The sequence below is a fragment of the Acomys minous genome, assembly GCF_964271855.1.
Source record: "Acomys minous genome assembly, chromosome: 9".
Taxonomy (NCBI): domain Eukaryota; kingdom Metazoa; phylum Chordata; class Mammalia; order Rodentia; family Muridae; genus Acomys; species Acomys minous.
The window spans coordinates 116,573,119-116,631,280 of NC_140490.1; the positions used below are offsets into that span (position 1 = coordinate 116,573,119).

The window sequence follows — 58,162 nt, forward strand, 5'->3', positions numbered from 1 at the left end:
ATAGTGTCAGATTTGGCAGCAGGCACCTTTACCCACTGGGCCATTGTACTCATGGTATGTGGGAGAAGGAGGAAAACTGTTGTGGGCCCTATTTAATGTGATAACATAAAGAATGGATTTGGCCATTAAAAAAAATTTAGTGAGCACATATTTCTTTAAGTGCTTTACATTAAAAAAATATCTAACGTAAGTCTTTAATTTTTTTTTCTAAGACAGGTGAGGTGGGGCAGGCCTATAGTACCAGCACTTGGGGAGGGAGAAGCAGGCAGATCTCTGTAAGTTTGAAGCCAGCCTGGTCTACAAAGTGAGTCCAAGACAGCCAAGGCTACACAGAGAAACCCTGTGTCAAAAAGCAAAAACAAAAACAAAACCAAGCAACCAACCGAACAAACCATTTTTTTCTATTTCATCTCTTCTTTAAATTAACTGTCCAGATACATCACAATAACAGTGAGGTTTCTATTAAGTTATTATTTCTGCTCTTGATGCAGTCTTGCCCTACTTGACTGCCTCCTGGGTCACAGCCTTGTCAATATTTCTACCAGAGACCAAAAAGATTGAGAAACTATAACCCTGTTCTTGGAAGTGTCACACTGTGGGGCTTATTACATCTTCCTAATTTTGTCATGGATGTTTAAGTTAAAAGAATAAAGCAAGGGGCTGAAGAGATGGCTTAACGGTTAAGAGCACTGGCTGTTCTTCCAAAGGACCCCGGATCAGTTCCCAGCACCCACATGGCAGTTCAAAATTGTGATACTTACAGAGCGAGTTCAGTGGCGTTGGTAATCTCAACACCACAAGGAAGAGGCTGGCAGAGAACAAATTAACTAAGGAGAATATCAGAGTAACGTGAGCAGGAAAGAGTGGGAGATTGCATTCCAACAACTGTTCTTAGCTTTCATCTAGTCATGGCTGAAACTAAACGGACCTTTCAATTCTGTGACAAAGTTGTCTCCTTTCCTTTGAAATGGATGGGCTTAGTTTTTACAAGCTAAGGTAGCTGTTCAAGCAAGAATTTCATGAGTACAGAAACATGATTTAATAATTTATTTGAAAAGTTTCCTAGAATAATTCAAAGCTCACACCAAAATCTCTTGTGTTTATACAAAAGGCATTCATTGCCGCCTTGGGTTTTGTGGCTACATCTTGGGGGTCAAACTGACCAAAGATAAATTGACAGAGGGAAAAATACAGATTTGCTTGATATTACTATTTTTATATGATACAATGTACTTTGAAGAAAGAGGTGAGACTTCCAGTGAGTTTGACAGTAATCCAAAGTCTTACACAGCTCTGACTAGAGTAGTAAGTAATAGAAGGGGCAAGGCAGAGGAAGGGAGTCTGAGTTATGAGTGAGAATTTACGGGAAAGTAGAGCAAATATGAGGGAAGTAATGGAAGATAAGGGTTATTTTAGTAAAGGCTGTTTGTACAGATTCGTCCTTTTTAAAAAGTGTGTGTATGTTTATGTGTGTGTGTTGTGTACATGTGTATATGTGTGTATATGTATGTGTGGTGTATATGTGTGTATGCACATGTGTGTGCAAATATGTGTGTTTGTGTGTTTGTGATTGCTCAGCAAGTGCCCTTAATCACTGAGCCATCTCTCCAACCTCCTGGACAGACCCATCTTGACACAAGCACATCACACTTGCTCATCTTTCCCTTGGGGAATTTATGCACTGATTTAAAGTTAAAAATGGGGGTTGTGGGGTGAAATGGGGTTGGGACAGAAAGCCCTTCTTAAATGTACTATTTTTCATTGTCTTCAGCTCAAAATAATCAATGTGCTGAAGCGCCAATTTTTAGATGAGCATGTTTTGATCCTCTTCACACAGTATCTTCCGTTTTTCCTCAAGTGGAGTTACAAAACCATCTGGCACTGTTCTCTATTGGCAACTTCTGTATATCTCAGAGCGAGAGATTACTTCGTGATGGAGGTAAATAACAATCATGTAAGATTAATAAAAACACTTTGTTCACATCACTGTACATTGGGGCCACTGCTTGATGACTTGTGTCCCCCCCTGGGTCCACTTTAATTAGAGGCCCAGTCCCAAGGTTGTGCTGTTGGAAGGTAGTGGTTCCTCTGGGAGACGCGACCTAGTGGGAGGTTCGGTTGGACTGTGGGACCATAATGCAGCTTAATATCTAACCTCCCACCCCCAGCTTTTCTCTCCTCTGTCAGACAATGCGATCCCTCTTCCCCTTCCCTTTTTCTCACTCTCCCTTCCCCTCCCCTTCTCTACCTCTCCTCGGTTCTTTGCCCCTCCCCCTCCCCTTCCCCATCCACACACTGTGATATGCACTCGCCTCCCTCCTGCACCAGAGACTGACCGAAACTGTGAGCTAAATCAGCTTCCCTTTGTCCATCGGTAGCTTGCCTGGGGTTCCATAATGAAAAGCTGACTAATACAATTAATTCTTAATAAGCACGTTCTGGGCTCCTCAGAGAGATGTGCTTCAGGACAAAATGAAAATGTCACAGAGAGTTTCATTCAGAGTCACTTACGAACCGACTAGTCAGTCCTCTCTACTGTAAGACACAGAAACTGCGGCATGCACAGCTGTGTGTTTACCATCGGCCCTCCCTCCTGCTGGACTTACTTAGGATTTAGTTCATGGAAAGGGGCTCTAAGAGTCTTTAACCGAAGCTTAAAAAGCAAACAATTTTCATCTCAGGCATCTATTCTGAATTACAGAAATGCCTCCACTTTATTGTAAAAATTTTAAACAAGAATCATTTCGCCTGTCAGTCTCTATCTTTAAAGTATTTACTGTACTGTTTCTGGTAACTGCCCGCAAAATACTGAGGTGGCTTCTCTAATACTGCTTACAGAATTAAAAAAAAAAAAAAGATGACTTCCTGGGTTTTCTGTAATTATCTTGTATGTTCCTTCCCCAAATCCCAGGAGGCCTGGTAGACTTTATGGCTTCATTGTGACATTCAGGGTGCTCTCTGAGCATTGAATCATTTTTTTCTTTTTCTTTTTAGTTGTGGTTGGTTTGTGTGGTGTGTTTGTGTGTGTGAAATATTCAGGAAGACAAAGTTAATGCCATTTGTTCCTTGACAGTTTGATTTTATTCTGAGAAGACAACTTTTGGATCTGAGAGTTGGGTAATAATGCCCTCGGTGTTTCATTTTACACTATTTTCAGTGAGATACTTTAGACACACATAGCGTATCTGGTTCTTTGTCACTCACAGTACCCACACCTAGCTGTATTAGGTGAGATCGTCATCACACTTGGCTTAATAGAACTGTTCTTAGCTGATTTGAGCCCCAGATTTGCTTTATTAGCCTGCAGCCTCTCAGGTTCCCGGGTGGAACCGGCATCAACAGGTAGGATGCATGAGGAGACCCGTGGAGCTGACACGGGAATTCTAGACAACTCTTCCAGACTTGCCCGTCAGGCAGACCCAATAAAGTCATCACTAATCAGCTGCAACTGAGCAAAACCTGCTTCATTCCGGAGCGACCATCAAAGAGCTTGGTTGGCACTACAGGACTAGGGTTTTCCTGTGGGGGGCAGGAAGGAGCGTTTGAAGCCCAAGCCACAGGGAAGAACAGCACAGAATGTTCTAAGGGAAGACAGAAGGAGACAGGCAAGAAGAGCATCAAATACAGACCTCGGCTTCAGGCCTATCAAACAGGGGCTCTGAGTCAAGAAGTGCGTAGATTAAAAACATTGTGTTCAGCTGGACGGCGGTGGTGGCGCACGCCTTTAACCTCAGCACTCGGGAGGCAGAGGCAGGTGGACCACTGTGAGTTTGAGGCCAGCCTGGTCTACAAAGGGAGTCCAGGACAGCCAAGGCTACACCAGAAAAATCCTGTCTCGAAACAAAACAAAACAAAACAAAACAAAACAAAAAACACTATGTTCTCCCTTCAGTACCTGCCCCAGCATCTCCTTGTGGGCATATCTGAGGGTCCTATCTCCTCTGTATGCAGGATCAGTGTCACACTGAGAATGCTTATAAAATAAGTCAGTAGTTAAAAAATAAACAAAAAGATGTTCAAATTGTAAATCAAAACATTGGGATTATTCTCATGAAGAAAATGTGGATTTTCTCATTATTTAAATGAGACTATATGCATAAACCATCCCCAGAACAGTTTTCTTTGACTACTAGGCCTTTGTCAGAACTCTATTTACAAGGGCCTAAGTAATGTAGTTCTCTGGCTATTAGTTCTTGGAAAAAGTGATTGCTGAGAAGAAACAAAAAAGAGGATATAGACAAGTTGATTTAATGGTTTATATATCTGTTTTGCTCTATAGTGTTATTAATTAACTTAAACCTGCATATATACATAGATATGTACATATATACATCTCTCTCTCTCTCTCTCTTTCTCTCTCTCTCTCTCTCTCTCTCTCTCTCTCTCTCTCTCTCTATATATATATATATATATATATATATATATATATATATATATAAAATCATTCTAAATAGTGCATGAACTCTGGAACAACTAGATGAAACCAGATATGTAAAAATCTCTCTTCACACAATAGGATTTTCCATAATTCAAACTGAGGAAAAAAGTCAAGACTATGCAGACATATGAGATTGCCTCCCTGTGCCACAGGGGTGAGTCATTTCTAATAAAAGGCATTCTTTAATGTTGGGCAAAGATCTCTTGCCAGACAGGTCAGCAGAAGGCAGGAAACACATTTGGGGAAGGCATGCCGACATGCCCAGGCAAAGTGAGTTCTGCCCAGCTCTTTCACACACATGTTCTACTAGTAACATCAAAGCCTGAGGTGTGGAGTCTGCAGGAAAGCACAGCTGAGAGGTGTCCCACCAATAAGAGGACAGCTCGTACACGGAGCCCTTAACAACAGTTGTTACCTAGGGGGAGTGCTTCAGAAGCCGGGGAGCATAAGGAGCTACAATAAGAGCAGACACACACCATCACACTGAGCCTGGACAAGGCAGCCCAGTAGGAGGAAAAGAGTCCCGAGAGCAGGCAGGAGAGTCAGAGACACCCCTCACTCCCACTGTTAGGAGCCCCACAAGAACACCAAGCTACACAACCACACATACATGCAGAGGACCTGATGCAGACCCACGTTTCCGTGTTACTATTACCAAACGCGCTGTGAGGTTTGGAATTGACAGTATAGTACTGCATGTCAAGTGTGCCAAAATGAGTGAAAAACAAGAGGTTTCAGAATGCTAACTGAGGTTGCTCACACTGTGACAGGCGCTCTAGTGTTTAGGTTGCTCACACTGTGACAGGCGTTCTGGTGTTTAGGTTGCTCACACTGACAGGCGTTCTGGTGTTTAGGTTGCTCACACTGTGACAGGCGTTCTGGTGTTTAGGTTGCTCACACTGTGACAGGCGCTCTGGTGTTTAGGTTGCTCACACTGTGACAGGCGCTCTGGTGTTTAGGCAACTTGGTCAATGCTCCAGTCTATAAGATAACCAAAAATATTTTGTGAAGTTTATTTCCTTTTTTTCCCTTCCCATACTTATTTGGGGGAAAAGAAGGCATTCTTTGGCTTTAATCTAGCCAGCACAAGGGAATTTTCTGGAACGTTAAACAATTATTGGTAGCCAACTATGCTGGTTTTGCTTAAATGAAAGCCAGCATGAGTCAACAAAATTATCATATCTAGCCAAGAGCAGTGACACTCAGGGAAGGGCTTTCCCAGTGGGCTCTTGCCCCGGAGGTTAATCTCTTTTGAAAAATTAAAATAAAACAAGGCCAGGTTGAGACTGACTCAGAAAGAAAGTGCAAAGGAAGCTGGGCCCTCCAGACCATGTACTACTTACTACGCAAGCAATGCCCATAGCACAGGTGCCTGTGCGAACGCCCCACCTCTGCTGCTTTCACCTCCTGACTATGAAACCAAAAGCAATACATTAAAATACGAGCTACCTTTGGCAAATATTTTGTAATTAAACTGTGGAGTAGAAACAACTGCAGTAGTATAAGAGTTCATGTGTAAGCCCTCTGCTAGGGAACAGGGGTCCCCAGAAAAGGCCAAGAAGCAGAGATGACTACAACAAGGAAGGAAGGTGTCCGAGAAGGGTGAGGGGGAAGGGCAGAGACCTCGCCTTCCATCTTCCCAGTTCAGGATCACCTGTGCCTTAGCCATGAGGTTTAAGTACAATCCAGAGGCATTGCGTCTAGGATTTGTAGTCTATTGTGCTATGAGCAGTTGCTTAGACTGACAGTGGAGTAATATTATAATATGACGCATAACATGGCATGTGCCTTTTACCACCAATATAAGGCCCTCTGAGCATTGTTTGGGGTGTCCAGCTGGTGACTGCAAGGTATGTATAAGATTACTGGGAGTGGGGGAAGGGAGAAGAAAGGAGAGGGGGAGAGAGACACAGAGAGAGGTAGAAACAGAGAGATGTGAGGGAGTGGAGACAGAGAGAGAGAGAGACAGAGAGAGAGAGAGAGAGAGAGAGAGAGAGAGAAATAGATGTGAGGGAGTGGAGAGAGAGACAGAGAGAGAGAGAGAGAGAGAGAGAGAGAGAGAGAGCGCCCTAGTGCACTGAGGTACCCACTGTACTTAACAAATTCACAGCTCCCCTTTGCACTTAGTTCTCTGTCATCATCTTTGAAAAAATAAGAAGCTACTCTTTACATCTTTTTGATAGAGTGTAGTTTCTCATGGAACCTTTATTTTCCTATCTGGTATGTCATAGATCTCACTGATAAACCAAGATATGGGGCTTTCTTTAAAGGCATCAGGATTGTCTTTCAAGTACTGGCCTTGAAATCTAAAGGGTCTGGCTTCTCATCTCACTCTCTGCCTTCTCCAGGCTGCTTGATTTAAGGAAATTTACTTCCTCCCACAATGTGTATAGTCCATGTAACATAAGAACACTGCTTACCTTGCATGGCCATGGAGATAATTGCATGAGAAAACACATGTAAAACAAACTCTACTCAGCACAGCATGCACTGTGAGCATCAAGCACATGCTCTCATTAACCGCCAGATGTGGCAGTCTTGAGTGCCCCACTGCAAGCTGGGAGAGATGGAAAACAACAGAGAACTGGAGAACCGTTGGGCATGGCCCCTACTGAGCCATCTGGCATTGATTTTTCAGCTGCACATCCTGGGGACCAGTAGGATCATAAAATAAAAATAAAGGAAGCAGTAATTCTCCTCTGACCACTCAACTGCTAAAATAAAGGAACCTGAAACTTTATACCCTCTCGGATTACACAAAGTCTCATAGGTACCTGTGGCTTGCTGGGTATCCATCAGCTGAGGGAGAGGGGCATTTGGTATGCCAGAGGGCTTTCTACTCTCATCAGCACTGTGGTCTTATTCTTGCCTAACCTGCAGGAGTGTCTTGTGAAAGAATTAGCCCCAAGGAGCGTTTGCGGCAGTCCAAGAGCACGCTGTGTAGAAGGCTCGCTTGTTTTCTACATGTATTTTACCATGCGGCAGGAGGGAAGAGACAGGTGAGAGAGAAGGACAGGGCGAGATGGAGATGTGCGAAGGGAGGATGGGCAAGTCTATATTGGTCCCTACTTGTTCATCTTCTCTTAAGCACGTATGTGTTTTCTAAGTGTCTTTTATCAGGCTGGAAAAAAAATTTTTTTTCAATTAAGGAATATGTTTTGATTTTTTTCTGATTATGAGATAATATATATTAGCCACAGAAAAATATACAAAGTACATGAAAGCAAAACATGTTTCATTCTCCGCAACCAAGAGGAACCTATCAAAAATGCTAGGGAAGGGTGCTTGCCCCCACCTCAATCCAGATGGGGAGACATTTTGTTATGGACACGTGTTCTTCCCCTCTGCCCCAAATAATGAAGGGTTCTGTGTGCTAACAATGTAAGTTTTGGTTTTAACGTAAAATAAAATCACACACACACACACACACACACACACACACACACACACACACACACAATTTCAAATTGTACAGTCACCGGGAGCAGTTCTCACTAACGCCTACAGTCGCTTGAGCCTCGCAGCACCCTGGGTTTGTGGTGCCTGGTCTTTATTGTCACCCCACTGTCAGTGGAGTTGCTCCATTCCTTGCTAGCATCAGCCTCTCGCTTTCCCCTATCAGGTGCCTTCTCTATCTTCTTCGCACGGGGTCTTCTCAGGCTTGGACTTGGGTCTTTGAGGAGCAGCTTCAACAGGCAAGCTTGCAGGCCTTCTCCCCGGCTCCTCTCTCCATGGCTCTGTCTCCTTTAGCATCCCTTGAGCCGTTCTCTTGGGCATGGCCCAGGAGGCAGCTGGTGTTCATAGGCGCTGAAAACTGAGATGCTGCGACACACAGCCTGGGTGTGTCTTGGTGTTTTTCCTGCTCCTTCTGCTGGCTCATAAAAAAAGTTTCTGAGGCCTTAAGGGGTCCCCTCACTGTCCTCCCCCTTTTCCCCTTCCTCCCCTTCCTCCCACCATCCGGAGAGACACAGCTAAAGCTCCAGCACCAGAAAGAATCCATTCTGCCTGGAAATTGCAAACAATGGTTAGACCAGACAGACGTGCCATCGGGGTGGAATTTAATCCCTCTGCACCTTAACACGAAAGAACCAGAACCCGACTTCAGACATAAATCCTACAGGTCTTTACATGATTTTATGAAAGGACTGTCACCTTTAGACTGGAGTTTCTCCTCAGGAATTGGACAATGGGAGGTGGTTTGTATGGGCACATTGACGCCTCTGTGTTGCTATGTCATCACCACAATGCTTGAATCATCTTGACTGATCTCTTTGCGAAGCCTCTGCGAGGCTGTGCTCAGTACTGTGTGTGACTGCATGTGCTGTGGAGCGAGGGACAAAGCGGGATTGTGCCCCCTACAGTCTTGCAGCTAAGATTCGGTTCCTTTAAAATGGTCACTATGGCAGAATGGCCGCCATCGCTTTCCAACTGCTGTCTCCACCTTGACCAAGAAACCTGCTGCCCAAACCAACGGGGAGATGTAGTCATGCTCAGAAAGGGAAAGAGCCCTGTGATGCCTACAGACATTTTTTAAAAGCTCATCTCCAGATATATGTAAAATGCCCTGGCTGGTCACCTGCATTCTGAATTGCTACATTCGAGAAAGGCATGTTGGGCTGAAGAGGTGGCTCAGTGGTTAAGAGCACTCGTTGTTCTTCCAAAGGACCCGGGTTCAATTCCCAGCACCTATGTGGCAGCTCACAACTGCCTGTAATTCCAGTTCCAAGGGATCTGACACTCTCATACCAATGCGTATAAAATAATATATATATATATATATATATATATATATATATAAAGAAATGCATGTCCTGAATGGAAACTTATGTTACTACTAGTGACAGGAAGGTCAGGACTCACAGCCAAGACTCTCCAGGGCCTGAACCCCAGGTGGTACAGTTTCTTAGGGGATACAGCATCTTGGAGACAAGCAGTGATGTGCAGGTGTACAGTTTCCCATTTCAGAGAGGAACACATTACAGACTCCAGACATGTTTTTTCTTTACTATTTTGTCACACACACACACCACATCATTTTAACAGACAGTTTGATTGTTGGTCATATATTTTAGTGTTATGACTATGACCCCTCCCCCATATTAGCACCAGAAACTATACAAAAATGTCATCTGTTTTTTTTTTAAGTGTAAGTGTCACTATGGAATTTTATTTATCCAGAAAAAAAAAATAGAATTGCACTGTTGCCAGGAAAATGGATGCAACTGGAGATCATCATGCTGGGCGAATTATGTCACTCTCAGAAGTGCCGATAGCGCATTTCCCATCATTTGTGGGTCTTATATTATAGATACATGAAATCATGAATTTATATATGTCATGAAAGCGAGGCAAAGCCATGGTGCTGCAGAAGTGGCGCGGGGGCTAAGAACATCCCACAACCATGTGTAACTTACTTCTGAGGGATCTGATCCCCTCTTCTGGCCTCCTCAGGAACTAGACATGTGTGTACATGTATGTACAAACATACATACATAAATACATACATACATGCAGGCAAGCACTCCTACGCTTAAAATAAGAATAAGTAAATCTTTTTAAAGTGGAAACAAAATAGTCCAAAGGAGCAAAGAAGACTATGGGGCAGGAGAGGAAGCAGGCGTGAGGGTGGGGTGTGCTCAGTGTATTTCCCACACTTGTAGAAATGTGTCCCTGTGAAACCCAGTACTACGTACAATGCATATACACCAATAAAACTGAAAGTGGTTTTTTTTTAAGTGTTAAGAAATCTCATGGGAGATTATATGCTGTTTATAGTCTTCATTTTCAGTAATTTCTGGGTAAACTGATTATCTATCTCCCTATTGGCATAATGTTCTTGTGGGCTGTGCACAGCTCACCCTTGTTCATTCAAATGCTGATTTCTCTACCCCACTATCTCACATACAGTCGTGGTCACCTTTCTAAGGGGGTTAGAAAGAACGCTGAGGAAGCAGAGGCATGTCAGGGAGACAGCTTTCCCTTGACTCTGGGAATCTGAAGCATACGTTACTACAATGTCCCCTTACCAGGGAGGCAAGCAAAAAATGATGAAACCAAACCTCAAGGAGATTAAAGAAATGGGATCAGTGGACGTGTCCTCCACCGCAAAGCCTGGGCACTTTGCTGATGTTCTCCTTGGTCCTCTGCAAGACGTCCTGTGGGATCAACAGCAAAGCAGTGCTGACAATGGGATGAACGGTAGAAGCAGCTCAGGGAAACGTCCCTCTGCAGTGGTTCTCAACCTTCCTAACGCTGCGACCCTTTAACACAGCTCCTCATGTTGTGGAGACCCCGGCTATAAAATTATCTTCATTGCAACTTCATAACTGTAATTTTGCGTAGACTGTTCTTGCTAAATTCAGTTCCCAGCACCCATAGCTGTTGTTTTGCTACTGTTATGACTCATAATGTAAATATTTTGGGTGATAGAGGTTTGTCAAAGGGGCTCGTAACCCACAGTTTTAGAACTGCTGTCCTGTTGAAACAATTGCTTCTGATGCACGGAACAAACCAAAGCAACAGAGACATTCCTGCCAGGGGGTATACAAAGCGGCAATTCTGCCTCTACTGTCACAGCAGGATTTTACCTCCCATGGTGAATGGGGGATAATTTCTAAGCGATAAGAAAAGTAGAGGTAACTACTTAATTTAAATATTTATGAATGTCAGGCATTGAAAACCGTTTGATTCTGAGACCTTAAGCCTGGTGATTGAGGTAATATCACTCTAGCGCTTTCTTACCAGCAGTAGGCACTGGTAACTGCCGACGTGCCACACTCTGTGCCAAATGCTCTTTCTGTTTTATATCACTTAAGCCTTACAATAATCACAAGAGCTACAGGCAGTGTCATTGCCATTTCTCAGATGCTGACGCAGAGACACGGAGCCCAGCTCTGAAGACCACCATGGTGACAGGCTGTGAGTTCTTGTGCATGAAACTATGCTTTGTAGTAGTTAGTTGCTTTTCACGGTGGAATTATAACGGTTCCAGAAAAGGATTGGGTATGGGAAATCTGAACTTGAATCGTGGACCCAACCACTGAGCTACACAGCCAAATGTAAGTTTCCTTGGGTCTCATTCGTCACTTTCAAAAGCGCAATAAGAATGCTCTCCCCACAGTGTTATTATGATAAACCTTAAAAGCAAATCCTGACCACTGGTGCATATGGAAGAGAAGTTAAATTTACTATTTGCCAGTAGACACGGCCATTCCTTTGAATTGTATTGATACATTCCCCCCAATCCCCCGTCTTGTCAATGTCACTCTTTGGCAACGCCCCACCTTAGAAATAAGAGGTTTTGAGTTCTTCTGGGGAGAACAGGAACATGCTGGAATAAGGAGTGCTGCTGCTGCTGTTTAAGACTGAAGGAGGGGACAGGAGCTCCACAAGAAGACCAGCAGAGCCAACTAACTTGGGCCCAGGGAGCTCACGGAGACTGAAGCACCAATAAGGAAGATGCACGGCCTGGACATTGACCCCTACATATATGTACCCAATGGGCAGCTTGGTCTTCGCGTGGGTCCCCTAGCAAGGGGAGTGGGGGCTGTCTCTGACATGGACTATGTTGCCTGCCTTTTGATCACTTTCTCCTGGCAGGGCTGCCTTGCCCTGCCTCAGTGGAAGAGAATGCACCCAGTCCTGATGTGACTTGATGTGCTGGGGTGAGTTGGGGGGCTCCCCTTTTCTGAAGTGGGACCAGGGGTAAGAGGAAAGGAGGGTGGGACCAGGAGGAGAGGAGGGAGGGAAGAAAATAAATTTTTTAATAGAATTAAAAAAAAAAAAAGACTGAAGCAAGACAAATAAGCTCAAAGGTCAGTCTTTCCCCCTGAGAGATGGACAAACAGCCCACAAAAGATAAAGCCGAGATGGCTGATGAGCATGTGGTGTGAAGGTTCCACATCAGGGGAAGGAATATTAAAAGTGCCTTGAGGGCTGGAGAGATGGCTCAACAGTTAGGAGCACTGGCTGCAGTCCTAGAGGTCCTGAGTTCAATTCCCAGCAACCACATGGTAGCTCACAACCATCTATAGTGTGATCTGATGCCCTCTTCTTGTGTGCAGGCATACATGCAGGCAGAACATTGTATGCATAATAAATAAAGAAATCTTTAATAACAAAAAAAATGCATTGAGATTCCATCTCACTCTAGTCAAAACAGCAGTCACCAAGAACACAAATAACGAATGCTTGCAAGGATGTGAGTGAAAAGGAAATGCTGTATCTTGCTAGGAGGAATGTGGTGTAGCCCAGCCTCTATGGAAATCAGTTTGGAGGTTCCTGAAAAAACAAAACAGCAAAATCAGACTTGCCCTATGACCTTCTGGACCACTGCTAGATAGATACCCAAAATGAGTCCAGATCAACACAGCACAGAGTTGTTGTTGTTGTTGTTGTTGTTGTTGTTGTTGTTTTTGCACATCAATGTTTACTGCAGCATTTTCACAGTAGCTAAGCTATGTGTCCATCAACCAACCAAGTGTCCTCAACAGAAGAATGGTTAAAGAAAGTGTAGCGAAGATATAATGTAATCTTTTCAGGCAGGAAGAAGAATGAAATTGGGTGGAAGAGATGTCTCAGTGGGTACCAAGTGTTTGCTGCTCTTCTAGAGCACCCAAATTTGGTTCACAGTACGAACATTAGGTGGCTGTTACACAGTAGGTACATTAGGGACACGCACTGATAACTCTACTGGCTTTCATGAGCACCTGTACATGAATCTGTTGAGGTTGGTCTGCCACTCTGTGTATTCAGATGCTAAGTTCTGGGCCACAACATCTGGTTGCAGTCCAGACGAGTGTATTCTCACATACACTGAACTAGGTTGTGTAAACTGTGCTCCCCAATTATCTCTGAATGGTTAATTAAGAAGCTAGACAGCCCATAGCTGGGCAGAAGAGAGGTAGGTGGAGCTTCAGTGCCTGGGCTTGGGGTCTCAGGTAGTGACCATGAGGCGAGGACAAAAAAAAAAGGAAGTCGCCAATGCGTAATGTGGACCATGAGCACATGGCTTGGGGGCAGGGCTGATGGAGCAGAAGCAGCCCAGACAGGAATAATATGGCAAGCAATATTAAGGAACATGGCTGGGAAATAGCAAAATAGCTTAGAGGGTTGATATCCGCCCAGTTGCATAATTTACAGAATACACGCAATTACAGATAACAGTATTGAGTGAGTTCAGTGAGGTCAGGAAAACTAATGGCACATGTTTTCCCATTTGTGAGTCCTAGGACTCCTATAGATACTTAAAAGCATATGCGTGCACATGACATAGACCTGAAATCAAATTGTCTAGGGAAACAAAGGGACCGATGAAGGGGGCAAGGAGAGAGCAGTGAGGGAATATACAGTGAGGGAACTTGCTCAAAAAACATTCACATACCTGCGTGAAATTGCCTTGTGTAACCAAGCACAGCACAATTATAATAAGTAACAAAAAGCTAGCTTTATTAGCATCCGGGGAATTTAGTTTGGATATCTGAAAGGGAATTGTTGTCCTCTGAGGAGGGGAGACACTCCTTTAGAATGGCTCTTAGTTGGTTCTGCTTATACTAGAGTAAGGACACAATGAGGGGGAAATAGAATCAGGCAGAAAGTTGCTCAAGGCGTCAGGGCCAGCTTCTCTGGCTTGAACATCATGCGGCAGGCTGCAGGCTTGTGGCGGAAGCCTCGTTTTAGACTAAGCCTTGCTTCCTCGAGCTGTAGCAGCAAGCGCGTGGGGACGGCGGTAGAACGCCACTCAAGGCGCCTCTGCCCCATCCCCAGTTGGATGGAGCTCAGAGTGCGGATCGTTCGCAGATGCTTAGCGGAGGCTCAGAGGATGCGCACTGCGCTGGGAAATGGGACTTAGAGAAGGGAGAAAGGTTGAGGGTCAGCAAGCCTGGTGTAAACATCTGTGGACAGTGAGAGAGACTGCCTCGAAGTGGAAGAGGAGGGCTCACGCCCCCGCTGTCCTTTGATTTCCACATGTCTGTGGATCAGCACGCACACACAGGCACATGTACACATGCACACATATTATATGGGATGCTGAAAATGACTTTCCAAAGTGACTCATGCTCCCTGAAGATACGGCTAAGGCTGAGTGTGGAGGCGCACGCCTTTAGTCCCAGCGCTCAGGAGGCAGAGGCTGGTGGATTGATGTGAGTTCGAGGCCAGTCTGGTCTACAAAGTGAGTCCAGGACAGCCAAGGCAACACAGAGAAACCCTGTCTTGAAAAAACAAAAACAGAAGAAGAAGAAGAAGAAGAAGAAGAAGAAGAAGAAGAAGAAGAAGAAGAAGAAGAAGAAGAAGAAGAAGAAGAAGAAAAAGAACACAGAAAGTCTTCCTAAGCTAGGAAAACTACCAAGGATGACTAAATTGAGTGATGCTGTTTTGGGGATTCTGTGGTACTTTTCAACCTGAGTTATTCAGAAAGCAGAGCCTGCAGCAACACAGTTATGATCCTTCTGTATTATTAAGAATTTTATTCCAAGTTCAAGAGAACAGGGGAGAAAAAAGAAGTGGGGAGTCAATAGGAGGCTACACTGTCAGGCTCAAAGCTGATAGCCAGGACTGAGTGTTTAAATCCACAAGCTTACTCAGGTCCCAGAAACTATATATATCCATCCAGAGAGAAAGGGGGAATAATTTATTTGCTGTTTCCTTTTGCATTTGTAAAAGTCAAAGGAACAGTTATACAAAAAAAAAAATCTTGCAGTTCTTTTTTTTTTCTCTTTATTTTTTTTTTTTTGTTTGTTTGTTAAATCTTGCAGTTCTATCCCACTAATTCTGCTTGGCTATCCCTGCCTTGGTTTACCCAGTACTTGCCCAAAGCGCAAGGACCAGGAACATGGTGTGAGGAAGACTTCTTGCCTAGTGTAGAGGAGGCACAGTTTCAGTCCCAGAGCTGCACGCACACTCACATAAAAATTAATCTGATACCTTCTCAGACTTTTGATTATGGTCAAGTATAGTTTCCCAAGTCTGGACTCTGAGGCTTTCTGTGAAGAGTCTCCTAAGTAGCCTACAACACGGAGTCTGAACATCAGAGCCGGGACTAGAAGCAGTCGGGGTGGGCCTCATACTGCCGAACCCCAACAAGGCAGAATGTTGGCTTCCTTGTCACTGAGGACACCTGTCTTAGGCCTAACTTATTCAGAGCAGCCATAACGTGATTGTTTTGACTTAGTTTCCTAATCCACAAAAGCGTAGGAGGAAACATTTCATCTTAAAAAGAAAGAAGAAACCATTGGAATCAACAGAGGAATCGAGGGCTACTGGTAACAAGCAAGGACCTCATTTTCAGACTTCACCACAAACCCACAAGACAGGTGGGGGCATCTTCATTTTGTGGATGAGGAACCAGGAGCCAGGAATTACACAGAATTAACAAGCTGTCAAGGCCAGCATTTGAGTCTGCTGCGTCCAACCTCCAAACCTTTTCTCTTCCTTTGTCTGATTTTGAAAACAAGTTTTGAATTTCACAGTGTGAGTATGACTCGTGAAAACTCAACTGTCTGTGAAAAAGCTAGTGTATCCTTGGAGTAGTGCCTGCCCCTTCCCAACTCCACAGATGAGCTCCAATCGCCACTCTAATTGGCAGCTCATCAATTCTCTGGTAGGAAAAAAAAAAGTAGGAGTCTAATGACACAATAATTCACTCCAAATAATTAATTTATTACTCAGTAAAATCACATCAAATTGTAAAAAATATACATGTTACCATTAAAGACCCAATGCACGGATACCAACAGGCTCAGGCAGGAAAAGTGTCATTATTCTGGTAACTAGAGGCAACAGAGCCTGTTTATGCTCATTTGAGATGCAGCGCAAGGGCTTGTGTGGGCACACTTGATTATAACAATTCATTCTATAATCATTACAGTGTTTTAACATGGCACCGTGTGGTGTGCGGAAGACTACACGCATTACGTCATTCAGCCCTAATGATGATCCTTTACAGTTGATAGTATCTCTTTTTTTTATTGCTGAAGAAACTGAGGCTTGGGGCCAGATGACAAAGTGGCGATGCTACCAAGGTTCAGCTCAAGTTTCCAGGTTTCAAAATGCCTGTCTTCTTCCGACTTGTACATACATAGCATCCATTAGTCCAGAGGACCCAATGAGGGAACTGAGTCTCGCCTGCTGTGACTGTCACTGTCACCACCCAGTCCCCTGTCCTGCTCTTCAGCTCATCTCCTACCTCCTTCTTCCCAACACCTGGCCCTGAATAGCTTATGATTTCCCAACAACACATTGCTGTGAGCTTCTGTATATGGTTTTCTTTGCAGAAGAGGGGGGCATTCTTCCCTTCTTTTTCTAAACAGTAAAGAATCCTCATCTCTTTGTTCAAGCATCATTTCTTCCAAGGAGCCTTGACAGCATCACCCTCCCATTACAATGGCCTATTCTTTCATTAGGGACCACCATGTCTTCCCATAATGCTTTGTGTTACCTAATGGATTCTAAATATTTAGCACTGCCTGCTTTCCTGTACTTCACAGTGAGCGAGCATAGCTGATTTAAAGTCACATCTCTGGTCCTAGCATGGTATCTAAACAAAGAAGGCATGTGACAAATAATGGGTGTGTACATATATTTTAGTATTATATCCAAAGATGCACCTAAAGGCGACTCTTCAGCTTCATATATGCTGACTATCCTAAGATAGTCACCTTAGTCACCCCTCTGCCAGGTTACCTTACTACCCCCTCCGCCAGATTTCTGAATCTCCCCAGCCAGTGTAACCAAGTCAATGCAAAATTAGAGAGTAAAACAAAGGAGTAGTAATCACCCTGAAAACACCGGCTGGCGAGATGGCTCAGTTAGTGAGGAAGTTGACCTGTAATAGTTACATCTGTCATCCCAGCACTATGGGATGGCAGAGACAGGTGGCTCCCTGGATCTCTCTAGCTAGTAAGTCCAGCTGCTACTTAAGAGAGCTTGTCTCATAAAATTGGTGAAAACACTCGATATCAACATCTGACCTCCACATACATGCATATGTGCTTACAGCCATAAATGTGCGCACATACAGCTAGACAGACAGACACAGACACACACACACACACTCCAGTGAAAAAGAGGAGGAACAGACTCTAGGTAGCCCTTAAGCCTCCACTTACAGGTGCACAGCTTTTGGTTGAAGGGAAGCACCCAGCTCCTCTGATTGTCTCCACTCTAAGTTCATGACAGTGAACACCGAATGGTGAGCTCGCAGTAACTTTTTTCCTGGTCTATTTGTCACCATGCTTTCCTAAACTACTACTTTCCTCCTCTTCTCCTCTCACCCACTGTTCTCAGCAAACCTTCTTCCTCATGCTTGATCCCAGACACATGACTTCCTCTCCTAATTCCTAAAGAAAATGGGAGTGCTCAGAGAACACTTCTTCACCTCTCCCCTGTAGGGGCGATACTGCTCCCCACAGCAGGATCTGCACCCGCGTTCCCTGTCTCCTACTAGACATGAGCAGCTTGTCCACTGTCTTAACTAGGCATCTTATTGCTGTAATAATAAAACACCGTGTGACAAAAAGCAAGTTGGGAGTGAAAGGATTTATTTCCAAATCACAGTTCATCCTGAAGAGAAGTTGAGGGCAAGAACTCAAGGCAGAAACTTGGAGGCAGGAAGTGAAACAGAGGCCATGGACCAGCACTGCTTGTTGGCTTGCCCTTAGGGCACGCTGTGGTGGATTGATTAAGACTGGCCCCTGCAGGCTCATATATTTGAGTGGTTAGTCCCCAAGGAGTAGAAGGAACTCTTTGATAGGATTAGAAGGATTCGGAGGTGTGACCTTGTTGGAGGAAGTGTGACACTGGGAGTGGACTATGAGGTTTTCAAAAGCCTACATCTTGTTCAGTGTTTTTCTCTTTCTCTCTCTCGCTCTCAGCTACTGCTCCATCACCGTGCGTCTCTCTCTCTCTCTTTCAGCCTATGGACCAGGGTGTAGCTCTCAGCTACTGCTCCCTCACCATGCGTGCATGCCCCCACACTCCGCAACATGATAATAATGGACTAAACCTTTGAAGCTGTAAGCAAGCCCCCGATTAAATGCTTTCTTTTGTAAGAGTTGCCTCGGTGATGGTGCCTCTTCACAGCAATAGAGCGGTGACTAAGACACTTGCTTAGCCTGCTTTCTTATGGCACCCACGACCACCAGCCCAGGCGCGGCACCGTCCACAATGTCCTGGGCTCACTCACACCAACCAGCAATCAGGGAAATGCACCCCAGGCTTCCCTACAGGGCATCTTATAAAGACTTCCTTTTTCCACTAAGATCCCCTCTTTCTAGATATACCTTTAGCGGTGTCACTTTGACATAAAACTAGACAGCACACCTACTGAAGGCCATGTATGTGTTGACCCACTCCCTTTCACGCATGCAAGGGCATCGCTCCAGGAAATACCCTTTTCTGTTTCCTGCACTCATTTTTGTTTTCTTATTTGATGGTTTCTGTCCACCCCTAACTCTATTATTTCATTCACACAGAACAAGTAACCCCTTTAGTTTCTTTTCTTTTCTTTTTTTTTCCTAGCTACAACACCATCTCTTTTCTACTTTCAGCTCCTTATGAGCTCCCTGTACTTGCTCTCTGCCATGGCCAACCTACCGCAGCTGAGCTCCTGCCCCCTTGGTGCCCATGGAACTGCTCTCCCTAGCCATACCAATGATGGAGAATACAGCTCTCTCTCTGTCTCTGTCTCTGTCTCTGTCTCTGTGTCTCTGTCTCTCTCTCTCTCTCTCTCTCTCTCTCTCTCTCTCTCTCTCTCTCTCTCTCTCTCTCTCTCTCTGTCTCTCTCTGCTGTGCCTTCTTCATTTAACTCCTGGGATACCACACATTCTTGATTGGCTGCATTCACTCATGCTCACTTCCTGTGTTCTGATGGAACCCATCTTTATCCTTGGACTACTCAGTGTGCCAGGCTCTTTTGCTTTTCTGTCTACCCTCTCTAGGTTGGCTAGCTCACCTAATCTCCATAGGCTTTGCTGGGATTCTGTCTATGCTCCACAGCTAGTTTAGTCTTTCTAGGGTGGATAGCCAAGGGACTGAATTCTCCAGCTGCTTTTTCTGTCTTCCCATGAAGGTTCATTGGAAATTGAATATTGGCATAAATGTGGTCCAACAGTACATGGTAGTAAAGACATACTGATGTTTTAAAAATTACCCATGTTTACATACATTTAAACTTAACTACTTTCCTATAATGTTTATGTACTAAATATGGCAACCTTGAAAATACTTGTTCTTTGCCCTTCTGAGGAAACTTTACTCAATATACACCCAGTTTTATGTTCAGCCAAGAGCTCAGGGGTCTCCGTGCAGATGACCGAGTGTTTGCTCTGGGTAGCAGTTCTGAGTTCCCGGTCCTCTGTCCCATGAACTCCCCTCACTCTTTCCAACTTCCAGCATCTCTGTCTCCCACTCAGCGAAAAGACTGAGATCTATCCAGACACCCTCCTCCCCCAACACTCTACCATGGTCCCAAAGGGGCTCGTAGGAAAGAAGACAGGGCTGATTCTACAATTGCTTCACTCTCCTCCCATGGGTAACAGCTCTGAATTGTCTGTTGTCTGAAGACCACGTATAACTATGTATTAAAACTTTGTGGGTTTTCTAAGAGTTAGTTATGTTGTCTACACTATCCACAGATCATAATATTACATTTCTTTTTTTTAAAATAATCAATCTTTTTAAACTTTTCACTTATGTATAAGCCCCATAAAAGCAGAATTTCACCTCTTTAATGCATATTATGTCCCTAGTACCAACTGGCCTGACAGGTGATAGACACTCAACATAAATTTGTCAATTAAATTAATATAGTGTGATAATTAAGGGAAATTGTCAGGGGTTGAGTGCTGACTCTGTTACTTGTTAGCTGTGTTGCCACATGTCTGAATGAAATTTCCTTGGCTTCAGTTTTCCTTTTCATCAGTAAGTTGGTGCTGGAACAGTAACTGCCTATGAGGTTGTAAAGATTAAGTGGGATAAGTGGCTAGAAGGAGTTTAATGATGCACCTGTTACCTAGCTGGCTCTTTTGCTTTTCTATCAGACCACCACATAAGTTTATTTCGGGCATAGCATCAGTATTAAAATTGGCAAGTTTAATTCTTAATTGCACCAAGTAAACTTCCACTTCTCTATTTAAATTTATTGCTTCCACATCACACACACACACTGTTTCCCACAGTTTTCTCTGCAGAGGACCTTCAGCTCATGACTGGAGGCCTTCAGGGCATCTTCAGAATTTCTCCCCCAAGTGCAAACTAATTTGGAGAAAGCACAAGTTGCATGGGTTTGTGGGCGAAATATGGTGGACGGCGTGCGGTCCTCCACTCGCCAGCAGTGCTCTTCCTTACAGATTGCCTTTGGGAATGTTTCTATATTGGCTTATTTCTAGGTGTTTTGTCTGCATGCTTATGTGTGTGCCTGGTGGCCACAGAGGACGGAAGGACATATCCAGTCCTCTAGAGCTGACGCTACGGATGGTAAGGCTGAGAACCAAAGTCAGGTTCTCTCCAAGGGCAGGCAATGGACTTGACCACTGGGCTGCCTCTCCAGCCTTCACAGATGGTTTCCACCGCCCACATGGAACTCCAACCTCTACTAGTCATGGATTATGAATTAGAGGCCATTTTCTACCTTCACACTTTTCCCTCTTCTGTAAGTGGGTGGAATTATGTAACTCAGGCTTGCTATAGGACACTTGGCCACTTACACTTAAAGTTGATGACATCATTGACAAGCATGGAAAAGGGAACTGACAGGAAGCCCACACATGCATGACTTAAACTGCAACGGTTTGTCCTTCTCTGTAAGTAATATAAACTTAATTATCACCAGGCAGCCATTAGCATTTAATGTCCAGATTTAGGGATATAATCATAGGGCTGCTTAGCTACTCAGATGAAGTAGTTACGGGAATCATGTTACTTAAAACACACGGTTGGCTCACGATACATTTTTTTATCTTTATAGTTAATTCTCTTGTCTAGTTGCCGAAAATGACAGTGCTGCTTGCCAGCTGTCACCGTGTAGACTAGAAGTGCTGGTAGAAGTCACCCTGAAGTGCCGATGGTGAGGCTCAGGGACACACATACTGTGCAAGGGCCTAAGCTCTGTGGACGTGACTACAAAGGCCTTTTTCCCACTGATAAGCATGGTGTCTGCTATTGGTTTAAGATACAGCTCTTTAAAACAGGCTAAGAATATTTCATCTATCTATATAGGTAGTTATGTCACGAAGGTCTTGATTTAGAATGTGTATACAGTTGATTCAACCACAGTCTACTGAGGTTTATAATAAATTACATCAATGTAGTATTAGCATTGAAAATTATTTTCCTTGGGCAGTAGGGATAAGGAATTATATTTTGAAAAATAGCCCTATCACAAAACCTTAATTTCTATTCAATTCCTTTACAACAGTTTACTCTCAGCTGCTCAACTGAGCATGGGGGCCAGCCATATGAGCTCTGATGCTGCCAAGCGCTTTAACCACGTGACCCACGTGAAAGTTTTCCAAATTTGGTCTGTTTTCAGAAGCATCCTCTGCCTCCTAAATACCTTAGAATCGGCTTGGAGTTCATTCTTGTCCCAGCTATGTCCTAACTCCTGCTATGGCAAGACCTTCCTCAGTAGTTTTGTGTTTGAATTTCCTGTCCTTCCTCAGACGTAGGCTGCAGGGCCATTGTGTGGCCTATGGAATTACCAGGTGGGGTTGAAAGGGCACCACATGGCCTGTGGGGCCACTGGGGGCCACTGTTACGGTATGCCAAGCCCTATCCTTGGATTGGTTGCTTTTGTTGTCACTTATTTGTTGTGCTGGAACTTTGTGCACTTTAAGCAAGCATTCCAGCTCTGAGCCACATCCCCTGGGTAGAATTTTATAGACCACTTTCCCCACCCACACATTATCTACATGAGTTCTCCTCACCACTTTCAGTGGATGTGTGACTTCTCTGTGTGTAAACTTCCTTTTCCTTGAATTTCAATTTTGGGATTCCAAGCTGTAGTTCCAAGTCTGTTCAGTGACAGCTCTGAGGGCCAGCCTGTTATTTCACCAGAACGCCACATCTTACGACCTGTCAGGGCCACTGCCCGTAGTGGCGTTTGCTCCTCGGTGCATGCCCGTCTAAAGCACACACCAGAGAGCTGTGATAACCGCTGAGTGGTTTGTTGATAGCTGCTTTGGGAGTGGTCTCCAGTGACGTGAGCCCGTTATTCTAAAATATTTATCTGTTGCGGCAGTTTAAGACTATCGTCGAGTGGAGTCTTACACGGTAGCTCAAGAAGGAAGCTAAACACAAGGGAATCGGCTGTTGGTGCGGGCGTGAGAACTGGGGATGTGAGCGCTCGGCACCCCTCACCCGCTCATCTCTTGAATTCAGGCAAGGGTCTTGGTTGAAGCCTGAGCTAGTCATTTCCACCATCCGGAGCCGCAAACGGCCAACCTGCAGTTCTCCAGCGTTGTTTAACTTGCATAGTGCAGCCCTTTAGTGTGCTCCCCTCAACAGTTTTATCTTCAAAACAATCACAGTGTTTCAGATCCCTTGACTTGGGGTTTGTTTCCATATTTCTGAAACTGAACTATTTAAAGTTTTGTTGTTTTTTTTTTCAAGGTTTTCTCTGTGTAGCCCTGGATGTCCTATTACATGCTCTGTAGACCAAGCTAGCTAAGAACTCACATTGATCAGGTGCCTCTGCCTCGCAAGTCCTGGGATTAAAGAATTTAAGAACAATTTTGGTGCCCCTCGTTTTCTCATTGATTTATATGGCTTTGAAACCTGTATCAGTCATAAAATTATAATATTCTGTTCCTAAAAAGAACTAAAGGGGTAGATCTCATAGCTGCCAGCGTGTTCTCGCAGCCCTGTCAAGTGGGTCTTGTCATGAACGACACGGAACACATCCGAAGCTCACTGTGACGGATTTCCATCAAAGTTAGCTGAACGAAGACACTCACCTCAAGGCTTTCGTGTGACAGTGACTTATTTGTAAAGTTATAGCTGTGTTCCTGCCAGCGATCTCAGCAAGGCTGCAGTCCACTCATCATTTAAAACCCCACGTTTGTTAACAGTGCTCACGGCCCCTTTGCTTTTATAGCAGACCACCCCAGTCCATATATAAATAAACATATCACAAGATAGGGGGGGAACCTAATAACTCTCTCTTTTTCAATTCTTTTTTACTCATCTATTGAATAACCAAGATTTTTACACTATTGAACCAAGAGAGTGGAAGAGCTGTGCAATGAAAACACTTCATTAGTTACAACACTAACAAAGAGCTAGAAAGTGACATCAGAATACAGGAACCGCCCATCCTCATGGACAGGCAAAGCTAATATGGTAAAGATGGTCCAATCACAAGCAACCCATGAAAGTTTCTATTTCACAGAAATGGGGGGGGGGGGAAACAATCCAAAATTATTCTGGAAACATAAAACACCCCCACAGAGACGAAGCAATACTGAGCAGTAAACACACAGTTGGAGGCAACACTGTACCTGACTACAAGTTACACTACAGGATGACAGTAACAAGAACAGCATTGTTCTGACACGAAACCAGACCCTGTCACTCAATGGACTGTATTAGAGGACACGGACACAAACCCACACAACTACAGCCACCTGATTTTTGGCCAAGAGGTTAAAAGGAAATGTACACTGGAGGCAAAATACCCTCTTTAGCAGTGTGCTGGGAAAACATTGGACATCCACATGTGGAGGGATGAAACTACGCCTTCTCCTCTTGCTGTAGACAAAAATCATCCTCAAAGGGATCAAGGAACTAAACATAAAACTAAAATTCTGAAACAGCTAGAATCAAAGTTAATGAATATTCTACAATATATAGACATATGTAAGGAATTTCTAAACAGGACACTAGTAGTTCAGGAGGTAAAAACCAACAATTGAGAAATGAGACTTTATGAAGCTAAAAAGTTTCTGTACAGCAGAAAAAAATGTTGATCAAGTGAAGAGGCAGCCTACAGAATGACCCATACATTGGACACAGGATTAGTATCTAGAATATACAATATGGAATTTTATTCAGCTGTGAGGAAAATGAAATTGTGGCATGTTTAGGTAAATGGATGGGACTGGAAAGATTCCACTGAGTGAGGTAGGCCAGACCCAGAGATACAACCATTGCATGTCTGTCTGTCTGTTTGTTTCATATCACAATCCTTGCTCTGATTCTTCAGTTTTACACATTTACCTTGAAACACCTACAAGAAGCTAGAATACAGCGCCTTGTGGCGGTGATGCTGGAAGAGAGTGGGGCTATCGGAACATGTGATATGAAAGTAGACATGGGGAATATGTGGGGGCAGGAAAAGGGGTGCAGAGAAGGGGGGAGCAGAAGTGGGGAGGGAGGGTTAGCCAAAGTGAAGGGTCTGCTTTAAAAAAAAAAACACCCACATGGAAACCTGCTAATTTGTTAGCCAATTCAACCCAGAGTTAATAAAGTAATCAGAGCAGACTGATCAGGAATGGCTGGAGAGTAGCGCTCCAAGAAGCCACTGCTTATCATATCAAAGTTCAAGTGCCAGGTGTGAGATGCAGCCTTATGAATCATTGGCCGCAGAGCCCGACAGGCCTCTAAAACAATCCAGGCTCTTTCCAGCCTCTTGGTTGCCTACCAGAACTAAATGATAAGACTCCATTGTTGAAGACACAACATAGCTCTGATGCAAGATAGAGAGAAAGCAAGCCCGAACCCAGCTTCCTTCCTTCCTGCTGGTTAGCTTTTATAGGCCTCTGGCATGGGCAAAGCAGACATGGTATACACTAAAAGTTAACGTGATCGACAAGATGAGCCCAGTGACGTAGTAGTAGCCCAGCCGTTATGGGGATAACCAAGTACTCTATGAATCTGGGTTCCCACAGCAGGGAACATATACCCCAATTAAAAAAAAAACCCATAGCCAAGGTGGTCATAAGCCCTAGAGGAGAGCTCACTATGGTGACTTAGCTAAATTGCCATAGAATTAAACTGCTGTCTAAGTATTCATGCTTTACAATAACCATGTGTGAATTCTACTCTCACCCTCAAAGAAGCTTCTCCTTTAATAGTCAACTTCAGTGGGAGCATGTGTCATGACCACTCGAGAGACTTTGAATACATGGTGGTCCAACGCTCATCCCAAAACAGGACATTGCACCTGCTCTAAGGCTCGAGGAACATTGTGGAAGAGGGTGTGGAAAGGCTGTAAGAGGTCAGAAGTAGGGAGAAGGGCTGCAAAATCCCATGTTTGTGGCATGACTCCGCCACCGCAAATACGATGCAACACAGCAGCTGTGGTTGCCTGGACAAGATGGGGCCTGTCGTGCAACTAATAATGAGCATGAAGGGTCTCTTGAGACTTTACCCCTCCCTGCTGAGCTATTGACTGATGGCTGATAGAGTCTTGTCTTCGGTTCTTTACCAAATATTGACTCCATCAAGCTCTGTTGTCCAGTTCCAAACCTATGACCGCACGGAGGATCCTAGTTAAAAATCAGTGGGTCATTTCAAAAAAGCAAAAAGATATGAGACCTTTAAGGAAGATAGTGGCAGGGGTGAGAGAGAAATAAGACAATGTAGGGGGCGAGAGTACACAGAATGCCGTGGTGTGTGTGTGTGTGTGTGTGTGTGTGTGTGTGTGTGTGTGTGAAAGTCAAATAAATTTAATCAATAAAAAATAGTTTTCTAGGGTTTCTCTGCCCCCTTTTTATAGAATGACCGTCTTTCAAATGTTTAGTGCACATGTTAAGAGTCACAGTAGATAGTGCTAAGGCCACTTAGTGAACCGTGTAACATAAGTTCGAAAGCTCATGTGTTCTCTTCATCTTCAACATAACTGAATGAGACAACAATAAAAACATGGATTTCTTTCATCTGAGATACACTGACTGTATGGATCTGTAATTTTACACCCTTCTCCATTTGGGGAGAGTTTTCAGCCATTATTTATTTGAATAGCTTCTCTTCCTCACACTCTTTCCCCTCTGCCTGTGGAAATCCACTGTGTGAAAGTCGGGCCTGTCACACTGTGCCTAGATTGCTGAGACCCCCCCCACCCCCCGCTAATGCTCAAGTTAGGCAACTTCTATTTTTCTAGTCTCAAATTCTCTTTCTCCCATGTTTCATTCATTCAATTATTGATTACATCCAGGAATCAAGTTTTAAAATTGTTTAAAATTCTGTTTTTATTGGCACATCGTAATTACACAGATCCACGGGAGTACAGTACATACTGATCAGGTGTGGATAACTAGCTGTTCGTCGCCTCAAACATTGATTTACTTTAGTGCTGGGAATATGCTATTATTTTGAGATATTCAGTGAGTTGTTGCCAACTATGGTCATCTTATAGAACCTGAAAGATGCTATGGATTATTAGATGCTGCTTCTACTCAGGTTCACCCTGGTAGCAGCTAACAACCCTTTCTGTACTCTTTAGTCTCTCCCAGCCTGTCCAGGCTTCGGTGACCTCTGCTCTAGTTTTTGCTCCTTTGAGAGCAGCTGTTTAGCATCTGTGTTTAAATGAGAACGTGGCAGTATTTGTCCTTCTACCTTATTTCACCTAATGGCCTTCAGGTCTATTTTTGCTGCATACAATAGCATTTCCTTCTTTATGATTAAATAACATTCCATTGTGTATATAGCATTTTTTTTTCCTTTGTCCCTTTCTAGGTGGGCACTTAGGTTGATTCTGTGTCCTGGGCACTCTGAGCACTGCTGCAGCAAACATCTAGGAGTAGATTTCTCATTCGCATATTATTCTCAGTCCCTTCACATGCATACTAGGTAGTGGGACCTGCTGCAGTCGTATCATGTAATGACCATACTTGTGAATTTCCATTCAGAGCATGTGAGATTCCTCCTTTCTCCACCCACCAATGTTTGTTCTTTTTTTGTCCCTTTGGGGGGGGAACCATTCCAACTAGGTGACATTTCACTGTGATTTTGACTTGCATCCCCTCAAGGTTAGTGATGCTGAGTACACTTTCATGAAAGTCGCCATTTGTTTTTTCTCTCGTGAAAATTGCCTGTTCATCTCATTTTCATATCTATAATAGAAGGGGTTTAATTTTTGCACTTTTTCAGTTCTAAGATTCTCCCCTTTTTTCTTCTTAATGGTTTCAATTTCTTTCCTCAAGCTTTCTATTTTATATTTGTTTTCTACTGTATTCATACTTGCTTGCTAAAGCATTTTCCTTCATGGCTGTTTTAACATCCTATCTGATTGGCTGGAGAGATGACTCAGCGGTTAAGGGCACTGGGTGCTCTTCCAGAGGACCAGGGTTTATTTCCCACCATCCACATGGCAGCTCACAACTGCCAGAAACTCCTGTTCCAGGGGATCCAGGGGATTCCTCTGACATCCTCACACAGATATACATGCAGTCAAAACACCAACATACATAAAATTTAAAAAATTATTTTAAAAAAGTCTGAGGAAGTGCCAGATTGATTTCCAAAGTGGTTGTACAAGTTTGCACTCCCACCAGCAATAAAGGAGTGTTCCCCTTTCTCCACATCCTCACCAGCATGTGCTGTCACTTGAGTTTTTGATCTTAGCCATTCTGATGGGTGTAAGATGGACTCTCAGAGTCATTTTGATTTGCGTTTCTCTGATGACCAAGGTCGTTGAGCATTTCTTTGAGTGCTTGTCGTTGAGTGTTTGTCAGCCATTCGATATTCCTCTGTTGAGAATTCTCTGTTTAATTTTGGGAATAGAGATAACTCAAGACCCAGCTATTCCACTCCTTGGAATATACACAAAAGACGCTCCACCACCCAACAAGGACATATGCTCAACCATGTTCATAGCAGCCTTATTTGTAATAGCCAGGACCTGGAATCAACCTAGATGCCCCTCAGTTGAAGAATGTATAAATATATATAAAGAAACTGTGGTACATTTACACTATGGAATACACTCAGCTATTAAAAACAAGGAAATCTTGAAATTTGCAGGCAAATGGATGGAACTAGAAATGATCATCCTGAGTGAGTTAACCCAGACCCAGAAAGACTCACATGGTAGATACTCACTTATAATTGGACACTAGCACAACAATGATGTCATCTGAGAGTCTTCACTTAGCAGGGGATTGGGACAGATGCTGGGACTTCCTATTGTGACTCCAGGTGAGAGAAGTATGGGAGAATGGGGAGCTAGAAGGATCCAGAGGGTCCTGGAACCCACAAGAAGACCATCAAGGCTGGCGGATCTGGACCCAGGGGCATGTGCTCAAACTACTGTACCAACCAAGGACAATGCATGCAGTAAACCTAGACCCCCTAATCAGATCTAGCCAATGGACAGCACGTTCTCCACAGGTGTGTGGAAAGTGGGGACTGGCTCTGACATGAACCCTGGTACTCTATTTGACCATTCCCCCTTGGTGGGGAGGCCTGTTGGCACCCAGAGGAAGGGTAAACAGGCTACCAGGATGAGACTTGACAGGCTGTGACCATATGGTGGGGGAGGAGGTCCCCTTTTGTCACAGACCTAGGGAAGGGGAATAGGGTGAAAGAGGGAGGGAGGGAGGAATGGGAAGATACAAGTGAAGGGCTAACAACTGAGATGTAATCTGAATAAACTACTTAAATAAAAATTTTTAAAAATCAAAAAATAAATAAATAAAATCCTATTAGATAATTCCAGTCCGCCTCATATCTCATTAACATTTGCTAGCACCCTTTTCTAACTCGTGTTTCCGTCTTCCTGGCTCTTGGTATAAGTGACTTCCGTCATATGTGATCTGCAGGGTACATGTTGCACGCCTCACTTCCTCCTGAGTCCTCTGTGCGGGCCGTCATCCTGTTCAGTTTGCATTTGTTATATGTGGACATACAGTACATCACACTTTAAAACGTTCTCTCCTAACACGGTTTTATTTTCTACACAAAGAGCCCCTCTGAAAAGCCCCACGTACCTCAGATAAAGCCGTTGTCCACTTGGAAATCAGGAAAGCAGGGAGAAGTGGATTTTGTTTGTTTGCTGTACTTAACACTTGTTTGCGTTGTCTTCTCTCAAGACCCATGACATACTCAATTTCTTTTCTGCCACTGAGCGCTTCCCTGAGTCACTTTATTTTCCCCCACCCAGCTCAGCTTGAATCTTCAGCTGCCAGTCAGAATACAGATACCTAGCTGCTTTCTGAAGGGATAAAGGGAGAATTGGAAGGGGAGGTGCTGGGTGAGGGGAGAGGGGAGAAGGGAGGGCTGTGGCTTTGTCTCTCTTAAGCACACACTTCATAAGCAGTTTGGGAGTGGAGGGGATTGCGTTTATTTTCTCTCACCTTTCCCACAGTCCCAGCTGCTTCCCCTTTGTGGAGCACCTGACCTGCTGGGGGTGGAGGTGGGGGTGAGGGCAAGTCGGCACCCACGCTCACTTTAGCAGCCATGCCTCACCAGAGAGGGATGACTTCTAAGCCACTGGGCAGTCTCCTGCCTTGAGCCCTGTGAAATGACATCAAAGCTGGCTTCACACCCGGAGGGAGGCTACAGGGAAGCGCCAGGGGCTTAAGGGAAAAGGGAGAAGAAATCGGAGCTCCAGAGGAGAATGTGCTGAGGGCGAGGAAGCCCAGAATGCCCCCGCTGCCCCCATAAACCTCATACACACACCCTAAAAGATCTGAAAGAGCATTAAAAAAGATAAATGCGCCCATTCTAACTAACAGATGAGAACAAAGCTGGACCATGTAGGAGGTGGAAGCGACCGGGGATGCTATAGTGGGGGTGGGTGGGGTGGGAAACACCCCAGGAAACAACTTACACTTGAAGGAAGAGATGTTGAGTATGAAGTGGTAAGAACAGCAAACACTCCAGGGGTCAATCGCGTTGTTTCCTTCCTTACTTTAAAGGGGAAAATGAAGTTACCCAAAGATGCTGTTTGTTAGAAACATAAAAATGGAGCTGAACAAGAATTGTAACGTAGTTATTTTAATTATTTTCAAATTGAACAAAGTCATACTTTCACCACCAGAAAAGAGATAGCTCATAAATGTGCTCTCTATTTTCCTTTTTTAAAACTTAAGGCCCGTGATGCACTTTCCTGTTTATAGTTCGTGATGATTCTTTCTGTCAGACTGACTAGTGAAGCCCTCTGACTGAGCATGTGGCCTCCATAGGGAAGGGAGGCCTCTTCGTGGGAAACCTGGGCCACAGAGGGCCTCCTCCCATCTAGTTGGCCCTGAAGCTTGTGTGCTGCTCAGGCGAGCCTGTCCCTCCTGTGGGAACCTGCTTAGACTGTTCTTCCCTCTTCAGGCAGAGGAGTTGCCTGAGGGTGGCCTAGCTCATGAGTTAAATCAACTCCTCCATGGAACCTGGCCCACCACCTCAAACCTGTTTTCAGCCTGGCTCTGTGACAGAAACTTGGGAGGTAGGAGGAACGGAAAGAATTTTCCAGAGAGGAGGAAATGAGGAGCCAAGATGCCTGCCATGCTGAGGGGGATGAGGCCCGTGCTGCAGAGGTGGAGGGCTGTGTGCACAGGATGCCTGCAGCCTGGTCCAGCCTGGTCTGTGTCTCCGACACAGTGATACCCTCTGCTCCTTGTTTCCCCTTCTCTTTCCTTGCTGAATCTTCTCCCACAGGTTGTCTCAAAAGCTGGCCTCTCTGGCCGGCCTAGGCCACCTTCTGCTGCCCTCCCTCTTCTCCCATCTTCCTGCTAGTGAAGTTTGATTATTTGACCAAAGGAGACCATTCATTCGTCCACCAGCTCCCAGAGTTCCTCGATGGCCCTGTCCCTTCTGCGCTGTGAAGAGCTCCTTAGACCAGATTCTCTTTGTCTTTTGGCTCAGCAATTCCAGCTTTCAGAAGGTGTGATGAAGCCAACTGTTCTGAGGAGCCATAACTATGCCCTTCCTCTCCCAATATTTGAATATAATATAATACATATAATATTTGAATATTTGAATATCTTAAGAAGCCTCACAGCTTTGTGTCAAGCGGAGCAATCTCTAAGTGTGTGGTTCCATGCATCCTCAGAAAGGGAGACGCACACACACACACACACACACACACACACACACACACACACCCCAGGGCTGACTGCATAGACTTGTAATCTTAGCTACTTGGAAGGCTGAGGCAGAGGGACTGAAAGTGCCAGGCCTGCCTGGGCTACAGAGTGAGTTTCAGGTCAGCCTCGAAGACTTAGCAACACTGTTTGAAAGTAAAAACATAAATAAATCAAATAAAACAGAGAAAAACTGGGACTATAACTCGGTGGTGGAGAGGTTGCCTCACACACATGAGTCCCTGGATTCCATGCCCAGAGAGGGAGAAGGAAACAGGGAGGGCAAGGGAGGGGAGGGGAGGGAAGGGAAGGGGAGGGAAGGGGAGAGGAGGGGAAGGGAGGGGAGGAAGGAGAAGGAAGGGGAGGGAAGGAGAGAGGAGGGGAAGGGAGGGAGAGACTTCTCTGGAACAGAGTATATGTGTGTTTGAATTAGAATTTGTAAATAGATCACTTTCTGAGTCTATGAAATAGATTACAATCATACCTACACAAAAGGCTTCTGGGGTTTGAATTACAAAAGTGCACACGACTTGCCTGGTGCTATAGAGAAATAGGTGCGTGTACTGCCGCTGTGCCTCCAGCCGGAAGACCACCAGAAACTAGTGCAGCAGACGCCTGTGAACACAGCTAAAGACAATCCATTCGCTTCCTCCCTCCAAAAATTCTCCTCCAAATACCAGCTTCCTCAGGTCTCCTGTCCATGTGCCCTTCCTCCTCCCAATCCTCACACTGCCTTTGTCTCCAAGCAACTGGGGGATGTCAAGTGTTTGCGAAAGATCCACACCCAAGTCGGAACACATGTTTTCTTAAGTGAGTCTGACTCAAAGGTGCGCATAGCACAGGAAAAAACAAAACAAAACAAAAACCCAGAATGAATGTTTGTCTCTGCCAAGTGACTGAGCTCAAGACCAGTGAAACCGGGACAAATTTTTCCAATGTCTTACTCAAGGTATGCTCTTGAGTTTGGCTTCAGAAAAACCTTATCATTGTAAATATATGACAATAGGAAGTCATCAAAAACACTGCATAAAATTGAGCTTGTATTCCTATTGTCACATTGGAAACGCCATATGCAGAATATGACTGTGTATGTATGTATGCGTGATGTGTATATGGTGTGTGTGTGTATATGTGTGTGGTGTGTATGGTATGTGTATGTGGTGTGTATAGTATGTGTGTGTGCAGTGTGTGTGTGGTGTGTGTATGTGTGTGGTGTGTGTATGTGCAGTGCATGGTGTGCATACATGTGTGTTGGTGTATGTGTGGTTTGTGTGTGTTGTGTGTTGTGTGTCGTATGTATGCAGTGTGTGTATGTGTGTGTGTGGTGTGTATGGTATGTGTATGTGGTATGTGTAGTATGTGTGTTTGTGGTGTGTGTATATGTGTGGTGTGTGTATTGCAGTGTGTGTGTGTAGCGTGCATACATGTGTGTGTAGCGTACATACATGTGTGTGTTGGTGTATGTGTGGTTTATGTGTGTTATGTGTCGTGTGTGTATATGTGTGGTGTGTGTAGTGTGCATGCATGAGTGTGTGTGTTGGTATATTTGTGGTTTATATGTGTGTATGTGTGTATGTGTGCGTGTGTGTACAGGGGTGGGGATTATCAGAGAGATACTCAGCATTAGTAGTTACACTGCAAAGTTCTTTATTATAAGATCGACTCCATAAAATTGAGATATCAATTCAAGAGCACACCGTCGTTTTATTATGTTTCTGTCAATAAACTTTAGTGCCTGTAAGAAGTCCTGAAATACTGTTGAAGTCACTGTCCCTGGGACACCAGCGAGAGAGAACAAATTCCACCGTCACCTCTCTCTGCCGCCCAGAGCCTAATTAAAGCAGGTGATTTCTGTGTGCTTACTGCACAGTCGCCATCAGCACAAAACGCAGTTCTCTATATAATGATTAGCTGGCTGTTGCTATAACGCCACCAGATTGGCGAACCAAGGTTTGAGCCTTTCCGTAAGATCACCAGTATTTGTGCTGTCACCTTAAGGGTGGAACAGTGACTGAGCAGGAGCAGGTTGCTAAGGGAAAAAGTGGTTCCCAGCAGGTGTGGGCAGGAACATCTGGCTCATTTGGCGCATGGGGGGGGGGGGACGGGGGAGGGGGTAGTTCTGGAGGTCCAGACCACAGCGGGGCGCTTGGGCATGGCTTCTGGCTCTTTTACTCTCCCATAAATAATACCTCTAAAATCACCATTTTCCATGTAAAGCAATTCCAATCCTTTGCCTAGTCTCTCTTCATATCCAAGCCATCATTAAAAAATAACTCAGCGGGTTATATGATCAGGCCTTTACTGTCTCATGCACTGTTAGGAACTGTGGAGCCACGTGTGTACATCTCTGTAAATGCAGAGAGCACACGCTCAACTCGTGACATTAGCTGCCTCGCAGGAGAGTGAGAGGGCAAAGGGGTGCACACGAGCCCCTGTCATTTACCCCATATTTTTACTTTCATCTCTTATAAGGAGAATGGTTTCTGGTGCTGCTTATGCTCAAAGTAGCAAGATACAACACAGGAGAAAGAAAACCTGACACATGGAGAATATATAAAGCTTATTCTTGGCTCAGTTACACTCAGCCATGTTGTAAACACTAGCACAGCTGGTCTCAACTTTCCTAACACTGCGACCCTTTAGTACAGTTCCTCATATTGTGGTGACCCCCAATCATAAAATTATTTTCGTTGCTGCAGCATAACTGTAACTTTGCGACTGTTATGGGTCTTAATGTAAGTATCCATGTTTTCTGATGGTCTTAGGCGACCCTGTGAAAGGGTCGTTAGACTCCCGAAGGGGTCAATACACACAGATTGAGAAACGCTGGTTTAGATGCGGTAAACAGGGAGGGACCTCAATGTTCTCCGTGACCAGAGTAGCAGGTACGCAAACCATGAGTAACACAGAGCCCTCAAAGGTTCTCCTAACACACTGGGAAGAACGGGACACAGCCACGCTTGCTGCCTCTGAGGCAGTGTTGATGACATACTGATCACTCCGAGTCTGGAAGTGTGACCCGAGTTAACCACTCTCTTCTCGCTCATCCTCAACAAAGCTTCTTCTACCCAGCCTATGAGCAAAAGAATCTTTTACAGACCAAAGAAGAGGGAACTATGGGAAACCGGAAGCACAGCAAGAACAGTTCATCTAAGCTTAAACAGCCTTGGGGAGGCAAAGGCAACCCCTACAGCCATACAGCTAGCTGCCGCTCTCACTGGGAGGCTTCTGGAAACCAAGAGGCTGCCTGGGGGGTGCCTACGTCACCAGACCACCATCTCCTCTCCGGAGCAGTGTGTGGGCCTTCACAAAGAAAAACACCTTATTTTTATTTATTTATTTACTTATTTACTTATTTATTTATTTTTGCATTGTGTCCTAAACTGTGGAAGCTGCTTACCCAAAACAGCAGTCAGAGGAGCTCCCCCAAAGAAACACATCTATTCCAGAAGGAAGAGGAGAATTTTTTGATCTGGGATATGTGTCCAGTGACAGATGGGAGGCATAACCAGAGAGACTGGGGCAATGAGAGACATTTCAAAGCTAGGGGAAGGTTACATAAGTTGTTTTGAAACAAGTAGCCTTGGCTAGAAGGACCAATAACAAGCCCAGAGTTGACTAGGCGGTTGCCAGGCAGGCGTCCCTGTGGAATAGTCCTTGTGTAAAGTGGCAGCAGCCTTTGTGCAACACTGATTTTCACAGATTCTTTATTGCAGCTTTAAATCACACACGCGTGTGCACTGGACGATGTTTCATGCTCCTGCGTTTTGCTAAGGTTGGGAGTTAAGTAACTCCATTTTGATTCTGATACCTTTCACAGGGCTATGGAGAGTCCCAGCTGCAAGTGGATTTGCGAGTGAGCCAAGGCTTGCCGTCCACGTCCTATGCTAGCCCTGTTACTCTCCATCATCCTCTTTCTCATTAGTGGCTACTCCGCTCTTTCTCAGTGCCCCCACTCAGTATCTTCCAGTGGACAGCTTCCAAAGCTTCCAAACGGTCCTCCCCAGCCCCTAGTTGAGCAGCCGTGCCTTGTCCCAGACCCACTCTGTGACACCAGCATGCGGACTTTTCTCCGTCTGGCTGAGCGTCAGAGCCAATCTGATAACTATAACCTGCCAACATGATGATTCAGGATGAGTTACTCCCTTCCTGTCACAGATACCTATTCCAGTCAAGTCTCCAGGGTGAACGATCTCCTGCCCCAAAGAGAAACACCAACGAATGAGAGAGATCACTGCTGTATGGCCTCCTTGGCCTTTTTTTTTTTCAGAATGAATTTCTGGGTCCAATGCCTGTTACGGTTGGTAGCCTGGTCCAGTTAAGCAGCTGTGATTGCCTCCCCTCTAGTCCAAATGCACCACAAGGACCAGCGTTCAGCACAGGGCCTGCAGTGGCGGAGCTTGAGGGATGCCATTTCTCCAATACACAGGGAAGTCCAACTGTGAGCAAACACTGCTAATTCTGGGGTACTTGGACCTACACCTCCTCTGGTGTGTGTGTGAGAGAGGGAGGGAGGGAGAGAGAGAGAGAGAGAGAGAGACAGACAGACAGACAGACAGACAGACAGACAAAGTGTGAGACAAGACTCTGTTGTTTTTTAAGGAACATAGGTTCCAGTGGGGGAAAAAAATAGGTAGCTTAGGCATAAATAACCTCACTAATCCAGGCACATAAGCGCCAGTGCTTTCTGCCCTGCAGCTGCAGCTCAGCCCTCAGTGGTGCACGGACAGTTCCAGAGTCCGGGAGCTAGAACCGCGCCGTGTTTGGACAGTATAAGGAATTTATTCGACTATTTCATTTTTGGCCTCTCTTAAGTTTTCTCTTTTATTATGAAACATTTGAATATTATGAATAACAATATGACAAACATCCTTAATTCACACCACCAGAACCCAGTGACTGCTAAACTTCTTAGCGGATTTGTTTCATTTCTGTTTTTAATAAGGAAACAAAGATGACAGATGGGACTCAGAGGCCCTTTGAACCTTTGAAACTTCTTTCTTGTTTCCACATGACTTCCCCATTTTGTTCCCAAATATCACCACTGTCTAAAGTTGCCTTTTCTCCTTCCTGTTTATATTTTTCATTCTTTTGTTGCATCTGTGTGCTCCAGCACACACACACATACACACACACACACTACACACACACACACACACACACACACATATGTATATATGTATGTTAGAGGTATGTAATTGATAGTGTGCTTTTAGGATTTATACAAATGCATTAACATTGTAAGTTTTCCCCCCCAAAAGCATTATTTCAGTCAACATTTAGCTGCTTTATGGTATCTGTCTGTTTGACAAATCTTGATTTGCTCTAAGATTAAGATATAAGTAAATCCTTTGAGATCCCGTGTGAATGGTGACTCAAGGCCCTCCCCAGGTGTTCACATCTGGCTGCTTTTCAGTGGCCTCAGAGCATCTCTGCTACATTTTCCTGCAACATTTCATTGTCAGGTGAGGAACTGTGATGGGCGTCCGGTTGGTTGTCTGGTTGTCATAGGAGCGCCGTTGCCTATGAACTGTCTTCACAAAAGATGCTGGGATTTGCTTTGATGCCCAGTGTCTCACCTCACATCTGGCTATGGAAGGAAGTCCATAAATATAAAGCATTAACAAAATACACAAGTTGCTAAGGTTGGGAGTTAAGTAACTCCATTTTCATTCTGATACCTTTCACAGGGCTATGGAGAGTCCCAGCTGCAAGTGGATTTGCGAGTGAGCCAAGGCTTGCCATCCACGTCTCCTCTTCCTTCTGGAATAGATGTGTTCTATGGATCTCTGTGACTACATATTGAAATCCAAAGCAGAAGACAGAGTATTCCGGATCTCTGCTCCCACCACCAAAAAAACAAAACAAAGCAAAAAAACAACCAAAGGTTTACTTCCATAGTCCTAAACTAAGTTTTGTGAGAAGCCCTTGCACCGTTGCTGGTCCCGAGAAGGGAGCATCGAAGGCTCCTTGCCTAGTGCCACCATGCCCTATGCACGACCACAGACTGTAAGATGAAGGTTGCTCAGCGGGGCCTCTGCTCCTCAGCCTGCCCACCTTACTTGCAGCCTGCTCACCTCCTGAAAGGGACCATCAGGGTACAGTAATAGCACCCTTATGGGTCTCAGCAACAGACTGGGCTGGGCTGGGCGCTGCACCAAAGGCCTCCTAGGGATTCAAACTGGGCTCCAGGCCCTGTGCCACCAAAGGCCCTGGCAAGAGGCCCAGAAGCAGCTGTCTGGGCCACCCTTTGGCCAGAGTCCTGACACCAATGGCCTGCTGTCCTGATGGCAGTGCTCAAACAGCACAGCCGGCCCTAAGCCTCTCCACTGTGCCCTTCCATTTCCAAAGCCCAGGCAAAGCAGCTCAATGGACCAGCTCCTGCCTTCAGTTTCCCAGCGCCTGGCCTCTCTTGAGGAATTCCACCTCCTCCTTCCTACCTTCCCTCCTTTGCCAGATCTCTTGTCTCCTGTCCCCAGAGTTGCTGCAGGCTATTGCTCACTGGGGTCTACGACAAAACGAAAAGCAGTAAAACCTAAGGAACCCCAGGGGCCCCTCCCTGGGGGTACAGGAGGCTCTTACAGATTGGGAACACTGTAGTGGCCTATTTATTAGTCTGTCTGGATGTGTCTGAGAACTAATTTCATGACTAGACACTTAGGCCTTAATCTGTGACTCCCAAAAACTACATGAAAAAACTAACATTTCAGGCTGTTTAAGTACATCATGAGTCGCTGGATAGTTCGTTGTAACCTTCGTAACATAGCTTCTTAGACTGCTTCTCTTAGTAGCCAAAGACTTTCAGCAAGAGATTCGACCAGAGCAGGGCATGAGGCATGGTGAGTCACACCTTGGCCTTCTAATGCAAGCACTTAAAAGGAAGGGGAAGGAAAATCAGGAGTTCCAGGCCATCCTGGGATGCATGCAACCCTCTCTCGAAAAGCAAAAAATATACATGAAACTTTTTTAAATAAATAAAATAGAGTCAGGCATGATGGGCAACACCTTGGTCTTATAATCCCAGCACTTGGGAGGTAGAGACAGGAGGTTTTTGGCTAGCCTGGACTACATTGAGACCCTATCTTGAAAATAAACAAACCCACACATTTTGTTTAATAAATAGAATGGAGTCAAGGTGTAGTGCTTCACATCCGTAATACCATCACTGGGTATGTTAAAAAACAAAAGGATTTTTGTGAGTTTGAGGCTAGCCTAATGTGCATAGTGAGTTCCAGGCCAGCCTTAGGTAGAGTGTGATACCCTATCTCAAAACTTAAGCAAACTGGTCCCTGGAAAATACTCTTATCAGAAGTGCAGTATCTGCTTAGCCTGAGGGGGTGGGGGTGGGGGAGCTCACAAAAGGACAAACATAGAAGGGAAAAAATTCACTTAAAGAAGTAAGATGTTTCTGAGAGTAAACTCTGAACAGGCAGATAATATCCTTGTTTCTTACCTTGCCACACGTCTCTCCCATCCGTTGCTGCCATGTGGCGCCTTCTTCAGCATACAGTCAATGCCATATAAATAGATCACAGTGAAGGCCTACTCACAGGAATCCCAGATTGCTGCATTGTATGGTACCAGCAGTGTCTGAACCTAAACTTGGGCCTGCTCCTTGGCAGACTAATGTGGAGAGCAACCTACAGAAGAAAAGGAGATGGCATAAAATGTGAAAAGAACCAAGGTGGTTTAAAAACCCATCAATGCGCCTGAAACAGAAAAAGGCAAGAAGGACAGGCATTGAATGACAGAGAAAAACAAGGACTCACGCGTGAGACACTCTGGCAAGGGAGAAAGAAATAGCACAGAAATGAAGTGTCGGTTCCCCGAGGACAACACAGTCGTTGGTTTTGTTTGCAGACAGTTTGCCCAGAGCAAGTACACGACCTTGAACAGAGTAGACAAGCAAGCAGTGGCCGTTGACTGAACAAATGAAAATGGAATAGAAAGGAGACACACAAATGGCTGCAGGGAGGAGCGTGCTTAGAAAATGGAGTCAGACACCTGGGCTCAGGGCTTAGTTTTGTTTCTGGATTTGCCACAGAGTCATGGGACCTTGGAAGATATCCTCACTGTTTTTAGTAGGTTTTCTTCATATAGAAAACCAGGATGTGATGACAGACAGTTTTCTACTTTCCTCTCAACTTCTAATCACCCTTCAATATTATCCTTTGTCATGAGACCTCCTGGCTGCCACTCTGTGGGACTCGTTTCTACTTTGCTAACTGGCTACCTAGACCTGCCCACTGAAGGCGCTAGAACCAAACAGGAAAAAAAAATGTGGAGGAAGTTACTCTACCACGCTCCCAGTTTCTCAACGCATCAGTTCCTTTAAAAATCATTGTGAGGGAGGCAACAGTAGACACAGGGGCCTCTGCATCAGCCGCTGAACCCAAGTGGGAATTTCACTAACACCCTAAGAGCCAAATTTTCTACCCTTCTACTCCAGTGGTTCTCAGCCTGTGAGTTATGACTCCTTCCGGGGCGGGGGGGGGGGGGGGCAGGGGGGGGAGGGTGTATGTCAAATGACCCTTTTACTGCAGTTGCCAAACACCGTCAGAAAACACAGGTGTTTACATTACCTGTCTTTCATAACAGTTCATAACAGGTGTGGTGCATATAGATTTTTAAATCTAATTGACTTGGGTTTCTAATATCTCTACCTTCCTTCTCCACCCCAATCCCTACCAACACCAACACCAGGTAGGCGAGAAAGGAGGTTAGTGGAAAGAGGGGGTGGAGTGCTCTTTAGCTACTTCCTGCTGGTTAGGGTCCATGGGTACGTTGGATCAAGACCAACCTTAGTTTCAGGATGTCTCCAACTTCTCAAACTGCATCTACAGCAGCCAGCAGCAGCAGCAGGGAGCAGTGGCATTCTTCTTTCTCTGAGCCCTTGTCTGTCTCAATTTCTCCCTCTCTCCCTTTCTCTGTTCTCTGGCATTAATTCCCTCTCCAGAGTCATCAGAATTAAACTATCTGCAGCTGGCAAACAGCCCCCTCAGAGCCCTCGCCAGGCAAACAGTTTGCTGCTGTGGACAATCTGAATCGTCCGCACATCCCACACCTGGGGTTAAAACAAAAACACTGAGTTTTTAAAGACACCAAAACTTTCATTACAAACAGTAGCAAAATTGCAGTTTTGAAATAGCAACGAAAATAACTTTATGATTAGGGGTCACAACAACATGAGAACTGTATTAAAAGAGCATCATTAAGACAGTTGAGAACCATGGGCCTAGATGGTGACCAATGGGGGCCTTGGCTTCAGCTCTGGAACCTTCTTTTTTATGTCTCTATTGCTTGTGGCTGTTGGCTGGCTTGCCTTCTTCCTGTCTCTTTCTGGACCAGGTCTCATTCTGTAGCTCAGGTTGGCCCAAAACCTCAATCCTCCTGTCCCAGCTTCCTGAGTGCTGTGATGACAGGAGCGAGCCAACCTGCCTAATACTTCTTCCAGTTTTCTTTCATTTCTCTAGCCTAAAGCATGCCTTTAGTTGCTGCCTCTTCGATGCTTAGAGCCTCCTTTATTCCTTCAGTTGCTGTGCTGGGTGGAGTTTTCTGATTAACACAAGCTAGAGTCATCTAGGAAGAGGGAACTTCAATTGAGAATGTTCCTCTATCAGATTAACTCACAGGCAAGGCTTCAAGGCATTTTCTTGATTGGTAATTATAGTGTAGGTTATTATAGTGCCCAGCACCTTGGGCAGGTGGCCCTGGGTGATATGCGAAAGTTACTGGGGTTAGTAACTGAGGTAACCCTTGGACAGCTATCTGTCCCCTGCATCCCGTATGAACTGAGGTAAAGAAAAAAGCATGCACTTTCCAGCCCTGCCTGGGCCTGACTTGAGAGCAACTAAGGAAACAACAGATGTTTGTCGCCGTTTGGTTTAGCCTGCCTGTTTTAGCCTCGCGCTTACCTCCCTCGTGCTGCAAATTTGGCCTGTAGTTTTCTGAGCAAAATAAGCAACACACAAACCCTGGGACAGCCCAGAGTTTGCTTTTTGCTCAGAGGGGAAGAGAGAACACGGTGGAAAGTCTCCTTCCTTTGTTAACATGGCTGGCAGCCTGAGCTAACATTATACTGTGCTTGAAGCACTCTGTAGCCCTTTGTGCAGGGGCAGGCTGAAGGCTCAGTCCAGGTATGTTTCTGGAGTACGGTTACAGTAAGAAAAACAAGGAATGTGAAAATAACATCTTTCTGACTCAACGCACTTTCTACCCAAAATAAGTTCTTACCATGCCAGGCCCTGCATGGATCCCATGGATCCAAGGATGAGGATCCCCTCGGGTAGCCAGCCCAGGGGTAACTATATAACAATGCCAATTGGAGAATATGCCAGGCTCAGTACTAAGTCACAGAGCACAAGAAACAAACAACTGAAAAAGAAAGAAAAGAGAAGTTGGTGATTTGGTGAGGCAGAGGAAAAGGGATACGGAAGAAAGATGGGCATAGGACCAACTGACTGCTGACTTGAAGGTTGAAGATGGGATGCAAATTCTTTTGGAGGGCAGGTTTCCTTTAATGTTTACATGCCTGTAACTTGGAGAGAGATGCAGCCTGTCTCTTCAGACCTCCCACACACACACACACTTTTCTGAGCTAAGCCCCTGATAGAAGAATAAATCAATGCCCCTCCCCAATCAATCATCCTTTTGAACCACACTCCTAGAACCCATGCATCGAGCAATAGCAAGGCTGCGAGAGGGGACTGAGTGCAGTAGGGACTGGCTACCTTGCCAGAAGCAATTGAAGGAGAGATAAACATGGTTTTTGTTTGTTTGTTTGTTTGTTTGTTTAGATCACAAGTGGGGGAGGAGAAGGAGAGTTGTGAGAGAGCAGGTGATGTTTATCCCCTTAGAAGTCGAACCACCATGTGAGGGAGATCGGTTATTAAGCAGCTGAAAAACATCCTTGAACAAATTCTGGGAGGAGGTATAAATGTGAGCCAAAAACAAGAGGCGGGGTCTTTGGAGACTTGGGATAGTTTTGGCTGTTTATCGCTCCACTTCAAGACGCTCCTAGAGAGAACCGCTCGAGGGAAGGCTTGGGGTTCCATGCTCCGGGCTCCGGCTAAGGTTCTGGGTTCTGGTTGCTCCAAGGTCCAGCAGAAGAAATCCCGCTGACTACACTAGGAGAATTGTTCCTTAGAACTGATATTCTTACGGTTTCGTTATTCTATTCTTTAATCCTCTTTTCCTACTATTTAGGTTAATCGGGTTATAAGTGACCCGATTGGTTAATAAGTTCGTAATAGAATATATTTGTTAAGAAAGTTGAGCCAACAAATCTCCTCTCCCCATAACAGGAAGCAAACGCAGCAGCGCTCAGCTCAGTGTAATCAGCATCTATGAAGCACCTATTATGTTTCTTTCACACCTGGCAGGGGTTTCACGACGGATTGAGGCTGGGGAGCCCTTCATTCTAAGCCACTTTCTTTACTGTCAGGCGCTCTGGGCAGGAGAAACTTCAGCTCCACGTTGGTTGCTCCTCACACTCAGACCCAAGTTTAGCCGTCTCTCCCAGGCCTGAGACACCTTTTTGAGATGTGCCTCTGCGTTGCATTGGTTTTCCTGTTTTCATAAGGCAGTGACTCTCACCCAGTCCTTTCTGAGCTGCTCTCCAGAGATAACCCACTTGGATGGTTGGCATATGGTTCCCACCCTGGTCAGCTTATCAAGATCCAGATCTAGGCCTCTGCAAGGGGCTCCCGGATGCTGCCCAGGTGTGGATCCGTGCTCTGTCATCTGGTTAAACCCTCTCTGTGCTCCTATTAAGTACCCGATTACCTCCATTCCAAGGGTTCAGTGAGGCAAACAGCCTACCCAGGGTCACACAGCTGGCAAGCCTTACAGTGGACCTCCCACACAGCTGTGACCTCCTTGGCACTCTTAGCCTTTGCTATTTCCCCCACTTTACACAGCCAGAAGTTGCTATAAAGCCCAGTTTCTCCCATATTAATTATACACACAGGCTTTTAATTAACACGTGGAGACTCGAGTATTTATGAGTGCAGAGAAGAGTATGGAATACCTACACGGGCATACACATACAATCGCAAAGTGAACAACACTAGTAAGCGCAAAAGCTAGATGCTCTTCTGAGCACGGCCAACAGACACAGAGACTCCAGAGCTCTGCCTTCTGCCTCCCACTGACTGAGTGAGTCAGTGATGACATTATACTCTGGTTTCCCTACAGTATGACTTTTACAACCAACACAAAAGGAGTCAACTCACAGCAGGTCCCAGTGTCTCTTAAGTGCTTGAAACAACCAGCTAGCTGTAAGTTCCGAAGTTACGCTGAAGCTTGACAACTTCCCTCGGTAGCAATGATTATAATCAAATGAACAACATGGGCCATATTTTGTGTTCTACTAGGAGGCTTCACTGAAATTCAAAAATTACCAGTAAAAGTTTTATTTTAAAAATGAGCGGATATCACCGCTGCACTACTACTCATCACAGTCCGGTCTCTTTAGTTTTTTGTTTTGTTTTGTACTTTTTTTTTTTTTTTTAAAGACAGAGGCTCTCTACAGAGCCCCGGCTAGCTGTTCTGGAACTCACTATGTAGACCGGGTTGGCCTTGAACTCACAGAGATCTGCCTTAGCCTCCTTGATTTTAATAAGGAGGTTCAAAGAGCTTAAGTGGTTTCGGCATTCATTAAGGAAGAACCGTGGCACTTTGGCAGTGTAACCGGGGGTGACTACTGGGAGCTGGTAATGATGATGCGTGCACAGACAGCCACATCACTGCGCAGCTCTTGGGCAACAGGGGCAGGTAGCTCCACCTAGGCCCAACCCCAGCAGCATCCAACTGACAATATTGACTTAAGCAAACACCACACTAGCTTCCGGTTTGTCCCAGGGGAAGCGTGGGAGAGTGGGATGAAGAAGAAGGGGGCATAAACTGGGCCAAGGTTCTGCAGGCCTAGCTGAAGGGCAGGGGCTGGGGAAGGATGTCGGGGTGGGGTGGGTAAAACCCTGGCACATGACTATGCTCCCCCGGGTGAGTTTCCAGCCCCACCCAGAGATTGCTGGTTTTCGGGCTGGCACAAGCCACCTGTCTGAAGTCAGTGCTACCGGCCTTTCTGTTGCCTAGGACAGACAGAATTGGGTTACTTAGGCCTGGAGGTGGGGCAGTGGTTAGCCACTGACACTCCTGCCCTACTAGGCAGCTCTCCGTTTCAAACAGATTAAAAACCTTTGTCTTCAGAGAATTCTCTGGCTCTGGGTTTCCTTGCTTTCGATTGGAGCAGCCTCTCCCCTGTCCTCAAATTTCAGGTGAGGCAGCTGGTATGTAACCAAGGCATGAACACCCTCCCTCCGAGGGGAATGAAAACCTTCCATTACTTATGGGAAGCCTGGTACATGCACATAAGCAGCAAAGACGGGCTCGAGAATCTAAGAGAGAACACGAACAATTATCACTCCCCTGAGGCTGCTACCCGTGTTTAGAAGGCATGAACGGCTTAACATTCTGTAGCTCTGTACTTCATCTTCACTTCCACGGTCGCCGGTGGCAATCGAAGAGCTAGTTAGCCTCTTCTTGGAAATGTTCTCTCACTGCAGAGCATCTGGGTGGTATTACCCAGGCTCCGCCCCCAGGACCGCTGCCAGTGATACCTAAGCTTTTGTGTGCAGAAACCCAGAAACATTGAAAACCGTCCTTCCTAGTCATCCTAGCCCTGGGGGATTCGCTGCCCTAGATACAGTGTTTTTGGATTACAGGGGATAAAGGGCTCCAAATTGCAGGGTGTGTGATGAGAAATACGCTGTGCTTGTTTGCTTTTAGTCGGGGATCTTGAGGTTAGTCTACAGCAAACGGATTCGGGTGCACTTGGACAAAGATCAGGGTATGGCTTCCGGGCTGGCAAGCATGCACACACACACACACACACACACACACACACACACACACACACACACACACACACACACACACCTTCAGTCCTTCACAGACAACCATCTTCTAGGTCCACACTTTACAATAACATGCACGTACTACTTACTGCCTACCAGTTTTAGAGGAGGCTGTGTGTATTCTTGCTTCTACCCATCATTTAATATATTTACAGAAAATTCTGCCACAATTCATATCTTGTTTTGTTTGGGCAATTCTCTATTAGGACTAAGCAGTAATATCGTCATATTTTTGTAAATGTTTGTTGCTTTCTGTTTTCTGTAGCTTCTGGGCCACCAGTTGTATCTAATGTTTAGGTTCATGATGAAAGGTTGCTTAGAGCTTTGGCCATTGGGTGTGTCCACTCTTTGTGTCTGTCTCTTCTGGAAACATGTTCATCTGGCATGGTTCCCTTTGGTGCTTGTCCAACCTCACTGAGCTGCAAAACGTGAGGCCCCCTCAGAGCCCAGACTTTTAAGTAGGAGTTAGTAATTGCAAGAAGAGAAAGCATGCTTGGTGAGAGCTAACGGCTAAAGGAGCTTGTTACCAAGTTTCAACACAACTTGAGTTCCATCCCACAAGGTGGGAGGGACAAGTAGTTGTACGAAAAGTTGCCCACTGAGTTCCACATGTGTACTGTTGCACATGGGCATCCACATGAACACACACACACACACAAACACACACATGTGAACAAAAAAAAATTTTTTTTAAGATGAGAGAACAGCATTAATAAGAGCAGGAAGCTAGCCTGCACATGGGATTGCCTAGAAAGAGTTTTGACAGACAGTGCGTGCAGATGCAAATGCCAACTTAGAGAGTAGTTTTAGAGTCATAGCTGTGGAATTCTCTCCTCTTTATAAATAACACAATGCACATGTGTGCAACCTAAAAACCGATTTCAGACACCAAGAAAACTCAGACCTGTCCCTTCCATGCTAACTCAGCAGGTCTGTTTTGCTTGTGTCTGTATCTTTTTGCCACTGGTTGGAACAAAACAAGCAACTGATTGCATTTGTGATCCAGCTTCTGCCCACGTACCTCAGGAAGCCTGGAGCCTCCTACCGGCCTCTCGTCCGCGTCTCTGAAGGGAGGGAAAGAAAAACACAGGGTCAAGGCATGCACACAGATAAAGAGTTGCCCAGCTGGTTGGTCGCCTCTGGATTTTCATTTCTCTCTCTGAACCTTTTAAGACCGTGAACACACATATCAGAACACACTTTCAACTTTGGGATGGGACTAGGTGAAGAAATGTCCCCTGCTAAGTGCAAATTTGCTAGATTTTGCTTTGAGTGCCTTTCTATGAGCATGAGAGTATTCCAGAAGGTTTCCTTGGTTTGCTGGTAACAAGAGAAATGAGGGGAAAAAATCAGAAAAGGTTAAAATACTAGCAGGAGAGAGGAGCCACGGAAAGCCTGATCCTATTGTGTTCCTGATTCCAAACCCCAGGTGTAGAAACCGAAGACAAACATTGTCGATAGTGACCTGTCATTTCATGCCATAAGTTAAGGATTTGGGGAGAGAAATGCTGGGCAGCACCTACAATAAAAACGGAAAATTGTCCTGTCTTACCTTTCCCTATCCCGTGTCAATTCTAGGAGATAGGCATAACTTTCAAAATATTTACCAAGTTGTGAACTGTAGCCTTAGAAGTTCTGTGTCTGTGATAAAACACCATGACCAAAATGCAAGTTGGGGAGAAAAAGATTTATTCTGCTTACACTTGCTCATCTCTGTTCATCACCAAACGAAGTCAGGACAGGGACTCAAGCAGGGCAGGATCCTGGAGGCAGGAGCTGATGCAGAGGCCATGGAGGGGGGCGGGGTGCTGGTTACTATTTTCTCCCTTAGCTTGCTCGGCCTGCTTTCTTGCAGAACCCAGGACCACCAGCCCAAGGATGACACCACCCACAGTAGGCCCTCCCCCATTGATCACTAATTAAGAAAATGCCCCACAGCTGGATCTCATGGAGGCAGTTCCTCAACTTAGGATCTTTTTTCCCTCTGATGACTCTAGCCTGTATCAAGTTGACATGCCAAACCAGCCAGCATACCCTCTTCTGGTCTTGGAGACTCTTAGATTCTTTTTCAGGTTGTCAGTGGTTTTTAATACGACCAACCACAAATTTAGAATTTCTTTACAAAACTTTTGTCCTGAGAGGCATAATATCAAAAAGGAAACAAACACAAACCCAAAGCCTCGGCATGGTTTTTCATCTAATCTAAATGGAAGAAGAAACATTTGGCTACTGGTGGAATTAATATGCTTGTGCGTGGAGTCTTTGACCCATAAGGCAAAGGGAGATCCTCTATAGAACTCCCAGTCAAAGCCCTGTCCATGGAGGATCTCCCAGTCAAAGCCCTGTCCATGGAGGATCTCCCAGTCAAAGCCCTGTCCATGGAGGATCTCCCAGTTAAAGCATTGTCCATAGAGGATCTCCCAGTTAAAGCATTGTCCATGTAGGATCTCCCAGTTAAAGCACTGTCCATGGAGGATCTCCCAGTTAAAGCATTGTCCATGGAGGATCTCCCAGTCAAAGCCCTGTCCATGGAGGATCTCCCAGTTAAAGCCCTGTCCATGGAGGATCTCCCAGTTAAAGCACTGTCCATGGAGGATCTCCCAGTTAAAGCACTGTCCATGGAGGATCTCCCAGTCAAAGCCCTGTCCATGGAGGATCTCCCAGTTAAAGCCCTGTCCATGGAGGATCTCCCAGTCAAAGCCCTGTCCATGGAGGATCTCCCAGTTAAAGCCCTGTCCATGGAGGATCTCCCAGTTAAAGCCCTGTCCATGGAGGATCTCCCAGTTAAAGCCCTGTCCATGGAGGATCTCCCAGTTAAAGCCCTGTCCATGGAGGATCTCCCAGTTAAAGCATTGTCCATGGAGGATCTCCCAGTTAAAGCCCTGTCCATGGAGGATCTCCCAGTTAAAGCACTGTCCATGGAGGATCTCCCAGTTAAAGCACTGTCCATGGAGGATCTCCCAGTTAAAGCACTGTCTGTAGAGGATCTCCCAGTCAAAGCATTGTCCATAGAGGATGTCCAGGCAAGAGCATCGTCCATAGATGATCTCCAGACAAAAGCACTGTCCGTAGCGGATCTTCGGGAAAAGGCACTGTCCCTGAGTGGTTAGTGCTGTTCTTCAGAGTCGATCCCAGCTGTATCACAGATTCTAAACCCACTTAGAAGCTGCAGCCTAAACCTGGAGCTGGCTAAGTCAGTGCATCGACCTGAGGCATGAACCTTGCTCTTCCTGTTCCTAGCTATAAATCTACATGTTCTAAGAAAGCTTCTTACTTTGTTCTGGCTTTCTATTTAAGTTTCTTATGGGGGCAGGGGTGTCAAACATTTGAACTACTATGAGTAGCCCAGTCTGATCAGCTTTGGCTCTTGCTATAAATGAATGGATCTTCCACTGTGCATCAGTTCTTTGAGGTGGTGGTGGTGGTGGGGAGTTGTATGAGTGTAGCCCCCAGAGGCCTAGAGTCCTATGACACATGGGTAAAATGCAATCAATTGTTCTACAGATTGGAGGTGCTTGAAATAACTTACTTCCTTTTGCCCTTGCAAGCCCATTCCTGTTGTTTTCAGAGTTCAGGGTAAAAATACAAATGGGAAAGTTTCGGCCCATGCCTCAGCATTCCTTCCATCAAGAACTCTTCCTGTCTCATCAGGACAGCTGTGAGAGAGCCTGACAAGCTCTGTCCTCAGGACTTAGGGTGCACATGACTTCCTTTATGGGGGGGGTGGGGGGGACAAGAAATGGGATCAAGCCAGACCTGACCTAAGTTCAGAGACCATTCGGTGATGGTCCAGGGGGCAGGATTGACTTCAGGTGAAAAGATCACCTTTGTTTGATGCAGTTCTCAGTCTCTGGAGGAAGGTTTGGCTGGAGAAAAGCCAGAGAAGGCCCGGGCAGGAGACCTGGGTGCCCTGTCCTAAATACTGATGCTGCCCACTTAATTGTCCTTTCTGCACCATCGCCATAAGGGCGATCAACACCTCTTCAGGTGACATTTCCATCACAGGCCTTCAAAACTCAAATCATTTCTACCAGCATTTTTTAAAAAATCCAAATTGTGGTCTAATGGGAATCTCATGGAAGCCTTGGGGCTCTACACAAAGCGACGTCTTGTCTGAAACTACCCCTCAGAACTAGAAATAACTTCAGGAGTCTCTATTAACATTTATATAGGTTCCTCAGATTGCAGTCCCGGGTCATAGTCTCATTTGTTTTAATTACATGGTCAAGGACACGAAAGACTTCACTTAACCACTAATGGAAGTTCTTTAATCTGAATGAACCTGGGCCATTTGGCCCAGGAAAATAGCACAGAGTGTCGGCAAATGACATTCGAATAGTTTCAAATAATCTAATCTTCCGGAGCCCTGTGCTTGACTGACAGGACTGGGAATTGGAAAGGAACAAAGTGGGACCTACTTTCTTATAAATGTGCTTTGGGGCAGAATGGTTGCAGAAGGAATCGCGTTTTGTTCCAAGAGATTTCACCGCAGAGATTCCATCTGACCTTGCAGAATAACGCTGGGGATCTGCATTAACTGTGCGGACAGGGAGCTTTTAATCCCCTTGTTTACTGGCCTAGCATCCAGATTACACCACGAGGAAAAGAAGAGAAGAATATAGTGGTACACAGTGATTTTGTGCTGTCCCCTGACAGGAGATGCCTTAAAATTAAATGTGTGGGAAATCTGTGTTGCCAAAATTCCAGGTGGCGCAAAAAGCTGTCCGTCTTCTTTCTATAATATTGAAATGGCTGAAGAGGTGTGGCCAGAGGGAAGGCTGCCTTTTAGCTGTTCATTTGACCCCATGTCAATTATTTATTTGGCAAATATTTAAGTACCCACTTAATTTATTACATGAGCCATTGTTCAATGAGCCTATGTCTATCAAATCTTTGCCATGACCTCCTGTCCTTGTCTTTTTTTTTTTCCCTGTACCTGTCTTTCACCTCATCACCATGGTAGCAATTGCAATCTTGCATTAATGGCTCACCACACAGGCAGTGGAAATGTCAGGAAGTTATTTCACATTTTCTGAGTCTTGATTTCTTCATCTGTAAAATAGGAACAGAATCAGTGCCTACACATTAGTAAATGTTAAATATAAATAGTGGGGAAAAAATAGGGCAGTGGTGGAATGTTTTCCTAGTGTACTCAAAGCTCTAGCACAGTATTCAAACACACAATAAAAAAACCACATTTACCTACTCTGCCAATTGCTCCATGGGCTTCTGAGGATAACTTAGAGACCACTTTTTAGAACAAGAAGCTGGAAGTGAATCTAGTTTAATATCTGGGCCTTCCAAGAATTTATAGTTACTGAGGATGAGAAACCCACTAGTATTCACTGGTATTTATTAAACACACATTAGCAAGGTTACAGACAAAACTTACTGAATATGTTAAAAAATTATTTATTTCACATGCCCACGTGTGCTGGCTAATTTTATGACAATTGGACACAGGCTACCATCATGTAATAGGAGGGATCCTCAACTGAGAAAATGCCTCCATAAGATTAAGCTATTGCCAAGCCTGTAGAGGATTTTCTTAATTAGTGATTGATGTGTGAGGGCCTGCCCAATTGTAGATGGTCCAGCACCCTGGGTTGGTAGGTCCTGGGTCTTATAAGAAAACAGGCTGAGCAAGCCACGATGGGCAAGCCAGTAAGCGCACCCCTCCATGGCCTCTGCATCAGCTCCTGCCTCCAGGTTCCTTCTTCCCCATCTCGCACCTCCCTCCCTACCAGCCATAATCTGAACTGAGCCATCCCATCATGCCTTTCTGCCATGAGGAACTGAGCCCTCTGAAACCATGAATAAAATGAACCTTTCTTTCTCTGAGTTGTTTCTGTCCTGTATTTTGTTACAGCGGCGCAAAAGTAACCAGTACTCATCCACAAATGAACTACTTGTGGATTGCGATGCCTGCCCATAAATGATTCAGTTCGTTCCAACTGAGAGGAACCCAGAGGCCGGAGTAACTTGAGGCAGGGTCAAGTATGAAGGTGACGTCAGACTGCTGATCATAAACATTCTAATGGTGAGGTACAAGAGAATGCTGGGGTGTGGCTCATTGGCAGAGTGCTTGCCTAGCATCCACAGGGACCAAGACCAATCCCTAGTCCTGGAGTAAGCAGAAGGCCATTGCTGCACTATGTCTGCACAAAACTCCTTCCTTTGGAGTACAGACTAAGCCTCCTCTCACTGGAAAAGAGTCACTCTTAGATGCAGTTCTAGATGCGGCTGCCCAGCTGGTAGGCTGTTCCCACTGCTGCTGGGCGAAGGAAGAGCCAACATGGTGGAAATCAGCGGGAAGAGAGAACTAGGTACCAAGACTAGAGATGTTGGTCAAGCATCTTAACCAGGCTCATTTTAGGTTTTCTACTCGAGCAAGACAAAGCGTGTTCATTTTGCCTTAACCATCTTGGATGTTAGGGTCTTTGTTGTTTCTGTCATTTATGTCCTGTTCTCTAAGTACCCTTGCCTCCCTCCATCCTTTCTTAAAAAGCCCTCAGTTGGCATCTCACTTAGGACTCAAGTCAATTATGTCTTGCACCATTAAGTGTCTGGAGACTATGGAGCCAAAAGGCTAAACTGCAGTTTTGGCTGGGGCACCTACGAGCACTGTATATAGGCTCTAATGACATATAAATGGCTGTAGACAAAGATCCTGGCTTGAGCCCTTTTCCTCTTTTACCACTCGTCTCGGCAGCCAGTTGTCCCCCCCCCCCCCTTTCCAAGCCTGTTGTCAGGTCTACCTCTGATCTCAGACACTGCCATGCTGTTGCCTGCAGCACCTGCCAGAGGACTAATCCTGCCTCCCTTCTCCATCCAGGTCTTTGTCCGGCCTGGGAAGTACGCTGCAACCCAGACTTCCTGGACCTTCTACGCCTGTTGATTCCTGATCAGAGTGATGACAAAGCATGGCCCAGCAACTGACGCCTCCTGCTCGGAGTCTAGAAATAGCTGGTGTTTGAAGGGTGAGCTTGGAATGGCTTACCTTGACCTAAAACATTTTACGCTGCAGAATGACAGGCAGGTAGGCACACGCGCGAACACGCGCATGCACGCGCGCGCGCGCGCACACACACACACACACACACACACACACACCTGTAAACTGCACTGTACTCCCTCTTCTTCCCTGAGAGGCAGTCCAAGGGGTTAACTGATGACAAGCCTCCCCATTCAAATAAATGAGCTCTGAGAGAGACTATTGTATCCAGATGTTCATCTAAGATGTTGTCCTTTAGCAAAGAGGAAAATGAAGCATTATGATTTAATGGAGTCAAGATGCATATATAAGCAGGGAACACAGAGGATCAAAGGCTTGGAGACAATGGCCTGGGTTATGACTCCATTTATGTCACTTAATAAATATATGGCCTGGGGCAGTTGCATAATTTCTCACTGTTCTCTTCTGCAAAATGTGATTAATACCGAGCTACTCGATCACCCTGAGCTGCGATGACGATCACGCTGGCTGGTGCAGAGCTGCCTTACAACCTTATAACTGCTATTTCCAATGAACGCCATTAGCAAGTGGCCCGGGGTGTGAAAGCTGATGTCTTTCTGGCAGTTTCACACAATACTGGTAAAGACGGAAGCTGCGTGTCACTAAAAATCCCAAGAAGAATTCTTTAGGAACACACTCCATTTATTTTGTGGGTAAAGCAAGATCTGAATTTCTGAAGTCGTTTCCTTCTGCTTTCATGTTTGATGACTACAATTAGATTAGGTAACGGTAATGTAATATCCCTGCATTAATATAAACGCTATGATGGATAAAGGAGATAGAGCAAAGAATCAAGTAGAAAGGCAAGTGGGCAACACAAGCTGGGGGCTGGGTCAGCACTCTTTGGGCATGCCTGTAGGACTTCCACTCTGCTCTTGGGTCAGCACTCTTCAGGCTGTGTGCTCTGGGCAGCACAGGCTTCCCTACTTCAATAGGGTTTAGCATTATTCAAACTCCTCACTATAGTATGGACTGGGGAAGGGGTGGGCCTTAGGTACTAATTAATTTATCTTCTTACACTTGATTAATTCCACAGAGTTCTCTTGCAGGTAGTCATTATGTTGACATTAGTGAAATTTTTAAATGTGTCTCGCTGACTTTATTTATTTGGAAAATGTTCATTGAATCTTTCCAAAGTGCCCGCCATCACACGCACAAAGGAAACCCCACTTGGTCCCGTATGCAAAAGCAAACTGGGATGGACGGACGGCACCTTAGAGCCAGTCAGAACGACGGCATCAATTTAGGAGTCACCCGTTTGCTTTGCTAGCGGAGACTCCCAACCGTGGGCTCCCGAGCATGGCCTTGTAGAGCATAGCTTGGTTGAGACGGCCACGACACACCTCTGGGAGTCTGGAGCAATGAGCCCAGGCAGATGCTGTCCTCACAGGCACCAGCTCACAGGCCCAGAGTCTGTGGTGAGGAAACGAGACAAACTAGGGATGAGCGATCCTTCCTCAGGTTCCGGGTCCCAGGGATTCTTCTGTCTGGTTTTATCCTTGAAGAAGACTTAGGTTTAGCAATGACTTTAACACAAAGCGTTTTGCCTTCCAGGTGGAACTTCGAGGAGCCTAAAGGGCAAATGAAATAAAAGCAAGCGAGGCGAGGCGGAGGGACTGACTGCTCTGAGGGACAATGCCCTGCACTTGGGTTCAGGGCTGGAGAGGATGCTGACACTAAGGGGGCATCACATCTGCATTCTCACTGCTCAGGGGACATCCTGCAGAGGACGTGTCACCAAAGTGCGTGCATCTGTGTGGGATTTGGCTTGTCCTGCTGCCGACCTGAAGTTTACTGTGCATTGTTAAGCCACTAAACGCCTTGCAGGCTACAGCTATCTTAAAGGTAACTGATGATGACATCTCAGAAGAAGCAGAGGCAGTTTAGCTTTTCACACAAAGTATCCACAGGGCCACTGGATCAATGACCATTTGGCCAACCATTGCAGTCAGCTCTCAAATTTTCATTTTCTCCAAATAACATTTCAATTGTCATGTTAATCTTCCTGGATCAGAACTTTCCTTTTGCTGTAGGAATCCAGCCTATCCTCATTTTAAGACACCGCATTTATTTTGTTGATATGGTAAATATATACTTAATACTTTCTAAGTGCCAGCCCACCCCAGAAACAAAAAAAACCTCCTATGATTTTAAGGTAGCAGCAGCAATACAAATGCAGCCTCGGTCTCTGCTTCCCACTCCTTCTAGGACCCAAGCAGATGCCAAGAAACTAAAGGAAGGACAAATGGATTTTCCAGGCTCACACAGCTAGGAAAGTTATAGGTCAGGACTCAAGCTTAGGGTACAGCTCAGATGTAGACAGTGGCTCATCAGCAGGCCATTAGTTGACACCCTGCCTTCCCCCCCCCCCTTTATAGTGTGAATCTGAGTTTCATTGGTGGACTTCACTAGAAGTTTATGCGGACTGGTCGCCTCCCCTGTGGTTGGATGGGGTCGTGTGATGGAGCTTCTGCCCACAGCAGAATGAGGGTGGAAATGATATTTTTAAATTCTAACCCTGATCCCTCCCCTGCCCCTGATGTCCACCATAGTCTCTTTTCTCTTGCCTGCCAGCCAAGTGCTAATGAGCTAGTAGAAGATGTCAAGGCAATCAGGAGTGAAAAAAAAGGGTAAACAACACTGAAAACCCCACGTGAGTGTATGTAAATCACCCCAAATGACTCCCAGAGGATTCTTATCATGAGAACAAGGACAAGACAAAGCACTACATGTTTCCTGTAGTGGCGGAGTTCAAAGGTCAGCAAAAGAGGCATGCAGAGACGCCATACCAGTGGGAATTATTCTGGGGACACTGTATCTGCGGATGCTCTCCATCCCATTGACGTAGGGTCAGAGCCCTAAGAGGATCAGGACGGACCTTCCAAAGTGTGACGCTTATACAAGAGTAAAACAGTGGTGGCTCACGTCCTTAATCCCAGCACTCAGGAGGTGGAAACAGACAGATCTCTGTGAGTTCGAGGCCAACCTGGTTTACACAGCCAGTTCAAGGACAGCCAGGGATGCACAGAGAAACTCTGTCTTGAAAAACAAACAAACAAACGCTACAAATGTTTCAGACATCAGTGAAACAAATATTCACAAATGTTCAAACACGTGCAAACGAGAAGAAATTGCCACACCCATACCAAAAGGCAATCCTACTGAGTCTTCACAAGTCTTACTGGCTGACCTGCTTTGTCCACAGGAGGCACAGTTCCCACATGGGCGTTTTTCCTTTGGGCATCCCTCCATTGCCTGTGCTGACTGACACCCGAGATGTTCTTGGGGGGCGTGACATTTTTGTGTCCGCTTCCACTTTGGATCATCATTTGGGGACAGACTCTGCAGTGTGAGACTCTTGTGCTTCTGCATCTGCCTTTGTCCCCCCGAGATCTGAAAAGCTCTGATCTCTGAGAGCTCAACTCACTAGGTCGATGCATAATTCCCTAGAGACCTGCAATACAGTCCGTGGATCACGTGCAAAATGCTGGCCGTCCAAACAGCAAGCAGAAGTGATGTTGGAGAACAGGTTCTAAGACGTACACATTTTACAGTGCCCGCTGCCCTCTGAGAACAAGCCAGGCCTCCAAGGCAGTGCAGTGTCCCCACCGGCAGGCCCTCAGCATCGGTTAGGTGTGAGTGCTTGCTTGGTTACTCAGTGAAGGCCTGTTGGAGCAGCCTGTTTAGGCTGGCCTGGATCTGTCTATGTCGTTGATGATATGCCATGGCACAGGCCCCCCACATGTGAGACTCCTGCTTCCATCCCAGTGACCTGATGCCTGTCTAGACCACCATTATGTAGGTGAGTATCCAAGAGCCCAGGGAGGGTAGGAAGCATTGATATGGTCCTGGAGGTGGAACTACACACACATACACACACATACACACACACCACACATGCACGCACGTGCACACACACATACACACATGTGCACACATATGCACATATATACACGTGCACATACACACGTGCACATACACACATGCATGCCCATATACACACATGTACATACACACAAACATTCACACATGTGTGCACATACACATACACACATACGCACACATATACACACATGCACATACACACATACACACACATACATGCAGACATACACACACACACACATACACACACACATACACACACACAAACACAAACATGAGTCTGTTACCTCTGTGACACTGTCCCAGTCATTAGTCTTCATCAATGAAGCACAAAGTCAGAGGTAAGATTATTGGCTGAGCCGGCTGGTGTGTGCTTGTAATGTCAACAGTGGGTAGGTGGGGAGGCAGCCAGATAGCTCCCTGGGCTTCCTGGCTGTCCATCTTCGTCTCATTGGCACAAAGCACTAGGCCAATGAGAGGCCTCGACGCAAGTAAACAACCCGTAGAACGAGGTGGCTGGCTTCTGAGGACTCACACTCTAGCTTGCTCTCTAACCATTGGACTGTACATGCACACATGTACACATACACTTACACACACGCACATGTGCCCACATGAGCACACGTGCACACAAACACACAATGTGCACACACCAAAAAAAAAAGCCGAACCCAACACAGATAAGATTATTAAGAATCTCGAGACAGTGATTGACGCGTGTTAAACTTACCATGGCTCCTTCTGAGCAGGACCCTGAACCTCTGCATTGGTCGCAGACCCAGGGAGCCGTCCCTGGACAGGGAGGTTTTACTGCCTTCAGAGCATGAGGACTCAAGGCAGCGCAGGCTTACATTCTACTAGAGCTGATAAAGATGCCAATAAGCAGGACAAAGGGCCACACTCCCGCAGCTCAGTCTCAGGGAAGGGTGGGCAGCGGCCTTTGCACTCCCCATAAAGATTTGAACCCTGGACCTCATCCTCCCACTTTTATCAGTGGCATTGCAACACCGGGCAGCTCCTACTCTCTACGCCAGTCTCCTCGGTAAAACGGAAAAGGAACTAGTGCTCAGGTCCATGGGCGCTGCCCACATGCCCCGTCATTGCCTTTCAGACGTAGTTTGAAAGGGTGAAATTGAAAAGCATGGCACCAGGAAGCGGGAGGCGGTGAGTCTGCAAGTGGAGGAGGCTCCTTCCTTAGCCCTTTGCAGCTAACTGACCCCAGTTAAGGGTGTGCAGCTGGATTAGCCTCTGTCTTTTATTTTCACTAAACAGGGCAAAGTGACGGGGCCAACATGAAACTCAAATCCTACGGCAGTCTTTTAGTTTGTTAAATAAAACAGGTTTGGAAGCCAAGAGAAGCATTTTATTTATTTATTTTTATTTATTTATTTATTTATTTATTTATTTTGCCAGAGTAAGATATGCTGAAATGGAATGGACTCTCTCTCTCTCTCTCTCTCTCTCTCTCTCTCTCTCTCTCTCTCTCTCTCTCTCTCTCTCTCACACACACACACACACACACACACACACACACACACACACTCACGCACGTCAAGAAGCACTGCCCTCATCACCGGCCTACTGATGCATCCTGTTTGCTCTCTGGAGACAACACTTGTCACCTTTCCTACTGAAATATTTTGCGGCTTAGGTAAAACCCTTAAAATATGATCCCATAACGAAAGGTGTTTGTTCTGTTCCAGGATGAGAAGAGGCGATGCCAAGGCTGTTTCCTGCTTAAGAATCCAGGAATTGTTTGCGGCGTAGCCGGGTCCCTCTGCCACTTGAGTATGACCTTCAGGAAGGCGTTCTGGGGCTTTCCCAACGCGCCTCGCCTCACCGAGAATTAGTGCAGACTACTGGGAAATGGCCATGATACAGCGTTCATCTTCACCTGGAC

The 58,162-nt window shown here is 45.5% G+C and overlaps 1 protein-coding gene and 1 long non-coding RNA gene across 6 annotated transcripts in view; one reads left to right on the forward strand and one right to left on the reverse strand.

The window, feature by feature from the left end:
- Window positions 1–8,357, forward strand: part of LOC311605071 (uncharacterized protein) — a 74,087-nt gene extending 65,730 nt beyond the window's left edge. For all 3 annotated transcript variants that reach the window (XM_084795371.1, XM_084795373.1, XM_084795372.1), the window contains 3 exons: window positions 1,772–1,939; window positions 7,319–7,437; window positions 8,061–8,357. In XM_084795371.1, coding sequence (XP_084651497.1) covers window positions 1,772–1,939; window positions 7,319–7,437; window positions 8,061–8,256 — 483 coding nt within the window. In that variant the 3' untranslated portion in view covers window positions 8,257–8,357. The remainder of the gene's footprint in view (window positions 1–1,771; window positions 1,940–7,318; window positions 7,438–8,060) is intronic.
- A 26,472-nt stretch (window positions 8,358–34,829) lies between these two features.
- On the reverse strand, window positions 34,830–57,484 carry LOC311605074. 3 transcript variants are annotated; one of them, XR_014781776.1, is made up of 4 exons: window positions 56,993–57,484; window positions 46,384–46,426; window positions 38,900–39,086; window positions 34,830–37,036 (listed from the first exon to the last, which is right to left on the reverse strand). It is a non-coding gene; the product is annotated as an uncharacterized lncRNA (long non-coding RNA). The 3 variants fall into 3 exon arrangements; XR_014781777.1 differs by lacking the exon at window positions 56,993–57,484 and adding an exon at window positions 50,354–50,409; XR_014781778.1 differs by lacking the exons at window positions 46,384–46,426; window positions 56,993–57,484 and adding an exon at window positions 40,247–40,356.
- Window positions 57,485–58,162: the final 678 nt, after the last annotated feature.